At 37.4% G+C, this 60,981-nt stretch overlaps 2 protein-coding genes and 5 long non-coding RNA genes across 12 annotated transcripts; 1 reads left to right on the top strand and 6 right to left on the bottom strand.

Annotated features, from left to right (window-relative positions):
• Positions 1-2,122: 2,122 nt before the first annotated feature.
• LOC112567825 lies at positions 2,123-10,421 on the bottom strand. Of its 2 annotated transcripts, none has more exons than XR_003099900.1 (4): positions 6,205-7,472; positions 3,642-5,604; positions 2,768-2,951; positions 2,123-2,271 (listed from the first exon to the last, which is right to left on the bottom strand). It is a non-coding gene; the product is annotated as an uncharacterized LOC112567825 (long non-coding RNA). The 2 variants fall into 2 exon arrangements; XR_003099901.1 differs by lacking the exon at positions 2,123-2,271 and adding an exon at positions 10,368-10,421 and having other exon boundaries at positions 2,585-2,951; positions 6,205-6,388.
• An 8,752-nt stretch (positions 10,422-19,173) lies between these two features.
• LOC112567824 lies at positions 19,174-38,917 on the bottom strand. The gene is made up of 4 exons (XR_003099899.1): positions 38,624-38,917; positions 37,993-38,241; positions 36,068-36,256; positions 19,174-19,295 (listed from the first exon to the last, which is right to left on the bottom strand). It is a non-coding gene; the product is annotated as an uncharacterized LOC112567824 (long non-coding RNA).
• Positions 21,098-23,686, bottom strand: LOC112567828. Its single transcript, XR_003099904.1, has 4 exons — positions 23,663-23,686; positions 22,959-23,079; positions 22,270-22,453; positions 21,098-21,247 (listed from the first exon to the last, which is right to left on the bottom strand). It is a non-coding gene; the product is annotated as an uncharacterized LOC112567828 (long non-coding RNA).
• On the bottom strand, positions 25,969-32,276 carry LOC112567821. Of its 4 annotated transcripts, none has more exons than XR_003099894.1 (7): positions 32,218-32,276; positions 30,992-31,166; positions 30,625-30,752; positions 30,256-30,333; positions 27,476-27,593; positions 26,690-26,878; positions 25,969-26,114 (listed from the first exon to the last, which is right to left on the bottom strand). It is a non-coding gene; the product is annotated as an uncharacterized LOC112567821 (long non-coding RNA). The 4 variants fall into 4 exon arrangements; XR_003099895.1 differs by having other exon boundaries at positions 30,256-30,327; XR_003099892.1 differs by having other exon boundaries at positions 30,256-30,752.
• Positions 38,918-40,477: 1,560 nt separating the features above from the next.
• Positions 40,478-46,830, top strand: LOC112569549. 2 transcript variants are annotated; one of them, XM_025247355.1, is made up of 8 exons: positions 40,478-40,715; positions 41,702-41,806; positions 42,115-42,260; positions 42,969-43,711; positions 44,147-44,352; positions 44,644-45,099; positions 45,290-45,650; positions 45,996-46,830. In XM_025247355.1, exons 4-8 carry the CDS (start codon positions 43,511-43,513, stop codon positions 46,089-46,091), a joined length of 1,320 nt encoding a protein of 439 aa, XP_025103140.1. In that variant the 5' UTR covers positions 40,478-40,715; positions 41,702-41,806; positions 42,115-42,260; positions 42,969-43,510; the 3' UTR covers positions 46,092-46,830. The 2 variants fall into 2 exon arrangements, with proteins under 2 accessions (XP_025103140.1, XP_025103141.1); XM_025247356.1 differs by having other exon boundaries at positions 40,478-41,806.
• An 877-nt stretch (positions 46,831-47,707) lies between these two features.
• Positions 47,708-52,335, bottom strand: LOC112569103. The gene is made up of 8 exons (XM_025246784.1): positions 51,848-52,335; positions 51,390-51,495; positions 50,915-51,078; positions 49,971-50,673; positions 49,499-49,710; positions 48,823-49,281; positions 48,303-48,656; positions 47,708-48,187 (listed from the first exon to the last, which is right to left on the bottom strand). Exons 4-7 carry the CDS (start codon positions 50,124-50,126, stop codon positions 48,632-48,634), a joined length of 852 nt encoding a protein of 283 aa, XP_025102569.1. The 5' UTR covers positions 50,127-50,673; positions 50,915-51,078; positions 51,390-51,495; positions 51,848-52,335; the 3' UTR covers positions 47,708-48,187; positions 48,303-48,631.
• A 2,123-nt stretch (positions 52,336-54,458) lies between these two features.
• Positions 54,459-57,443, bottom strand: LOC112568335. The gene is made up of 5 exons (XR_003100067.1): positions 57,319-57,443; positions 56,205-56,636; positions 55,438-55,578; positions 55,105-55,213; positions 54,459-54,841 (listed from the first exon to the last, which is right to left on the bottom strand). It is a non-coding gene; the product is annotated as an uncharacterized LOC112568335 (long non-coding RNA).
• Positions 57,444-60,981: the final 3,538 nt, after the last annotated feature.

The raw sequence follows: 60,981 nt of genomic DNA, 5'->3' as shown, positions 1-60,981 counted from the left end.
GTTTCATGGTCATCACAACAGATAATGTCTTCTTTTGGAGAAGGACTGGAAATTTTAATCTAAGAGAAGACAAAGAAGATTAAACAGAATGAGATTGAATTTGTAGAGAAATAGTTTGGAATGGTGTTTTTGTTTTATTTTTGTCGCAGCTGCTGTCAGTGATTTAGAGGCAAAACGTGTATCTGACTGTTTAATGTAATATATACACTGTCTTTGTATGCCAACAAAACTAAATCCTGTTTGCAATGAGAAGACATTTCATCGGACGATGAAGTCAAATGATACACCATCTGAATTTGAGTAAAAACATGAAGATGCAAACAAATACCAGTTGCCATATGGTAGACATTTCACTAGCAGATAAAAACAACAAGTCAAGAAATGCCTTTCTATCACAAACTATAGTTGAATGTTACTCTAATAATTCAATAGAGCTGATATTAAAGCTATTAAAAACGACTGTTCTTATCCGGTTACAAATTAAGTATATTTTCAGAAGTATAATAAGATTATATATCTCTGCAAAATCTAAAGCTTTGATTCGTTATCTCATTTAATGAAAGAGAACAACATAAAAAAGCTTAAAGATAATTGATGACATAACGCATTAAGATAAACAATTTACTGATTAGATTGACGAAAGTATTGCACACTACCTTGATGTCTCCGTAAGTGTTGAGTTGTCGCTATTAAAACAGACAATTCTAGTGCTAGTTATATACATGAGAGAGAACAACAATAAAAAAATTAAATTAATTTTATTAATTTGCTTTACTACACTGAAATTTTATTATTTTGAACAAATCTTGGATGCAATTTAAGATAAAACAGCGAGCCCAGTCCTTAATATCATAAAACTTTATACTTAAATGAATTGAAAAATTCTCGATAGAATAAAACTAATTATGGAAATATATATACTCTTACAATTTTCTGTTAAACATCTTGTTTTGTAACCCTCATTTAGTCTTTGTAAAGGTACCTCCACATTCTGTTTTATTGTGTAGATGATGTACAGATCGATAATAGATCGTCTTTATGGACATACGCAGATGATGTCAAGATGGTCAAGCTGTCCCTAACATCGGACACGGGAAGCTGGCAACCGACGAGAAGTTTACCTGTCTGTACCGTCATGTACAACGTTTATGTCTTGTGACCTCCCAGTGTGTCCCCTTAAAATGACCTGACTGATATGATTCAATTTTATACAAATATAATTGTATATGAAAACGATGTGTGTTTGTGTGTACGTGTGGTGTGTGTGTGCTATGGAAAAGTACTAGTTAAGCATCAGGCAAGTAGAGAAAAATCATTTCACTTCAGTCATGACCAAGGTGCAACCAGACTAAGTTCTTCCCAATTCTACTCTAGGAAATAAAGTACCTGTACCTCATCATCATTAAGCGTAGGTACCTTACTGGTCATGAAGTTCGACAGTTACAACGGTTGGTTTCGGGCACGTGGGTTAGTTCATACATGTGTACGTCAGTGTGTGTGTGTGAGAGAAAGAGAAAGCGGGGAGAATTCGTCTGAGAGACCAGAAATAATCGTTTCTCTGTAATTATGTGTGACCTACACATTGAACTTTAATGTTGTTAAGAGCGTGCAGCGTCTACAAACACTATTAGCTGGTGATGTCTGTCGCTAAAATTAGATATTAATAATTATTTGCCATCATAAAGAAATTGAGTGTAATTAAATTAAAACTGCCTTTGCACTTAACATTAAATTCGCTTAAAAGAAAGAATAGTCTGCATAACTTTACAGTTAAGGAAAAAATAACTCCGGTACAATGGGCATATGTCACACGTTGGTTATTTTCCTTTCATATTAGGTTTTAAATATTAGACTTGAGAAAAATTTTAAACCTGTGTTTAGAATTGTTGTTTTTACCTATCCGAAAGCTGCACAACTTAATTTTTTTAATATTATTTCTTTTTTATATAGTTTTTGAGCCAGTTTTCTTCCACCTTCTTATGAGAGACCAGAGTTATCTGGGGTTTTTTTTCAGAATATTTGAAAAGTTAGGATCAGACGCTTTTAAAACACCCACACACATGACTCACACTTATTTTACTTGCCATGGACATTGGTTGATACAATAAGCAAAGCAAAGATAGAAAGATTGACTTTCAGTTTACTGATCAATCATAAGTAGAACAATATTTATAGTTTCAGAATTTTTATTACAATCCACTCGGCATTTAAGCGTTGTCGTGACAGCTTGTATCCCTGAAACTCTCTGAAGTCCTCATCAATTCGTTACCACTGCAACAACAAAAATAAAAACACGCAAGAAAAAAATAAAATGGTGTAATATAATGTCGAGTTTTTCTTGACAATAACTAGACCCACGACTAGTGCAAACATTAAACTTTTTCAACAAAATTTACACAACACATTGTTGATAACTAAGCTTAAACTTGTTACTCTGATACAATGACTACATGATAAGGAAAAGTTTTCTCCTTGTAAATTAATTTTGATTAATTAATCAGAAGTTTTAGACAATGAATGATTCTTGATTTCTTTAGGGTATGAGAGAGAGCTTGTATATGTTTTAACGGGTTCTTAAAAAAGACCTTTTACAACATATTATTTAGTATCAATAACTTTTGAAAAGGCAAACGTCTACATATGCTTATACATGTGAATTTTTACAGTCCATTCTCTTTCTATAAAATATATCAAATCGGGTTCATGCGATCCAGCGTTGATGAAAACAATCAAAACAAATGTAAAGGTGGATTAACTTTCAGCTTACTGATTGATAATCTCCTTTTGCGTTACCATACACGCCTTAGACAAGTCGTGGCACCTCCAGGCAATGTCTGGCAGATGTCCCCTCTGTCTTTGCATCTATCACCCTGATCAGGAACTCTCACGCACAACGAATTACTGCAACATGGTGGTACCCATGCGCCACACTTATCATCGTTTGGAGTGCACTAGAACAAGAACATACAACAATGACAACATCACTGAACAAGTACAGTAACAATATATTGTCGTTTTATGCAGTTTTTTAGTTTTGCTGCTCATCTTTTATAGTCAGGTATAGACACATCAAAGGTAGAAAATTACTAAGAAATGTTTGTATTGCAACGTCAATTGCCGATAAAAAATTACATTTTCTTTTCACGAAGAAATCAAAGATAGGTTTAAAGCATAAAAGCTAGGTTTTAAAAATAACAAAACAAAATTAAGCCGGTCTTTTATGAAAAAGAAATGAAAATTAAACTAAAGATTAAAGCACAGAATGAATCGTTGTCAGTGATGGTGTGTGAATGAGTGTGTGTGTGTGTGTGTGTGTGTGTGTGTGTGTGTGTGTGTGTGTGTGTGTGTGTGTGTGTGTGTGTGTGTGTGTGTGTGTGTGTGTGTGTGTGTGTGTTAATTAGTGTGTGTGTGTGTATGTTTATGTGTGTGGTTCAAGTCACACAGCTTGTAGAAAAAGCAAGTCGCAAACTGATCAAATGTCTATATTATGTATAGTATGTAATCTGCTTCAAAACGTTTCGTGCTAGTCATCACATTGAGTATGATTCATCAAAGCAGCTGAATTCACCGAATATTGAGAAGAAATTATCATTTATAACTTTTTTCACAAAATGTTTCAAACATAAGAGTTTGCTACGTACCCCGTCAACAACTGCTGCTTGCAGCCACACCAAAGCCATGATGATTATTACAGTTGTTCTTAGTTTCATGGCCATCACAACAGATAATGTGTTCTTTTGGAGAAGGGCTGAATATTTTAGTCTAAGCGAAGACAAAGAAAAAGATTGACTTTTTGGAGAAACAGTTTGGAATTATGTTTTTTTTAATTTTTGTCACAGATACTGTGAGTGATTTAGAGGCAAAACGTTTATCTGACTGTTTAATCTAATAATTCAATAGAGCTGATATTAAAGCTATTAAAAAACGACTGTTCTTATCCGGTTACAAATTAAGTATATTTTTAGAAGAATAAAAAATATATCTGTGCAAAATCGAAAGCTTTGATTCGTTATCTCATTTAATGAAAGAGAACAACATAAAAAAGCTTACAGATAATTGATGACATATCGACTGAAGATGAACAATTCACTGATTAGATTGACGAAAGTATTGCACACTACCTTGATGTCTCCGTAAGTGTTGACTTGACGTTATTAACACAGACAATTCTAGTGCTAGTTATATACATGAGAGAGAACAAGAAAAAAATTTAATTTAATTTTATTAATTTGCTTTCATACACTGAAATTTTATTATTTTGAACAAATCTTAGATGCAATTTAAGATAAAACAGCGAGACCAGTCATTAATATCATGAAACTTTATACTTAAATGAATTGAAAAATTCTCGATAGAATAAAACTAATTATGGAAACATATATCCTCTTACAATTTTCTGTTAAACGTCTTGTTTTGTAACCCTCATTTAGTCTTTAGTGACCTCCACATTCTATTTTATTGTGTAGATGATGTACAGATCGATAATAGTCTTTTACATAAGAAGATGATTTCAAGAAGGTCAGTCCGTCCCAGCCATCGGAGCACGGGAAGCTGGCAACCGACGAGAAGTTTACCTGTCTGTACCGTCTTGTACCCGTTTGTGTCTTGTCAACTCCCAGTGTGTCCCCTTAAATTGACCTGACTGATATTCAATTTATACAAATATATTTATATATGAAAACGATGTGTTTGTGTGTACGTGTGTGTGCTATGCAAAAGTACTAGTTAAGCATCATGCAAGTAGAGAAAAATCATTTCACTTCAGTCATGACCAAGGTGCAACCAGACTAAGTTCTTCCCAATTCTACTCTAGGAAATAAAGTTAATGTACCGCATCATCATTAAGCGTAGGTATCTTACTGGTCATGAAGTTCGACAGTTACAACGGTTGGTTTAGTGCACTTGGGTTAGTTCATACATGTGTACGTCAGTGTGTGTGTGTGTGAGAGAAAGAGAAAGCGGGAGAATTCTTCTGAGAGACCAGAAATAATTGTTTCTCTGTAATTATGTGTGACTTACACATTGAACTTTAATGTTGTTAAGAGTCTGCAGCGTCTACAAACATTATTAGCTGGTGATGTCTGTCGCTAAAATTAGATATTAATAATTACTATGCCATCATAAAGGAATTGAGTGTAATTAAATGAAAACTGACTTTTACACTTAACATGAAATTCGCTTAAAAGAAAGTATAGTCTGTTATAATTTTACAGTAAACTAAAAGGTTATAAAAAAAATGAGTCCGGAACAATAGGCATATGCCACAGGCTGGTTGTTTTCCTTATATACTAGGTTTTAAATATTAGACTTGTGAAAAATTGTAAATCTTTGTTTAGAATTATTGTTTTTATCTATCCGAAAGCTTCACAACTTAATTCTTTTTAAACACCCACACACATGACTCACTTATTTTACTTACCATGGACACTGGTTGATACAATAAGCAAAGCAAAGACAGAAAGTAAATTTCAGTTTACTGATCAATTAGAAGTAGAACAATATTTATAGTTTCAGAATTTTGTAGACAATCCACTCGGCATTTAAGCGTTGTCGTTACAGCTTGTATCCCTGAAACACTTTGTAGTCCTCGTCAATTCGAGACCACTGCAACAACAAAAATAAAAACAAAACCAAAAGAACAAAAATAAAATGATGTAACATAATGTCGAGTAGTTCCTGACAATTACTAGACACACGAGCAGTGCAAACATTACACTTTTTCAACAAAATTTACACAACACATTGTTGATAACGTAGCTTAAACTTGTTAGTTTAATTACTCTAATACAATGACCACAAGACTAGAAAATGTTTTCTCCTTGTCAACTAATTTTGATTAATTAATCAGAAGTTTTAGACAATGAATGATTCTTGATTTCTTTAGGGGATGAGAGAGAAGCTCGTAGTTGTTTTTAACGGGTTCCTGAAAATTTTCTTTATATATTCTTTTGTATCAATACTTTTAAAAAGGCAAACTTCTACGTTGATGTATAGCTACACGTACAGGTATCTTCATTTAGTACCACAATCATTTGTAATACTACATATACACATTTGTATTTACATCGTATACTTATGCATCGTGAATTTTTACAGTCCGTTCTCTTTCTTTAAAATATATCACGTCGGGTTCATACGATCCAGCGATAATGGTTTATGAAAATAGACAAAACAAAAGTAAAGGTGGATTAACTTTCAGCTTACTGATTGATAATCTCCTTTTACATTAGTAAGCACGCTGTAGACAATTCTGGACACCTCCAGGCCCTTTCGAGCAGATTGCCCCCTTGTCCTTGTATCTATTACCCTCAAGAAGAACATATACGCATACCGAATTCGAGCAACACGGGAAATCGTAAGAGGAACACCTTGCATCGTTTTGAATGCACTAGAACAAAAACAAGCATACAACAATGACAACATAACTCAGCAAGTACAGTCACAATATATTGTCATTTTATGTAGTGTTTGGTTAAGTGCTATAAGTAAATGAAAATATGTTCACCCCTCTGTAGACCAGTCTAACTGCTAAGAGATGTTAGTTCACGTGCTGGTGGGTAAAGACAACAGAAGCAAATACTTCAGACAGTCTCACAGTAAATAAAAGCTTATCAAACATCCTTGTGATCACCACAGGCACACCCTTCAGTTTGTGTACTCTCTTCTGTCCTGTGCTGTCTGTACCCATGACAGTGTCCTCTATCACAAATTCATTTATAAAATGAAGCATACCATCGTTACTATGGTAACAAATCTCATTAAGAACAATGATGAGTTTGGTGGATCACCTGTTGGCATGGTTACGTGCAAACAGTCGACATCTCAACATCTATAAGAAAATGCGATGGTGGTGGACTAGGCCAGGATAAAACTTCTAAATGTGGAGACAACAGAGCAGGTTCTTATATTCAATGCCTTAGTTTTGCTGCTCATCTTTTGCAGTCAGTTATAGACACATCAAAGGTAGAAAATTACTGAAATGTTTTTCTTCCAACGTCCATTGTCAAAAAAGAATTTCCTTTTCACTTAGAAATCAAAGGTAGGTTTAAAAAAAAAATGAAGCCAGTCGTTTTTGAAAAATAAATAAAAAAAAATGAAATGAAATTTAAACTAAACATTAAAGCACAGGATGAATCTTTGCTAGTGATGGTGTGTGTGTGTGTGTTTGTGTGAGTGTGTGTGTGTGTTTGCAAGTCACACAGCTTGTAAAAAAAAGTCGCAAACTGATCAAAGGTCTCTATTATGTATAGTAAGTAATATGATTCGAAACTCTTCGTTCTAGGTAATTTGAAGTCATCACATTGTGTATGATACTTCAAAGCAGCTGAACTCACCGAATATTGAAATGCTTCAAATGTTTCAAACATAAGAGTTTGCTACGTACCCCGTCAACAACTGCTGCTTGCAGCCACACCAAAGCCATGATGATTATTACAGTTGTTCTTAGTTTCATGGCCATCACAACAGATAATGTCTTCTTTTGGAGTAGGACTGGAAATTTTAATCTAAAAGAAGACAAATAAAATGAAGCTTTTATTCGTTATCACATATGACGAAGGAGAACAACAAAGAAAAGCAGACAGATAATTGATGACACGACGAGTTAAGATGAACAATTCACTGATTAGATTGAAGAAAGTATTACACACTACCTTGATGTCTCCGTAAGTGTTGACGTGTCGTTATTAAAACAGACAATTCTAGTCTCTTTATATACATGATAGTGAACAAGAAAAAAAATTTAATGTAATTTTATTAATTTGCTTTCATACACTTAAATTTTAGTATTTTGAACAAATCTTAGATGCAATTTAAGATAAAACAGCGAGACCAGTCCTTAATATCATGAAACTTTATACTTAAATGAATTGAAAAATTCTCGATAAAATAAAACTAATTATGGAAACATATATCCTCTTACAATTTTCTGTTAAACGTCTTTTTTTTTTGGTAACCCTCATTTAGTCTTTGTAAAGGTACCTGCACATTCTGTTTTGTTGTGTAGATGATGTGCAGATCGATAATAGACTTTATTTACATGAGAAGATGATTTCAAGATGGTCAGTCCGCCCGGAGCACGGGAAGGTGGCAACCGACGAGATGTTTACCTGTCTGTACCGTCTTGTACCCGTTAGTGTCTTGTCAACTCCCAGTGTATCCCCTTAAATTGACCTGACTGATATGATTCAATTTATACAAATATATTTATATATGAAAACGATGTGTGTTTGTGTGTACGTGTGTGTGTGTGCTATGGAAAAGTACTAGTTAAGTATCATGCAAGTAGAGAAAAATCATTTCACTTCAGTCATGACCAAGGTGCAACCAGACTAAGTTCTTCCCAATTCTACTCTAGGAAATAAAGTTACCGTATCATCATTAAGCGTAGGTATCTTACTGGTTCGACAGTTACAACGGTTGGTTTAGTGCACTTGGGTTAGTTCATACATGTGTACGTCAGTGAGTGTGTGTGAGAGAGAGAAAGATAAAGCGGGAGAATTCGTCTGAGAGATCAGAAATAATTGTTTCTCTGGAATTATGTGTGACTTACAGATTAAACTTTTATGTTCTTAAGAGTCTGCATCGTCTACGAACATTATTACCTGGTGTCGTCTGTCGCTAAAATTAGATATTAATAATTACTTTTCCATCATAAAGGAATTGAGTGTAATTGAATGAAAACTGACTTTACACTTAACATCAAATTCGCTTAAAAGAATGAATAGTTTGCATAATTTTACAGTAAGCGAAAAAGTTATAAAAAGTGACTCTGGAACAACGGGCATATGTCACACGGTGGTTATTTCCCTTTCCTATTGGGTTTTAAATATTAGACTTGTGAAAATTTATAAAACTGTGTTTAGAAGCGTTGTTTTTATCTGTGCGAACGATGCACTACTTTCTTTTTTAAAATATTTTTTTATACTTTTTTTGAGCCAGTTTGCTTCCAATTTCTTATGAGAGACCAGAGATAACAGTTTTTTCATTTACAATATTTGAAAAGTTAGGATCAGACGCTTTAAAAACACCCACACACGTGACTCACACTTATTTTACTTGCCATGGACATTAGTTGATACAATAAGCAAAGCAAAGACAGAAAGATTAACTTTCAGTTTACTAATCAATCTTCAGTGGAACAATATTTATAGTTTCAGAATTTTGGGGGACAATTCACTCGGAATTTAACCGTTGTCGTGACAGCTTGTATCCCTGAAACACTTTGAAGTCCTCGTCAATTCGAGCTCACTGCATCAACAAACAAAAAAACAAAAATAAAATGAGGTAACATTTTATCGAGTTGTTCTTGACAATAACTAAACGGACGACTAGTGCAAGCATTACACTTTTTCAACAAAATGTACACAACACTTTGTTGACAACTTTGCTTAAACTTGTTGTTCTGATACAATGACTACAAGACTGGGAAATGCTTTCTCCTTGTCAACTAATTTTGATTAATTAATCAGAAGTTTTAGACAATGAATGATTGTTCATTTCTTTAGAATACAAGAGAAAGCTCGTATATGTTATTAACGGGATCCTAAAAAATGCCTATTACAACATATTATTTAGTATCCATAACTTTTAAAAAGACAAACTTCTACATTGATGTATAGCTACTCGTACAGGTATCTTCAGTTTTTCCCACAATCGTTTGTAATACTACATATACACATTTGTACAAACATCGTGTACTTATGCATCGTGAATTTTTCCCTTTCATTAAAATATATCACAGTGGGTTCATACGATCCAGTGATAATTGTTGATGAAAATAGAAAAAACAAAAGTAAAAGTGGATTAACTTTCAGCTTACTGATTGATGATCTCCTTTTACGTTAGTATGCAGGCTTTAGACATTTCTGGGCACCTCCAGGCCGGGGGGAGCAGATGTCCCCTTTGTCCCTGCATGCATTACCAAAACCAGGAACAATCACGCATAGCGAATTATCGCAACACGGTACATCGTAAGGGCCACACCATTGATGGTTTGCAGTGCACTAGAACAAAAACAAACAAACAACTATGACAATATAACCAAACAAGTACAGTCACAATACATTGTCATTGTATGTAGTTATTGGTTAATTCTATAAGTAAATGAAAATATTTTCACTCCGCTGTAGACCAGTCTAACTGCTAAGAGATGTTAGTGCACGTGCTGGTGGGTGAAGACAACAGACGCAAATACTTCAGACAGTGTCACAGTAAATAAAAGCTTATTTAACATCCTTGTGATCACCACAGGCCGACCTTAAGGTTGTGTACTCTTTTCTGTCCATAAACTCAGCGAACATCGAAAAGAAATCTTCATTTATTACTATTTTCACAAAATGTTTCAAACATAAGAGTTTGCTACGTACCCCGTCAACAACTGCTGCTTGCAGCCACACCAAAGCCATGATGATTATTACAGTTGTTCTTAGTTTCATAGCCATCACAACAGATAATGTCTTCTTTTGGAGAAGGGCTGGAAATTTTAATCTAAGAGAAGACAAACACGATGAAACAAAACGAGATGGAATTTTCTGAGATATATTCAGGAATGATGTTTTTTGTTTTTCTTTTTGTCGCGGCTGCTGTGAGTGATTTAAAGGCAAAACATTTATCTGACCGTTTTAATGTAATTTATACACTTTCTTTATGTGCCAACAAAACTAGACCTACAATGGGGAGACATTTCACAGGACGATGAATTCAAATGATACACCATCTGCATTTGAGCAAACACTTGAAAATACAAATACCATTTGCCATATGGTAGACATGTCACTAGCAGATCAAAACAGGTAAAGGAGTGCCTTTCTATAATAAACTATTATTGAATGTTACTTTAGTAAAACAATACACTAATGTTAAAGCTAATTGAAAATGACAGTTCTCATTCTGTTACAAAAATAAATAAATTTGCAGTAGTCTAATAAATTATATATTTGTACATAGTCGAAAGTTCTGATCCCTTATCTCATACAACGATAGAGAACAACAAAGAAAAGCATACAGATAATTGATGACACGACGAGTAAAGATGAACAATTCACTGACAACATATATGAAAGTATTGCACACTACCTTGATGTCTCAGTAAGTGTTGTCTTGTCGTTATGAAAACAGAAATTTCTAGTGCTCGTTATATACATGAAAACAGAGAGAGTGAGCAAGAGAGAATGCTAATCATTTAATTTTTAATTTGCTTTCATACACAGAGATTTTAATATGTTAAACAAACCTTGGAAGCAATATAAGATAACACAGCGAGGCCAATCAATCAATATCATTACAATTTATATTTTAAAAAAAGCGAACATTTCTCGAAAGAATAAAACTCAATATGGAAACGTACAACCTCTGACAATTTTCAAGTTAAATGAAATAGCAGTCCCAACCGTAGAAGTCTGTTTTTAAACTTCTTTTAATGGAACTTTTTTTTATTTTAGTTGTGAAAGTGCACTTAAGGCTTGTTAGCATCTGTGACAGGTGTTGTTATAATTAACTTAATGCAAATGGGAGATTATTTAACATTTCATTTAAAACTCGTGTGATTTGTCATCAACAGCTTGTTTTCTTGTAAAGACGAAATTCATTTTCAATCTGTTTTGCATTTCGTTTTGTAACCCTCATTTATTCTTTGTAAAGTGACCTCCACGTCCTGTGTTATTGAGTAGATGATGTACAGAGCGATAATAGATCGTTTTCATGGGCATGAGAACATGATGTCAAGATGAACAGTCCTCTCAGACATCGGGGCACGGGAAGCTGGCAACCGACAAAAAGTTTACCTGTCTGTACCACCATGTACCCGTTAGTGTCCTGTCCACTCCTGCTGTGGCCCCTTTAAGTTAAACACACAGCCAGGGGAGAAAAATCATTTTACTTCAGTCATGTTCAAGGTACAACCAGACTAAGTTCTACCCAATTCTACGCTAGGAAATTAACTACCTGACCACATCATCATTAAGCGTAGGTATCTTACTGGTCATGAAGTTTGATAGTTACAACGGTTAGTTTCGGGCACCTGGGTAGTTCAGGCATTTGTACAAATTGATTATTCTTCTATCTAAAATAGGTTTTAAATGTTAGACGTGAAAAAATGTGTGGGAGCTTCGTATTTTCATTATCCGAAAGTTATTTCTTTACAAATACAGGTGTTGAGGCAGTTTGCTTCAAGCTTCTTACGAGAGACTAGAGCGATTTGTTTTTACATTTAGCATATTTGAAAAATTAGGACTTTTAAATTAGCCACACACATGACTCACACCAATTTTACTTGCCAGGGATACAATGAGAAAAGCAAAGATAGAAAGATTTACGTTCAGTTTACTGATCAATCTTCAATAGAACAATAAATATAGGTTCAGAACTTTAGCGGACAATCAAATCGGCATTTCAGAGTTGTCGTGACAGCTTGTTTAACTGAAACACTTTGAAATCTTTATGAAGTAGAGACCTCTGCAACAAAAACAAACAAACAAATAAGAAAATGATGTAACATAATGTCGAGATGTTCTTGACAATAACTATCCACACGACGAGTCCCAGCTTTGAACTTTTCAAACACAATTTACACAACGCATTGTTGACAAATATGTTACTCTACTTCATGATTACAGGACAAGAAAAGGTTTTCTCCTTGTCAACTGTTTTTGATTAATTAATCAGAAGGGTTAGGCAATGAATGATTCTTGATTTCTTTAGGGTATGTGTGTGTGAGTGAGAGAGCGAGAGAGCTCGTATATATTTTTAACGGGTACCTAAAAAAGACCTATTACAACATATTATTTAGTATCAATAACTTTTAAAAAGACAAATATCTACATTGATGTATAGCTACACGTACAGGTATCTTCATTTAGTCGCACAATCGTTTGTAATACTTCATATACACTGTCACGGACCAGTCTATTAGGAACAGGGGGTTGTTGCCCCTGTCTTTTGTTTTTTTTCAAGGATTGTTGCCCCTGCCTTACATGTATGAGTGTGTTGGTTGCGTAGTGGTTTCGCGTCAGAACCCGACGTCATTTTATGACGTTATTTTAGTTTGGAGGAGAGTTAAAATTATTTGGAAGAGAGCAGACGGCTGTGAGCAGGAAAGAGAGGCGGACGTAAAGTGTGTGTGGTGTTCGTTTTGGATATTGTGTGTGTGTTGATCCCCAGGAGTTAATCTGTGGTGCCAGCCTTGGATCATGTGTTGATCCCCAGGAATATATTTGTGGTGCCTGGGTCATGTGTTGACTCCAGCAACTATATTCTGAGTCGTCTGTCGGTGTCTGCTGAGTCAGCACATATTATTAGTAAGCTTCGGAATGTGTATGTGGTTTCCTCTGAACGTTTGTGTGTGTGGATATCAGTCAAGTGTGGGCAAGACTGCACCACTGTTGGACAAGGGGCAGAGAGGATTTTACCTAGACGTTACAATTGTGGATGTGAGTAACTAAGACTCTAACGAATTATTCAGAAACATACGACAGTTCGTAGTATATTGGAATGGACATGTGTATGTCGTCTTGGTGACATTAAAAGAACTGCTGGAGTGGCAGGTCGCTGCGTGGACGAAGACCTACGGAATTTGTATATATTTAGTTAATGTTGATTGATTTAAAGTTATTTTTGTTCCCACGACAAATCTTTGTGATATATGTTTGAAAGAACACGCAAGGGGACGCGTGCGTGTTGTGAGTGAAAGTGAGATCTTAAAACAGCGTCCCTGAAATACACATTTGAAAATATATCGTATATTTATGCATCGTGACTTTTTAAGTTAGTTCTCTTTCTTTAGAATATATCACATCGGGTTTATAGGAACCAGCGATAATGGTTGATGAAAACAGACAAAACAAAAGTAAAGATGGATTAACTTTCAGCTTACTTATTGATAATTTCCTTTTACGTTAAAATGCAGGCTTTAGGCAATTCTGGACACCTCCAGGCCCTGTAGAGCAGATGTACCCTTTGTCCTTGCATCTCTTAAACATACTAACTTTCACGCAGACCGAATTTGAGCAACACGGGAAATCGTAATCGGAACACACGTCATCGTTTTGAATGCACTAGAACAAAAAGAAGCATACAACAATGACAACACAAATGAACATGTGCAGTCACAATACATTGTCATTTTATAAAGTGTTTAATTAATTGCTATCAAGTAAATGACAATAGTTTCACTCCGCTGTAGACCAGTCTAACTTGTGCACGTGCTGGTGTCTGAAGACAACAGACGCAAATATTTCAGACAGTGTCACAGTAAATAAAAGCTTATCAAACATCCTTGTGATCACCACAGGCCAACCTTAAGGTTGTGTACTCACTTCTGTCCTGTGCTGTCTGTACCCATGACAGTGTCCTCTATCATAAATTCATTCATATAATGAAGCATACCATCGTTACTATGGTATACAAGTCTCATGTAGAACAATGATGAGTTTGCCTATCACCAGGAGGTGGATCACCTGTTGGCATGGTTACGTGCAAACAGTCGACATCTCAACATCTATAAGAAAATGCGATGGTGCTGGACTAGGCCGGGGAAAAACCTCTAAATGTGGAGACACCAGAGCAGGTTCTTCTATTCAATGGCTTAGTTATGCTTCTCATCTTTTGCAGTCAGGTATAGACACATCAAAGGTAGAAAATTACTAACATGTTTTTCTTGCAACGTCCATTGCCAAAAAAAAAAAAAACATTTTCTGTTCACGTAGAAATCAAAGGTAGGTTTAAAGCATAAAATCTAGGTTTAAAAAAAACAAAACAAGTGAAGCCGGTCCTTTTTGAAAAAGAAATAAAATAAATGAAATGAAATTTAAACTAAACATGAAAGCACAGTATGAATATTTGTCAGTGATGGTGTGTGTGTTTGTGTGAATGTGTGTGTGTGTGTGTGTGTTTGCAAGTCACACAGCTTGTAAAAAAAAGTCGCAAACTGATCAAAGGTCTATATTATGTATAGTAAGTAATATGCTTCGAAACGCTTCTTGTTAGGTATTTTGAAGTCATCACATTGTAAATGATACTTCAAAGCAGCAGAACTTTTCGAATATTGAAAAGAAATTATCATTTTTTACTATTTTCACAAAATGTTTCAGACATAAGAGTTTACTACGTACCCCGTCAACAACTGCTGCTTGCAGCCACACCAAAGCCATGATGATTATTACAGTTGTTCTTAGTTTCATGGCAATCACAACAGATAATGTCTTCTTTTGGAGAAGGACTGGAAATTTTAATCTAAGACAATACAAAGAAGATTGAACAAAACGAGATTGAATTTGTGGAGAAATAGTTTGAAATGTTGTTTTTGTTTTATTTTTGTTGCAGCTGCTGTAAGTGATTTGGAGGCAAGACATTTATCTGACTGTTTAATGTAATATATACACTGTCTTTGTACACCAACAAAACTAAACCCTGTCTGCAATTGGTAGACATTTCACCAAACGATGAGTCAAATGATACACCATCTGTACTTGAGTAAAAACTTGAAGATGCAAACAAATATCAGTTGCCATATGGTAGACATGTCACTAGCAGATCATAACAACAAGTCAAGAAATACACCTTATTACAAACTATAGTTGAATGTCACTCTAATAATTCAAAAGAGCTGATATTAAAGCTACTAAAAACGACTGTTCTTATCCGGTTACAAATTAAGTATATTTTTAGAAGAATAAAAAATATATCTGTGCAAAATCTAAAGCTTTGATTCGTTATCTCATTTAATGAAAAAGAACAACATAAAAAAGTTTACAGATAATTGATGACATAACGACTTAAGATGAACAATTCACTGATTAGATTAACGAAAGTATTACACACTACCTTGATGTCTCCGTAAGTGTTGACGTGTCGTTATTAACACAGACATTTCTAGTGCTCTTTATACATGAGAGCGAACAAGAAAAAAAATTAATTTAATTTTATTAATTCGCTTTCATCCACTGAAATTTTATTATTTTGAACAAATCTTGGATGCAATTTACGATAAAACAGCGAGACCAGTCCTTAATATCATAAAAACTTTATACTTAAATAAATTGAAAAATACTCGATAAAATAAAACTAATTATGGAAACATATATCCTCTTACAATTTTCTGTTAAACGTCTTGTTTTGTAACCCTCATTTAGTCTTTGTAAAGTGACATGCACATTCTGTTTTATTGTGTAGATATGTACAGATCGATTATAGTCTTTATTTACATGAGAAGATGATTTCAAGATAGTCAGTCCGTCCCAAACATCGGAGCACGGGAAGGTGTCAACCTACGAGAAGTTTACCTTTCTGTACCGTCATGTACCCGTTAGTGTCTTGTCAACTGCCGGTGTATCCCCTTAAATTGACCTGACTGATATGATTCAATTGATACAAATATATTTGTTTATGAAAACGATGTGTGTTTGTGTGCGCGCGCGAGTGTTTGTGTGAGTGCGCACTTGTGCTATGGAAAAGTAGGAGTAAAATATCATGCAAGCAAAGAAAAATCATTTCACTTTAGTAATTCCCAAGGTGGAACCATACTTAGTTCTTGCCAATTCTACTCTAGGAAATAAAGTACCTGTATCTCATCATCATTAAGCGTAGGTATCTTACTGGTCATTATGCTCGACAGTTACCATGGTTGGTTTAGTGCACTTGGGTTAGTTCATACATGTGTACGTCAGTGTGTGTGTGTGAGACAGAGAAAGCGGGAGAATTCTTCTGAGAGAAAAGAAATAATTGTTTCTCTGTAATTATGTGTGACTTACACACTGAACTTTAATGTTCTTAAAAGTCTGCAGCGTCTACAAACATTGTTACCTGGTGACGTCTGTCGCTAAAATTAGATATTAATAATTACTATCCCATCATAAAGGAATTGAGTGTAATTAAATTAAAACTGCCTATACACTTAACATCAAATTCGCTTAAAAGAAAGAATAGTCTGTTATAATTTTACAGCAAACCAAAAGGATATAAAAATGAGTCCGGAACAATGGGCACATGTAACACGTTGGTTGTTTTCCTTATATACTAGGTTTTAAATATTAGACTTGTGAAAATTTGTAAATCTGTGTTTAGAATTGTTGTTTTTATCTATCCGAAAGCTGCACAACTTAATACTTTTAAAATATTATTTTTTTATACAGTTTTTGAGCCAGTTTTCTTCCATCTTCTTATGAGAGACCAGAGTTATCTGGGTTTTTTTCATTTAGAATATTTGGAAAGTTAGGATCAGACGCATTTAAAACACCCACACACATGACTCACACTTATTTTACTTGCCATGGACATTGGATGATACAATAAGCAAAGCAAAGACAGAAAGTAACTTTCAGTTTACTGATCAATCATATGTAGAACAATAATTATAGTTTCAGAATTATGGGGGACAATCGTTAAAGCTTGTATCCCTGAAACAATTTAAAGTCCTCTTCAATTCGAGACCACTGCAACAACAAAAATAAAAAGAAAATCAAAAAATCAAAAATAAAATGATGTAACATAATGTCGAGTTGTTCCTCACAATAACTATACGCACAACTAATGCAAGCATTACACTTTTTCAACAAAATTTACACAACACATTGTGGATAACTTAGCTTAAACTTGTTGTTCTGATACAATGACTACAAGATTAGGAAATGTTTTCTCCTTGTCAATTAATTTTGATTAATTAATCAGAAGTTTTAGACAATGAATGATTCTTGATTTCTTTAGGGTATAAGAGAGAGCTCGTGTATGTTTTTAATGGGTTTCTAAAAAACACCTCTTACAACATCTTATTTAGTATCAATAACTTTTAAAAAGAAATCGTCTACATTGATGTATAGCTACACGTACAGGTATCTTCGTTTAGTCGCACAAACGTTTGTAATACTACATATACACATTTTATTTACATCGTATACTTATGCATCGTGAATTTTTATAGTTTGTTCACTTTCTATCAAATATATCACATCGGGTTCATACGATCCAGCGATAATGGTTGATGAAAATAGACCCCAAAAAATGTAAAGGTGGATTAACTTTCAGCTTACTGATTGATAATCTCCTTTTACGTTACCATGCAGGCTTTAGACAAGTCTTGACACCTCCAGGCCGTGTGGAGCAGATGTCCCCTTTGTCCTTGCATCTATTACCCACATTAGGAACACTCACGCAGACCAAATTTGAGCAACACGGATATTCGTAAACGGCACACTTTACATCGTTTTCAAGGCACTAGAACAAAAACAAACATACAACAATGACAACATAACTCAACAAGTACAGTCACAATACATTGTCATTTTATGTAGTGTTTAATTAATTGCTATCAGTAAATGAAAATATTCTCACTCCAATGTAGACCAGACTAACTGCTAAGAGATGTTAGTGCACGTGTTGGTGGGTGAAGACAACAGACGCAAATACTTCAGACAGTTTCACAGTAAATAAAAGCTTATCTAACATCCTTGTTATCACCACAGGCCAACCCTAAAGTTCTGTACTCTCTTCTGTCCTGTGCTGTCTGTACCCATGACAGTGTCCTCTATCATAAATTCATAAAATGAAGCATACCATCGTTATTACGGTATAGAAATCACATAAAGAACAACGATGAGTTTGCGCATCACCAAGAGGTGGATCACATGTTGGCATGGTTATATGCAAATCGTCGACATCTAAACATCTATAAGAAAATGCGATGGTGCTGGACTAGGCCGGGGAAAAACCTCTAAATGTGGAGACAACAGAGCAGGTTCTTATATTCAATGGCTTAGTTTTGCTGCTCATCTTTTGCAGTCAGGTATAGACACATCAAAGGCAAAACATTACTGACATGTTTTTTTTAAAACGTAAATTGCCAAAAAAGTACCTTTTCTTTTCCCGTTAAATTCAAATGTAGTATTAAAGCATAAAAGCTTGGTTAAAAAAAATAAGGCGGCTTTTTATTAAAAAATATGTAAAAATGTGTTAAAAAAATCGCACTAAAAATTAAAGCACAGAATAAAACTTTCAGTGATGGTTTGTCCTCGTGTGTGGTTAAATGTCACACAGCTTGTAGTCATAAGTAATATGCTTTAAAACGTTTCATGAATAGTATTGTCTATGTTTCTTTAAAACACATAAACTCAGCGAACATCGAAAAGAAATTATCATTTATCACTTTTATCACAAACTGTTTCAAACATAAGAGTTTACTACGTACCCCGTCAACAACTGCTGCTTGCAGCCACACCAAAGCAATGATGATTATTACAGTTGTTCTTAGTTTCATGGCCATCACAAGAGATAATGTGTTCTTTTGTAGAAGGACTGGAAATTTTAATCTTAGACAAGACAAACACGATGAAACAAAACGAGATGGAATTTTTTTTAGATATAGTGAGGAATGATGTTTTTGTTTCATTTTTGTGGCGGCTTCTGTGAGTGATTTAAAGGCAAAACATTTATCTGACTGTTTTAATGTAATTTATACACTCTCTTTATGTGCCAACAAAACTAGACCTACAATGGGGAGACATTTCACACGACGATGAAGTCAAATGATACACCAACAGCTATTGAGCAAACAGTTGAAAATGCCAACAAATACCAGATGCCATATGGTAGACATGTCACTAGCAAATCCTAACAACAGGTAAAGGAGTGCCTTGAGTGCCTTTCTATCAAAACTATTGTTGAATGTTACTTTAGTAATACAATATACTAATGTTAAAGCTAATTAAAAATTACAGTTCTCATTCTGTTACAAAAATTAATAAATTTGTAGTAGTTTAATAAAATGACATATCTGTACATAATCTAAAGCTTTGATTCGTTATCTGATGCAACGACAGAGAACAACAAAGAAAAGAATACAGATAATTGATGACATGACGAGTTAAGATGAACAATTCACTGATCAGATTTATAAAAGTATTACACACTACCTTGATGTCGCAGTAGGTGTTTTCTTGTAGTTATTAAAACAGACATTTCTAGTGCTTGTTATATACATGAAAACAGAGAGAGTGAGCAAGAGAGAAGGATTCTCATTTTATTTTGTTAATTTGCTTTCATATAGAGAGATTTTAATATGTTGAACAAACCTTGGAAGCAATATCATGACATTTTATATTTTCAAAAAAGCGAACATTTCTCGAAAGAATAAAACTCAATATGGAAACGTATATCCTCTGACAATTTTCAAGTTAAATGAAATAGCAGTCCCAACCATAGCAGTTTGTTTTAAACGTCTTCTAATGGAACTTTTTTAATTTTAGCTGTGAAAATTTCCTTAAGGCTTGTTAGCCACTGTGACAGGTGTTGTTATAATTAACTTAATGCAAATGGGAGATTATTTAACATTTCATTTAAAACGCGTGTGATTTGTCATCAACACCTTGTTTTCTTGTAAAGACGAAATTCATTTTCAATCTGTTTTGCATTTCGTTTTGTAACCCTCATTTATTCTTTGTAAAGTGACCTCCACGTTCTGTTTTCTTGTGTAGATGATGCACAGAGCGATAATAGATCGTCTTCATGGACATGGGCACATGATGTCAAGATGAACAGTCCTCTCAGACATCGGGGAAGCTGGCAACCGACGAGAAGTTTACCTGTCTGTACCACCATGTACCAGTTAGTGTCCTGTAAACTCCTGGTGTGGCCCCGTTAAGTTAAACATACAGCCAGGGGAGAAAAATCACTTCACTTCAGTTATGTTCAAGGTACAACCAGACTTAGTTCTACCCAATTCTACTCTAGGAAATTAACTACCTGACCACATCATCATTAAGCGTAGGTATCTCACTGGTCATGAAGTTTGACAGTTACAACGGTTAGTTTCGGGCAGGTGGGTTAGTTCATGCATTTGTACAAATTGATTATTCTTCTATCTAAAATAGGTTTAAAATGTTAGACTTGTGAAAAAATGTGTGGAAGCTTCGTATTTTCACTATCCGAAAGTTATTTCTTTACAAATACAGGTGTTGAGGCAGTTTGCTTCAAGCTTCTTACGAGAGACTAGTGTGATTTGTTTTTACATTTAGCATATTTGAAAAATTAGGATAAGACTCTTTTAAATTAGCCACACACATGACTCACACCCATTTTACTTGCCAGGGATACAATGAGCAAAACAAAGATAGAAAGATTAACTTTCAGTTTACTGATCAATCTTCAGTAGAACAATAAATATAGGTTCACAACTTCAGGGGACAATCAAATCGGCATTTCAGAGTTGTCGTGACAGCTTGTTTAACTGAAACACTTTGAAATCTCCATGAAGTAGTGCCCTCTGCAACAAAAACAAACAAACAAATAAGAAAATGATGTCACATAATTTCGAGATGTTCTTGACAATAACTATCCACACGACGAGTCCCAGCTATGAACTTTTCAAACACAATTTACACAACGCATTGTTGACAAATATGTTACTCTACTTCATGATTACAGGACAAGGAAATGGTTTGTCCTTGTTAACTGTTTTTGATTAATTAATCAGAAGGGTTAGGCAATAAATGATTCTGGATTTCTTTAGGGTATGTGTGTGTGTGTGAGTGAGAGAGAAAAAGCTCGTATATATTTTTAACGGGTACCTAAAAAAGACCTATTACAACATATTAATTAGTATCAATAACATTTAAAAAGACAAATATCTACATTGATGTACAGCTACACGTACAGGTATCTTCATTTAGTCGCACAATCGTTTGTAATACTTCATATACACTGTCAGGGACCAGTCTATTAGGAACAGGGGGTTGTTGCCCCTGTCTTTTGATTTTTCAAGGATTGTTGCCCTTGCCTTACATGTATGAGTGTGTTGGTTGCGTCGTGGTTTCGCGTCAGAATCCGACGTCATTTTATGACGTAATTTTAGTTTGGAGGAGAGTGAAAGTTATTTGGAAGAGGGCAGACGGCCGTGAGCAGGGAAGAGAGGCGAACAGAAAGTGTGTGTGGTGTTCGCTTCGGATATTGTGTGTGTGTGTTGATTCCTGCGGGTTTATCTGTGGTGCCAGCTTTGGATCATGTGTTGACTCCAGCAACTATATTCTGAGTCGTCTGATAGGTGTCTGCTGTGTCAGCACCTATTATTAGCTTCGAAATGTGTATGTGGTTTCCTCTGAACGTTTGTGTGTGTGGATATCAGTCAAGTGTGGGCAAGACATACACATTTGGACATACATCGTATATTTATGCATCGTGACTTTTTATTTTCTTTAGAATATATCACATCGGGTTTATAGGAACCAGCGATAATGGTTGATGAAAATAGACAAAGCAAAAGTAAAGGTGGATTAACTTTCAGCTTACTGATTGATAATTTCCTTTCACGTTAAAATGCAGGCTGTAGACAAGTCTTGACACCTCCAGGCCCTGTCGAGCAGATGTCCCCTTTGTCCTTGCATCTATTATACCTACTAGGAACTTTCACGCATAGCGAATTTGAGCAACACGGGAAATCGTAAGCGGAACACACGTCATCGTTTTGAACGCACTAGAACAAAAACAAACATACAACAATGACAACACAAATGAACATGCGCAGTCACAATACATTGTCATTTTATGTAGTGCTTAATTAATTGCTATCAGTAAATGAAAATATTTTCACTCCGCTGTCAACGTAGAAATCAAAGGTAGGTTTAAAGCATAAAATCTAGGTTTTAAAAAAAAATGAAGACGGTCTTTTTGAAAGACAAATAAAAAAAGGAAATTTAAACTAAACATTAAAGCACAAAATAAATCTTTGCTAGTGATGGTGTGTGTGTGTAAGTGTTTGCAAGTCACACAGCTTGTAGAAAAAAAAAGTCGCAAACTGATCAAAGGTCTGTATTATGTATAGTAAGTAATATGCTTCGAAACGCTTCGTGCTAGGTATTTTGAAGTCATCACATTGTGTATGATACTTCAAAGCTGCTGAACTCTTCGAATATTGAAAACAAATTATCATTTATCACTATTTTCACAAAATGTTTCAAACATAAGATTTTACTACGTACCCCGTCAACAACTGCTGCTTGCAGCCACACCAAAGCCATGATGATTATTACAGTTGTTATCAGTTTCATGGCCATCACAACAGATAATGTCTTATTTTGGAGAAGGACTGGGAATTTTAATCTAAGACAAGACAAAGAAGATTAAACAGAATGAGATTGAATTTGTTGAGAAATAGTTTGAAATGCTGTTTTTGTTTTATTTTTTTCGCCGCTGCTGTAAGTGATTTGGAGACAACAGTTATCTGACTGTTTAATGTAATATATACACTGTCTTTGTACACCAACAAAACTAAACCCTGTCTGCAATTGGTAGACATTTCACCGGACGATGAAGTCAAATGATATACCATCTGAACTGGAGTAAAAAGAAGATGCAAACAAATACGTTGCCATATGGTACACCTTTCACTAGCAGATCAAAACAACAGGTCAAGAAATACAGTTTTATTACAAACTATAGTTGTATGTTACTCTAATAATTCAATAGAGCTGATATTAAAGCTATTAAAAGCGACTGTTCTTATCCGCTTACAAAATAAGTATATTTTCATAAGTATAATAAGATCTATGCAAAATCTAAAGCTTTGATTCATTATCTCATACAATGACAGAGAACAACAAATAAAAGCATACAGATAATTGATGACATAACGACTTAAGATGAACAATTCACTGATTAGATTGACGAAAGTATTACACACTACCTTGATGTCTCCGTAGGTGTTGAGTTGTCGTTATTAACACAGACATTTCCAGCGCTCTTTATATACATGAGAGAGAACAAGAATAAAAAAAATTAAATTAATTTAATTAATTTGCTTTCACACACTGAAATTTTATTATTTTGAACAAACCTTGGATGCAATTTAAGATAAAACAGCGAGACCAATCCTTAATATCATGAAACTTTATACTTAAATAAATTGAAAAATTATCGATAGAATAAAACTAATTATGGAAACATATATCCTCTTACAATTTTCCGTTAAACGTCTTGTTTTGTAACCCTCATTTAGTCTTTGTAAAGTACCTCCACATTCTGTTTTTTTGTGTAGATGATGTACAGAGCGATAATAGTCTTTATTTACAAGAGAAGATGATTTCAAGATGGTCAGTCCGTCCCAAACATCGGAGCACGGGAAGGTGGCAACCGACGAGAAGTTTACCTGTCTGTACCGTCATGTACCCGTTAGTCTCTTGTCAACTCCCGGTGTGTCCCCTTAAATTGACCTGACTGATATGATTCCTTTTATACAAATATATTTGTATATGAAAACGATGTGTGTTTGTGTGCGCGCGTGAGTGTGTGTGAGTTTGTGTTTGTGTGTACGTGTGTGTGCGTGCGCAAGTGTTTGTGTGAGTGCGCACGTGTGCTATGGAAAAGTAGGATTTAAACATCATGCAAGCGGAGAAAAATCATTTCACTTCAGTCATGACCGAGGTGGAACAATACTTAGTTCTTCCCAGTTCTACTCTAGGAAATAAAGTACCTGTACCGCATAATCATTAAGCTTAGCTACCCTACTGGTCATTAAGTTTGACATTTACAACGGTTGGTTTAGTCCACTTTGGTTAGTTCATACATGTGTACGTCAGTGTGTGTGTGTGAGACAGAGAAAGCGGGAGAATTCTTCTGAGGGACCAGAAATAATTCTTTCACTGTAATTATGTAATTATGATAAGGACTGGAAATTTTAATCTAAGAGAAAACGAATAAGATTGAACAAAACGGGATTCAATATTTGGAGAAATAGTTTGGAATAATGACAGACATTTCTAGTGCTTGTTCTATACATGAAAACCGAGAGAGTAAGCAAGAGAGAGAAGGATATTCACTTTATTTAATTAATTTACTTTCATACACAGAGACTTTTAATATTTTGAACAAACGTGCGAAGCAATTAAAGGTAGAACAGGGAGGTCAATCCATAAACATCATAAATTTTATTATTTTAAAAAGCGAAAATTGCTTGACAGAATTAAAGTCATTATGGAAAGATATATCCTCTTACAATTTTCTATTAAACGAAATGGCAGTCCCAAACAAAGTAATCTGTATTATTATAATTAAATTAAGGCCAATAGAATATTATATAACATTTAATTTGAAAAGAATGTGATTTGTCCTCCACAGCTTATTTTCTTGAAAAACTGAAATACTTTTTTCCAATCGCTTTGCGTCTAGTTTTGTAATTGAGTCTTTGTAAAGTGACCTCCACATCCTGTTTTATTGTGTACATGATGTACAGAGCGATAATAGACCGTCTTTATGGACATTCGCAGATGATGTCAAGATGGTCAAGCTGTCCCTAACATCGGGAAACTGGAAGCTGGCAACCGACGAGAAGTTTATCTGTCTGTACCGTCATGTACCCGTTTGTGTCCTGTCCACTCGTGGTGTGTCCCCTTAAATAAACCTTAATATTATGATTCCTTTATTACAAATATATTTGTATATGAAAAAGATGTGTGTGTGTGAGAGAGAGAGAGAGAGCGCGAGTGTTTGTGTGTGTGTGCTATTGAAAATTCGAGTCAGCCAGCGGAGAAAAATCATTTCACTTCAGTCATGACCAAGGTGTTTTGTTCGTGTTATTTTTTTTTATTTTTTTTTGTGAGTACTCGCATCGGTATTTTTGTTTTCTTGGTTTTATTAGGTATTTGGGTGTTTGGGTATATATATATATTTTTTCCTTTGATTAAACTTCGTATTTGTGTCGTTCTTTTCGTCTTTGTCTTGGTCTTCGCTTGGGCACGGGTTCGAGAAGTAAGTCGCATCCTGCCTCCGCCTGAGTGACTGAGCGTGTTTGGCCTGCTGTGTGAGTGGCCTTGAGCGTGCTCCGTTGACGCTGGGGGGTGGTACGCGACAATCTGCTTGGGTTTTTTTTATTATTTATTTAGGATATTTGACAAATTAGGATCAGATGCTTTTAAAATACCCACACACATGACTCACACTTATTTTACTTGCTATGGACATCAGTTGATACAATAAGCAAAGCAAAGATACAAAGATTAACTTTCACTTTACTGATCAATTGTCAGTACAACAATAATTATAGATTGAGAATTTTTTAGGACAATCCACTCGGCATTTAACTGTTGTCCTTACAGCTTGTATCCCGGAAACACTCTGAAGTCCTCATCAAGTCTAGCCCACTGCATCAAAAAGCAAGCAAATAAGAACATGATGTAACATAATGTCGAGTTATTCTTGACAATAACAATCCACACAATGAGTCCGTGTATTGAGCGTTTGAAACAAAATTTACACAACACTTTGTTGATAACTTGTTAGTCCACTTCATGATTACAGGTCAAGGAAATGTTTAGTCTTTGTCAATTGTTTTTTGATTACTTAATCAGAAGGACTAGGCAATGAATGTTTCTTGATTTCTTCAGGGTATGTTTGAAAGTGAGAAAGCTCGTGTATGTTTTTAACGCGTTCCTGAAAGAAGACTTATTACAACATAGTATATAGTATCAATAACTTTTAAAAAAACAAACATCTACACTGATGTACAGCTACACGTACAGTTATCTTCATTTAGTCCCACAATCGTTTATAATACTACATATACACATTTGTATTTACATCGTATACTTATGCATCGTGGATTTTTAAGTTTGTTCTCTTTCTTTAAAATATATCACATCGGGTTTATACGAAACACTGATATTAGTTGATGAAAATAGACAAAAATAATGTAAAGTTAAATTAACTTTCAGCTTACTGATTGATAATCTTCTTTTACGTTACGTCATGAACGCATTATGCATTCCTTGCGACGTCGAGAACCTTTCTTGTGGATGCAACTGTTGTCCGCACATCTAGAACTAAATTGGTCCCCAGGAATTTCAAAGCATGACAAACCTTCGCAACATGGTTTTATCAAAGAACAATGGCCACCTGCCGGATTGCACTAGAACAAAAACAAACAAAAATGACAAGGTAAATGAGCAAGTAGTCACAATACATCGTAATATTATTTAGTGTTTGGTCCCTTGTTGTATGTAAAGGAAAGTATTCTCACTCCGCTGTATACCAGTCTAACTTCTAAGAGATGTTAGTGCACGTGCTGGTGGGTGAAGACAATAGACGCGAATACTTCAGACAGTGTCACAGTAAATAAAAGTTTATCCAACATACTTGTGATTACCACAGGCACACCTTGAGGTTGTGTACTCTCTTCTGTCCTGTATCACGAATCTATTCATATAATGAAGTATACCGTCATTGCTATGGTATACAAATCTCATGAAGAACAACGAGGAGTCTGCGTATCACCAAGAGGTGGATCACCTGTTGTCATGGTGACGTGACAAATGTCGACATCTCAACATCTCTAAGGAAATGCGATGTGGGTGGACTAGTCCAAGGTAAAACCCTCAAAGTGTAGACAACAGGGAATTGTCTTAAATTCAAAGGCTGCTGCTCACTTTTTGCAGTCAGGTATAGACACATCAAAGGCAGAACATTAATTGCTAAGACATGTTAAAAAGAAGAGTTAGCTACGTACCCCGTCAACAACTGCTGCTTGCAGCCACACCAAAGCCATGATGATTATAGATGTTCTTCGTTTCATTGCCTTCACAACAGATAATGTGTTCTTTTGGAGATTGACTCCTAATTTTAACCTAAGAGAAGACAAAAAAGGTGAAAGAAAACTCAAAGAGATTGAATTTTTTTTAGATATAGTTAGGAATGATGTTTTTGTATTATTTTTGTCGCGGTTGCTGGGAGTGATTTAAAGGCAAGACATACAGCTCTCTGTTTAATGTGATATATGCACTGTCTATGTATGCCAACAAAGCTAAACCCTGTCTGCAATGGGGTAGACATTTCACCGGACGATGAAGTCAAATGATACACCACCTGTATTTGAAAATGCAAACAAATACCATATGATAAACTAGCAAACAAAACATGTTAAGAAGTGCCTTTCTATCACAAACTATTGTTGAATGTTATCGGGTAATTCAATATACTAATGCTGAAGCAATTTAAAAAAAGAGAGTTCTCATCAAGTTGCAAAAATAAATGTATTTGCAGAAGTCTAATAAAATGACATATTTGTACATAACCTAAAGCTTTGATTCGTTATCTCATATAACGACGGAAAACAACAAAGAAAAGCATACAGATAATTGATGACATGACCAGTTAAGATGAACAATTCACTGATTAGATTCACGAAAGTATTACACACTACCTTGATGTCTCCTAAGTGTTGACGTGTCGTTATTAAAACAGACATTTCTAGTGCTCGTTATATACATGAAAACAAAGAGAGTGAGCAAGAGAGAGAAGGATACTCATTTTATTTTATTAATTTGCTTTCATACACAGATATTTTAATATTTTAAACAAATATATGAAGCAATTTAAGATAAAACAGCGAGGCCAATCCATAAATATCGTGAACGTTTATATTTAAATAGATCGAAAATTTCTCATCAGAATTAAACTCATTATGAAAACATGTATCCTCTTACAATTTTCTGTTAAACGATATTTCAGTCTCTAACAAAGCAGTCAATTTTTTTAATTTTTCTTTTGACAGAACTTTTATTTTTGAAAATGTCCATGAAGCTTATTACCCTCTGTGACAGGTGTTGATATAATTAGATTAAGGCAAATAGAAGACTATTTAATATTTCATTTGAAACGCGTGTGACTTGCCATCCACAGCTTATCTTCTTAAAAAGACGAAATATGTTTTTCAATCTGTTTGCGCTGCGATTTGTAATCTTCATTTAGTCTTTTGGAGATAATGATTTTAATTTTGATCATTTTGATTTGTGAATATTGTAAATATTGTTTCTGTACACATAATGATGACAGCCATTGGCTTACCATTTGTGTTAGGAACAGCTAGGCAGGGATTATCGCCCTTACCCGTGCTTGAGCGAGGGAAGGAGTGGGTTGCTGCGTCGTGGTCTGACGTCATTATCTGACATCATAATCTGACGCAACTTTGGATTTTATTTTACGTTTGAAGAGAAAAGAAAAAGAAAGGTAGCAGACGACAGTGGATTTCACTGGCTTTCTAAGTGAACGGAGAGTTATAATTCCAAACAAAACCGCCGAGACGGATGGTCTTGCTGTACGTGTGGTTACAGAGACCGGAAATAATTGAAGTTAGTTGCTTGCCAAGCCAAGGAATTTCTGAGGGACCCACTGAGCCTGCCTAAGGTCAACGAAGTGTGCAAGTGAAGTCCCTAACGATTTCCGTTTCTTGGTGCAAGACTGGTTCAGTTAGAAAAGTACTGTGGGATGATGTTGATGAGTGACAGGGGATGATGAATATCCTGACTATTTGAGTTAGTTTTAGGAAAAGTTTGGGTAACTGCCTTCCAGGTGTTAATCTTTATTTTGCTTTCTGTGTGTATACGACCTGTTGCCATCTATCCACAGAGAGAGAGGATAAGTAAGAGCCCACAGAAAAGAAAAGAAACCTTAGGGCAAAGACGACAGCGGACTATTTTAGTAAAGACGAGAAGCCAACGGACAGACCGTTGTGTTTTGTGTTGCTCGAATGCGCGTGAATACCGCGCGTGAGGCGGTGACGTCAGTGTGTGACGTGGTCGTGACAATTTGTAATGATCCTTTTCTCAGATGACACACAGATAAAGTCTTTATTTCGTAAATAACACTACGAAGTAAAGTCAATAAGAAATCACAAAAGGTTAATTCAAAAATGAAAAGTGGTCTTCATTTCAGAAAACCAATTTCTCCTCATGACATTGTAAATTAACAGATAGTCATAATATATAGCAAATGCTGCTGATGGAATATGAGGGAATGTTTTATTTCATTAAATTTGTGGTGACATCTATCACAAACGTCCATTTCACACGTTTAAGGTAATTATCAGGAGGTGAAAGAGAAATTCTACCTAAAGCAAATTTTAAAGCGGATTGCTCTATAAATGTGTTTGTCTCTAGCAGTCCAGTGAAACTCAATGTGTCATTAACGTTTACCTTCTGCCATTTGTTTAATCAAACATTATCACACGATATGTGAGCTTAATATTGTCGAGAAATTTTAATGTTATTTATTGAATTCAACATCTTTTAATGCACAAAAGTAATGAGATTGGGCCACGAGATGCTTCCTCTATAATTCCGATAGATGTTTAAAGAAAATTGTCATAAACTTGAGTCAGTCAACACAAATCAATTAAAGAGAATCCCCCTATCTCTCTCTCTTTCTAGTTAATGGTGTAGGACGTGTTTCTTCGCAAATGCCTATTACATTTATTGTTGCAAAAATAAATAACTTTTAAAACAGGCGAACCTCTTGCCACAACAGGGTGATATGGAGATAAGGCAGCATTTCTTTTGTACTTTGAGCAAGATGCACTTTTAGCTGTTTCTAAAAACAAATAAAATAAAAACCGCGCTGATATCGGGAACATTTCGTGAATGTTGAGCGCACCACGTGATTGTGAAACACCGACAAACATTTTTACATTACGTACATCTACATTCATTTATTCCTACAGTAGTCTATAAATATTACATATACACATAAATCATAGGGTTAATCAGTCTGTTCTCCGCTCTCAAAACACCCACACATATGACTCACACTTATTTTACTTGCTATGGACATTGGTTGAGACAATAAACAAAGCACAGATAGAAAGATTAACTTTCACTTTACTGATCAATCTTCAGTGGAACAATAATTATAGGTTGAGAATTTTGTAGGACAATCCACTCGGCATTTAACCGTTGTCCTTACAGCTTGTATCCCTGAAACACTCTGAAGTCCTCATCAATTCGAGCCCCCTGCAACAAAAGCAAAAAAAAAAAAAAACAAATACGAAAATGATGTAATTTAATACTAAAATCGTTTGTAATACTACCTGTACACATTTGTACAAATATCGTATACTTAAGCATCGTGAACTTTTACAGTTTCTTCCCTTACTTTTAAATATATCACATAGGGTTCATACGAACCACTGATATCGGTTGATGAAAATAGACCCAAAAAAAATGTAAAGGTGGATTAACTTTCGGCTTACTGATTGGTAATCTCCTTTCACGTTACAAGCATTCCTTGACACCTGCAGGCCAATACTTGCGGAGGCAATCGTTGTCCGCGCATTTACCTTTAGATTCGTCCCTAGGCAGTTTCACGCATGTCAAACCTTCGCAACATGCTTTTATTACACTACAATCACCACTTTGCGAACCGCACTATAACAAAAACAAACAAACAAAAATTACAGGGTAACTGAACAGGTAGTCACAATACTTTGTCATATTATGTCGTGTTTAGTCCAAAGCTATAAATAAATGAAAGTATTATCCCTCTGCTGTAGACCAGTCTAACTGCTCAGAGATGTTAGTGCGCGTGCTGGTTGGTGAAGGCAACACGCAAATACTTCAGACAGTGTCACAGTAAATAAAAGCTTATCTAACATCCTTGTGATCAACTACAGGCACACATTAAGGTTGTGTACTCTCTTCTGTCCTGTGCTGTCTCTTCACAGATGACTGTGTCCTCTATCATGAATCTATTCATATAATGAAGTATACCGTCGATATTATGGTATACAAATCTCATGAAGAACAACGAGCAGTCTGCGTATCACCAAGAGGTGGATCACCTGTTGGCATGGTTACGTGACAACTGTCGACATCTAAGCATCTATAAGGAAATGCGATGGTGGTGGACTAGGCCGGGGTAAAACCTTTCAAAGAGGAGACAACAGAGCAGTTTCTTAAGTTCAATGGCTTATTTTTGCTGCTCACCTTTTGCAGTCAGGTATAGACACATCAAAGGCAGAACATTGCTAAGACATGTTCTAAGACAAATACTAAGACAACGTTACTTGCCAAACAAATTACCTTTTCTTTTCCCACAGAAATCAAATGTAGTATTAAAGCATAAAAGTAAGGTTTAAAATAAAACAACAAAAAAATGCCGGTAGGTTTTTATTAAACAGAAATGTATAAATGTAATAAAATTAACCTGAAGATCAGAGTACAGATTGAAACTCTCCTGTGTGTGGGTTTGTGTGTTAGTTTGTGTGCTGTTGCAAGTCACGCAGCTTGTAGAAAAAGTCGCAAACTGGTCAACACTAAATATCATATATAACAAGTGTTGTGCTTCAAACCGTTTCATGCTTAGTATTTTAAAGACATCACATTGTATATGTTTCTTCAAAGCAGCTTAACTCAGCAAACATTGAAAAGAAATAATCATTTTCACAAAATGTTTCAAACATAAGAGTTTGCTACGTACCCCGTCAACAACTGCTGCTTGCAGCCACACCAAAGCCATGATGATTATTACAGTTGTTCTTAGTTTCATGGCCATCACAACAGATATTGTGTTCTTTTGGAGAAGGACTGGAAATTTTAATCTAAGAGAAGACAAACAAGATTACACAAAATGAGGTTGAATTTTTGGAGATATATTTAGGAATAATGTTTTTGTTTTATTTTTGTCGCGGCTGCTGCGAGTAATTTAAAGGCAAAACATTTATCTGACTGATTAATGTAACATTTACACTGTCTTTGTATGCCAACAAAACTAAACCCTTCTGCAATGACATGACGAGTTAAGATGAATAATTCACTGATCAGATTGACGAAAGTATTACACACTACCTTGATGTCTCCGTAAGTATTGACGTGTCGTTATTAAAACAGACATTTCCAGTGCTCATTATATACATGAAAACAGAGAGAGTGAACTAGAGGGAGAAGGATACTCATACATTTTAATATTTTGAACAAACCTGGGAAGCAATTTAAGAGAAAACAGCGAGACCAATTCATAAAGATCATGAAATTTTATGTTTGAAAAAATCGAATATTTCTCGACAGAATTAAACTCATTATAGAAACATATATCCTCTGACAATTTTCAGTTAATTAAAATGGCAGTCCCAAACAAAGCAGTCTGTTTTAAAATGTATTTCGATAGGCCTTTATTTTATTTATTGAAAATGTCCGTGTGGCTTGTTAACCTCTGTGACAGGTGTTGTTATAATTAAATTAAGGCAAATGGAATATTTTTTAATATTCTTCTCTTAACATTCTCTCAAGTGGCTGCAGTTTCCCACCTTTGGTATTATTCCGAAATTAATTTCCATCATCAACTTGAATTGAACAGGTTGAAAAACTGGTCCTCTCGTACATTTGCTTTTCAATATGTTCTAAATACATCTTCATTTGCTGGCAGATATGACCTTTGAAATCAATTTACTGTGAAGAAATTAAAGTACTACTCTATTTCAAAGAAGCCCCAGAATGCTTAAATATACTGCACTGATTTTCTTTTACATAAAACTTCATATCTGAAACTGAGAAGTAAATGTGCATTAATGTTTGGGTGTGTGTGTGTGTGGGGGGGGGGGTTAGGTTGCGGGGTAATATCCATTCTTTTATGCTATTCATTCAATTTGTGCGCGTGTGTACATGTATGTGTGCATTTTTTACGGGGTCGTCACAAATGCCTATTATTGTAAACAAACTCAAAAATCTTTTTTTAAAAAAAGACAAATTCCGAAATTAATTTATTAATTTATCATGTCAGCGAAATCAGTTGATGCAAATAGACAAAGCACAGAAGTAAAGGTGGATTGACTTTCACTTTACTTATGAAAGTGCTGAAGTAAAACAACACTTTACAGGTTAAAAGTTTCTGCGAATATTCAGGTAGGCAGTCATTGCTCCCACCAGGATGATTTAACTTACAAGTCAAGTCCTTGAAACACTTTGGGCATTCTTTACAATCACATGGGTTAGACTCTGTAATGCACTATAGCAGAAACAAACTAAATGAGAAAATGACTGAATAGTTACAGATGCTTACAGTCACAACAAATTGCCAATGATAAGAACTATACACAAACTGATCCGAACATCAAACGTTTTAAACACCATTTACACAACTCATTGTTAAAACTTGTGCCACCCTCTGCGAGGCCAATCCACAGATATTATGGAATTCGGTCAATTACATAAATTAGCTCACAAAACGTCGGACAAATTTCAGTTAAACGAAATGACAGCAAAAAAATTCAATCTTTAAAAATTCCCTTTCCTTTATTTCCTAGTAAATTACTTTCAGGCGTGTTAAGCATTTTGACAGATGTTATAATTAAATTTAGTAAAATCTAAGATGATTTAAAATTTTATCTAGGTTCTTCTTGACTAGACTCTTCACTGCAAAGATACCTGTGCACTTGAAGACAACAGATCTTTTCAACCTTTTTGCTTACATTAAGTACATATTTGAGAAATATTTACCAGCTATCTTGGAGGTCAGTCTCGTTTCCAGTCCTATTTCCCCTTAAATCAAATAGCCAGAATATATATTTTCAATTACACTACAATCTCTTTATCATCTACCTGTCATGTGTAGAAAGAACAAGATGAGAATAGCTTTTGTCTTTTCTTCATTATAATTACAAAATTATTTTTAGCAAAAACGAGAAAGCGTTTTCGTTCCTTCATTTCACATATTGTAAAGCTGTCCAATATACTCTAGATGTGTCTTGGTTTATACATACTGCTTTAAACAACCACAGGCATGCACACGGAATTTTCTCACTCTGTCTTAAGTGCGCATGCACACAAACACACACAAAGCATTTAGAGATTCAGACTGTTACAAAAAAGTTTTAGTTACGTTACTATAAAATAACTATATTCACAGGAAAAAGATAGTTGAAGTGCTTTCAGATTAAGACCGGTCTCTTTTAAAACTATTTTCTGCAATTTTTCTTTAAATTTGTAATTAAACGCACGCACGCACGCACGCACGCACGCACGCACGCACGCACTCACACACGCTCAATTAAACAAACTGTTTTTCAACATGAAATCCACTTTATCTGATTAAATTTGCAATACAAAGTTGGTGAGATAAGTGGAACACTGCACAGAAAAGGTTAATTAAAATATATACATTTTCGTCATCAAACCGATTAAGAACTCACTTTGTAAATGCAACAAATTATTTGACCAGAGATGTTCTATGAAAGTGAACATGAAAGGAAAAATGAAAAAACGAAAAGCGAAAAGAAAGCGGAGAACAATTATAATGAAAAAGACGACAGAAGCACCAGAAAAAAATGATAGACATATGAACTGCGAAAGAAAAGCATGTCAATTATTCAGAAAAGTTTCATAAAATACACAAAATGGAAATATCGGCCTAGCTTCAGATGTTCATAATGATTATTTTTGTGGAAAGTAGAACGAGCCCGGTGTGTACAGGTATGCAATGTCTCGCGCCGTGTGTCAGGTTGAGAACTCATACAAAAACGTCCCAAATCCAAAGTACTTGTGCTTTTATATAACTACACGTAAGGTTGCTATTACCACATTCTGAAAAATAACTGACATTAAAAAGATATATTTATGTATATTATGTATGCATAAATAAGTCTTTGTTAGCATTTTTCTCATGGACTCGAGTACATGTTATATTACAAGAGAGTGAAATTACTGCGCTTATGACAACAGAGAAAAATGCACAAAATCTTTTAAGATATTTTTGATAACCGCGAGATTGACTTCATTTTATGTCAATGTTCTTATTCAAAGTAACGGATATACGTATTACAGCAATTTTATGAGCGCAGCCTGTGTCTACGTACGCGAGCTTGATGTGTTTGTATGTGTATATATATTTTATATATTTATATAATTCAATAAGACAAGTGCACTCGGATCTGCATCACTGCTTGAACATAGAGTTGCTTACACGTGAGTTGTTAGTAAAGGAGGAAAACTGACATTAAAAGATAAAACCTGCAGTAACCCGTTGTAGGTGAAAATACATTGGGTTAGTCAGTTCAGAAAAGAGTCTGCTATCCAGTGAAAGACAAAGCTACTTGCAAATAGGCGTGAAGGAAAGTTCCTGCCATTATAGAACCATACTATTTTTAATGCGCATGATATTCTTTTCATTTATTTCTATAGAAACAGTTTAGTAATTGAAGACGGTTCTAGCGTGCTGAGTAGAATCTTGCAGATTAATTATTTTAAACATTTAGTTGGAACTCGGCAAGAAAATTGTGAAATATTTTTTAATGTTAAAATGAAATTAGAAAACATTTGAGAGTAGAGGAACTTACCTTGCTGGGATTGAGCAATGGAATCATACTGGACCAGACTAACCGGCCGAATAGTCGTGAGAAAGGCCATCATGCTCTTAGGTTCCATGTCGGAGCCGGGTGGCAAATAGCGGGTGGCATCAATGCCATGGTGTCACATAAACTCCTCCACTTTGCGCAACACCTGACATGCGCACTGACTCCTTCTTCCTGCAAACATCAGCAACATACACTGGAGACTTCAACAGGCCAAGCTCAACACGTACCATACTTCCTGAATAAACTGTTCATAAAGGTTTTGCGTCCAAGCATACCCAGCCTGCAAAACTAGTGGGGTAGTAGTGGGCCCTAAATTGTTAATCTATTTTTAAAATAATGCAGTCATGATATTGAAACTTGTGCCTGTTTGTATTCTTTTTTATTTTGGGTTCAATTTTAGAACGTGGTCTTCATCCGAGTCAGATGGGGAAATCCTTAGTGCCAGCACAACTGAAAGGTATAAATTGTACAGCAGCAGAAATATGCATATATTTATGTTCCACTTGCTTGCTCTACATTAGAAAAAATTACTGAAAGACTGAAGTGCACACAGAAAAAATGTCCTACAATGCAATAAGAGTAAATAGGTGCACCAGTTTATTATACTTCAGGTCTAGTAAAAAATAAATATTATCATGCTGCCTTTGACATACAATTTTGAAGAATATAAAAATTATCTAACAATACTTTAGGAATGCAGTAAAAATAGGTTAGCAGTGCATTCTCTTCAAATTGCCTCAGCTACAGACATTATCCGTGTGTGTTTCCTCCCTTCCTCTCTCCTTCAGGCATTCTGAGGAGCTGTAGCTCCCCAAAATTTCATTTGTATCCAAGACTCTACAGCTTCCAGTATAAGGGGCAGCATCAAATGCTGCATCTAGGACAAGTCAAGGTTTGTGTGGTTTTATGCGTTACTTTTACACTTTTATGCTTTATGATTTTATTTTGCATTGTAACAGTGGTTGAAACCTTTGTCATGTGAAAGAAAGTTGTAAATCACTAATCATGTATGGCAACATGATGAAATTTAAACATTTTTACTTGCAGAGCCTGCTGTTACCAGTCTGTGAAAATGATTCTATAGGTAAGATATTTAATTAATTGAAGGACAGTCAAGTACTACTACAAGGTACAGTGTCTACCACCAGACCACCCAGTCCAAGATCCATTTACAACCCTACAGACCCAGAACACGCCCCCCCCCCCCCACCCAACATACAACAACACATCCAAGACATAGAAAATACAAAGGGTGCACAAACAGCCCCTTACCAGTCCAACACCACTCTGGACACTTCCACAACCACAGATAGTTTTTGATCTCACAAGCTATACCAAAGAAAAGCACCAAAACCAAATCACTGCAGAAACAAAACTTAAGCTTAACACCACCTACAAAGACCACACACACATATATACTGATGAATCCCAAGATCAGAAACACATGCAACAGACTAGGAGTTCACTATTCTGACAACATTATCATTTCCAACAGACTCCCAAAACATACCTCAATATTCACAGCTGAACTCAATGTCATATTGACAGCACTTCAGGCACTTAAAATGAAGCACACCATGCAGCCGACAAAGTGAGCAGTGAGGACTGGAGTGAGGCAAGGTTGTATGCTCTCACCGACAATCTTCCTGATCGTCATAGTCTGGATCGTGAGAAGAACGAACTCTAACAGCAACACAGGCGTTCAGTGGACCTTCGCCAGGTAACTTGAGGATCTCGACATTGCGGATGATATCAGCCTGCTGTATAGCACAAGCAACAACACCCACAGACAAAGCTCACTCAGTTTGCAGAAGAAGCAGCGATGAATGGCCTGACCATCAACATCAAGAAGACAGAGGTAATGCGGGTCAATAACATGTTTTACAGAGTCTGAGCGTTTCACCTACCTTGGCAGCATAGTCAGCAACGATGGAGGCACAGAAGAAGATGTAAGAAGTCGAATAAGTTTCTGCTACTTCCATGTCAGCCAGAATCTGTTGTGAAAACTTTCTGATAGGAATGCGCTCAGTATATGAAGCAGATGATGCAGTTAGAATTGGTATCCGTCGCCTCGCTGCTCTAGCACACATGTTTTTGTTGACGATGTGCAGACTAGATTACGTCACAGGTCTTCTGCTTCCGGGTGGTGGTGATCACTACAGACAAGCGCGTTCTATGTTTCTGACGGTAATATTGTGCCTTTAAATCACTATAGGCTGGTATATGTTACATGATATATTTAAACCGTTTAATAAAATTCAAATCCCTTCAATTGTTTTCATTTCATGCGTCCTGTAGACAAATCGGCATTAGTCGAACCGACAGAGGAAACGACTTAGTCGAACCGACCTCAGTTGAACCGATATTAATCGACCGGCAATCCCAAAGATACATCCAAAGTATATTGTACAGCTGCACAATAAATGAAATAAAGGAACTAAAAAGGGGTTTTTTGTTTCTAAAATAGAATTTCGTACAGAAAATAAAGAAAGGACAAAAGTTACTTTATTAACAATTCAATGTGTTTCTGAATCCAACCTGGCGACAGCGCTATCGGAACAGCCATGATGGCCTCCCTGTAGGCGGAGCTATGCAAAACATTGACCTCTCCCAACTGCTCGCTGCACTCGCGTGCTGTGTCGTCTGCTCGCTCCAGTCCATTCCAGAAACAATATCCAAAAATGAACAAAATTTCTCGTGGCCAGATAAATCAGTGAGTCTATCAAATAAAAAGTCAGTCAACATTAGCTGAAAATCCGCCTGCGTTCAACATCCACGAGCAAATTGCTTCACATGCCGCCACGTTCCTTCAATGGCCGCGGTGTCGTCTGTAGATCGACAAAATGTAACTTAATTAGGATTCCCTGTCAAGTGAGTTGTTATATATATATTCTCCGATTAAAAAAACCTAAAATGCCCTATCACGCGGTTCATACCCTACACTAAGGGACACGACAATCATGAATAGCAGTATGAAAAGAGAGTTAAGCCTAAATGTATAATTATTCTATATTTTCGTTGATGAAAGGTCCTCGTTCGGGAGGCGATATGGGGGAGGAGGAGGCGATCGAAGTACAGTGGAACCTCGGTTAACGAACTTAATCCGTTCTCGAAAGCTGTTCGTTATCCGAAATGTTCGTTATCCGAAACAATGTTTTCCATAAGAAATAAAGGAAATAGATTTAATTGGTTCCCAGCCCCTGTTGACTTGCTAAAATTTGAAAGTTACAGGCTATAAAGGTAGGTTTTAATAAGAACAGTTATAATGCAATATAAATGGAGTTAAATAAACATAAACACATTAACGAAAGCATTTAAACATCAGAAAACTTGCCGTTTTGACGGTGTGGGTGGAAGCAGGTGTGGGGAGGAATGGGTGGAATTACTGATTCCCCCTCCATGAGCACACGTGACATTATAAAATCGGGGGTGACTTCCCTTTTCTGTAGCTTTGAGGTTAAAGGAAAAAACTTGTCCAGTGTCTGTTCCTTCTGCCTTTTTTGTAAAACTCTTCGATAATACGACATCACATATCCGACAGACGCATGCCACCTTCATACTTTGAAATCATTTCCTTTTTCAGTTCATTTGTTGGCCGCTTCCTTGTCATTACCTCACTACTATTAATTGCTTTTAATCTTCTTTGGAACCATTATTGAGGATTATCTTACTAAAATAAAGCACAAAAATCACTAAATACGAAGGATGCGCATAGATAAGGAACGACTGATCGTAACTGTGTCTCGAGCGCGAATAATCACATGCTGGTCGGTCACGTGTGGTTCACGTGGCTGTTCGTTATCCGAAATTTTGTTCGCTATCCGAGACAAACTTTTATCGAAATTTTTGTTCGTTAACCGAAATATTCGCTATCCGAGGCGTTCGCTAACCGAGGTTCCACTGTATTTGTCTCTCGCCCAGGGCTCAGCACACCCTTCCCGCCGGTCCTGGGTGTGAGTAGAAAGATGAACACCTCTCTGCACAGCAACACAGGTATGCAGTTATTAACCTGTCTTTCCCTCTTATCTCGCTCATTGTCGATATCAGCAGTTTCTGACCAGAAGATTTTTTATTGATTTTTATTGAATTTTATTGATGTTACGTGTGCAGTTATATATTTGAACATGTGTTCGATAATGTTGTGTTAGTTCCAGGTGCTGCCAGTGTTTGTACAAGAAGTGAACATGTGAGTAACAAATTGTTACAAGCCATAGATGATCACACATGCAAGACGATTATTGGTAGTCTGTCTAGAAAATACCTATATTTCTTCAGCAACATTAAAGCCGACAAAAACCGTTGACCTCGACATGGCAGAGGGTTTCTGGCAATGCGACTCATTACAAAAGTCTGCTTTTTCCTCGCGAGCTTGTTTATTAGTCACTCGGTTGCTTTGAAAGAATGTCATGATCAAATTGATAAGAAATAATCTGCCTTAACACCTGCTGTCAGTCTAGTTAAGCCAGTCTAACAACATTCTACAGCCCATTTGAGAAAAAAAAACTACAACTGCATCATGTCTCGGTAAACCAATGACGTACCGTCTCTCTATCTACAGGGAAGTGAAGACACTTGAAACACGACTTACCTTGAGCCAGAGGATGGTCTTCCTGGTGTGACTGAAGATTGGGTATGTAGCTGTGGATTTCTTATACCAAATAATTTTTAAACCAGCATAGGCAGTTAAATAATTTCTAGGTGCTTAATTGCCTTAGTACAAACTTGTGTAATATTAAAGATTAGCAAGAATGTTGAAGACTGTTTTTGGTGGACCACAACAATTACTAGCTTCTTGAATAACAAGGAAAAAAGAGAAAACAATCACAACGAAAGAATGGGCAAACTTTGTCTTGAGCGATGACACAGCCCAATACATGTTCACGAGTACCACAACAAACGGGAAAGATGGCACCAACACCAGCCTAGCACAGTACGCCAGCAAAACAGGCATGGCAAATGAAGGAGGTGTGACGTCCCTTCTAGAGCTACCACGTGACGTGATGCATCAGCTGACATGGTAAAAGACCGCTATGTGTATCAACAACTGACATCAAACTGGAAGTGGTTTACTCTAGATTAGGGGAAGGTCTTGTGAGTGCATGATTCTAAAAATCTGTCCACAGACCGCGGGCAGATGATGAGAAACAAAGTGTCTGTCCCATCATGTACTGAAGTGGTGTGTCCTGTGTGTCCCATGATGGATGCTCCTAGCTTGTCCATCAAGATTTGACTTATTGACATGATTCACTTAATATCAGTTTATATTTGCTCCGAAAAAAAAATTTGATTCACTCAATCCTTGGTGGGCAGGTTCAAATTATTTTACGGGCCCTGCGTCCCGAGGGCCTGACGTTCCTCACCCGTGATGTAGGTTGGTCGGGTAGTCTTGTCATTCCGTATCAAGCAAGGAAAGACAGTGATATAAACTGTTTGAAAAAGAACTGTTTTGAATGTTGGATCAATTTGTCTTTATTTTTGTGTTATGAGTTATTTATGAGAGTTACTATTTTCTACCTGCCATAATAGAAAACATTAATTTGTGAGTCTTAATTCATTTATTCATCGCTATTACAGACAGCTGAAAATTGCTTGCCACTAAACGAATATCATTATCAGGTGTAGAGTTGCTGACAAACATGGGTCAGAGACAGAGTAAGGCTGAAAGGTGTCGAGAGGTTTATCTGAGTCTCACTGAGCAACAGGCCGTCCTCCTTAATACAGGTAGGATACAAAACTCACTGATACAGTTAGAATAAACATCAGTGTACTTCAATCTTGTTTGTTGTAGCTTATTGACACAAGATAAAAATATTATACCGAGAGACCAATTAGGACTGTGACCTTTCTCTTTTTGTATCAGCTTTACTCTGTCTCTATTTTCTCCTTCTTTCTTTCCGTTGCCCTCTTGAAAGCTGTTTTACGAGTAGAGTCTTGTTGGGATCAAAAAATGATAGTAAGGAAAAAATTGAAAGGGACACAACTTGAAAAAAGTGAAAGACAAAGCGATTAAAATAAAATGATACTTATAGGAGAGATCAAAGAAAAGACCGGAGCTGATGTAGACATGGGTCATCACCCCTCATCTGTATCCGGTAGAAGGATTGTCATCGTTCGTGGTCATCAAAAACAGATCGAGGCAGCAGCAAGTCTCATCGATCAGAAGACTGATGCTCAGGTGAGTGAATCAGTGGTAAGCAGAAAGTAGCACTGAGCAGTTGATATTTCCATACTTGCCTGTCAACAAAATCTAGGATATTTTTTTCATAATAACATAAATTTACTTTGTAGCCAGACTGATACGCTTTTTATATTACTTTCGTTTGTTTTTACCTTTTTTTCAAGCTACCCTGGCCTGTAACAGTCTTACCTGTATTTTTTTTAATCAGCACATACAAACTATAAAAGTTGATAAATGATTGAATTTACATTAATAGCTTTGGTAAATATGACAAAATTGTAGATGATAAGGCTACATCCTTTCAGACAGTTAACAGAAACACTTCATGCATGTGTTTGGCTGTTAATGCTTCAAACTATTGTGGTGTAGTCGATGTATAAATCAAAAATTCGAATATCACATTATTTTCGCTATTTAGGAACTCTTTCATTTCTAAGAGATGTCTTCTGCAGGTAGTCACTTTGGTTTATTCACACTTTGTGGGCTGTGTATGTGTGTGGGTGACATGAGCGTTTAAGTAAGGCTTGCCCACATTTTAAAAGAATAATTATAAACTTCTTCAAAACGGAATTAGAAATGGCATAAAGAAAAAATATTTACTAGTTCAGAGCCCTACGAGTAAACTTAGTTTTTGTAGAATGTATACATTATATAGTAAGAAACAAAAATTGCATGAATTAATTTTTTTTAATGTATTTGGCGCAGACAAACACAGCACGAACACAGCTATTGTGGCTCCAGTGGGTTGAGGCCGCGTACCCTGATCTCGACTCACGCGCCTACTTCCTGCCTCCTGTCGACTTCAACCTCATGCCGTTGACCAGACAGTCGGGTGCTGCTGGAGATGTTCTGGTCCTTCAGTCAGCACCAGGAAATGCCGGTCAGTCCAACCAACCAGAGACGACTCCATCCACTTCTGGAGACACTTGTCTTCCTCAGCAACCTGGTGTTGTGGACAGTGACTTCCGAGATGACGGAGCCATGCAGCGGTTACTCTTCTGTCTACAGAAAATGTCTGAACAAAACGGAGAAGTGTTGATTGGAATGAGTAATTTGAAGTTCGGACAGTACCTGGATGAACCTTGTTACGCTGCTGCTGCTGCCCAGCTCCCTCTACCCGCCAAACTTTCTCGGCTCTGCCACGGAACTGGAAACAGGGGAACTTTGATGTGCTTCTTATTCACCGACATTACGGCTTAGTCGTCTGTGAGGTGAAGGTGATTGGTGAAAATATAAAGGCACTGAACATGTCGCAACAGGATATAGACAACAACATCAGACAGAAACTAAAAGAGGCCGTGTCACAGCTGGACAAGGCGGAGGCCATGTTGTCTCACCTAGTGTCCGACATCGCTCCCGGTCTGCGCATCACTAAGACCATCGCTTTTCCCAACATCACGACTCCTCAGCTACACCAGGTTATCTCCAGGGACACCCAGCTCACTCAGGTATCAGTCCCCAAATTGTTTTGTAGAAATAAAGACTTCGGCTACATACTTCTTAACCTTTAACAACTGTATCATGGCATAGGTGCATAAGTTAAAAATATAATTTTTCATAACTGATACTTTAACTCAAGAATTGCAGACTTTCAACGACGCTCTGTCTAGTGTTGATTGCTGGCAATGTTGCGAAATGTGTACCAACGTGACGTAGTACACTGTCAGCGTGACGTAGTACACTGTTACGGCGTTCGTTGATCACAGGTGCGAATAGTGTACTTTGCTAGCGGATAATTAATTTAATGGATGAATTTTGGAGGCTGAAATTTACAGGTTAGGTTTTATATCGTCTATACGTACTGATATCTGCAAAAAAAGCAAACTATTCAAGTTGTTCTTTAAGTCGCCATCTTGTCAAGTTTACAGCTTGGGTTTTTACAGGACCTGTGTCGGTGTCTAGGCACACAAGATCCCGTCGACATCCCTGGTCTGTGTCTGTGCTCTGATCAGTTGTCTGACTCCAACACCCCGTGGAAAGTTAATGAAGGCGTGATAGAGAAACTCGGAGAATGGTGGAAACGACGTGTGGCTGTGTCTGGGCCTGACAGTCACATGACACGTCACGTGCACAAGATACTGGTATCACAGTAAGATATGCTGCGTTTAATTATCATGAGATAACTATACTATACAGTTGTACCTGTCATTGAATGACTAACACAAAAGCTGGACTTTGAAACAGGCTCTGTGTAGACAGCCATCCATACCCCTATAGACGGTCCTATCTAGAGGATTTTCTTGATCACAAAAGAAGGTTAGTAAGTCGAGAAAAAAAGCTTGTAGTATAAAGTTAATCACGAGAGTTTTATTTGATAGGCTATTCAAATAATTGCTGAGCCATCTTTTCCTTTATATTATCCTTAATACGTTTGTTTCAGGTTGTGTGGTCCGGCGACAACAGTGACTGTGCCATGCACATTTCCTCCTCTTGTGAGGTGTACAGGAGAGTGTTATACTGCTGTAATTACACTCTTCCCTGAGCAGGTTCACCTGCTACACACGGCGCCTCCCAGACTCTTTGTCACCGGACCTCCCGGCACAGGTAAAACTGTGGTGCTGCTACTGATGGCCATAGAGTGGCTGCGATGTGGTCACCACGTCTACATTGTCAGTACTTGGAGGGGGAGTCGTGCAGTGTGCACTATGTTGTATCACCTGTTGCTGCAGGCAGTGAGCACGCTTCAGTTGCCAGGTGTATCACCCGGCCAGCCTCACCTTCTGCTGTATCATCTTGATGGCGGTAAACGGGTGGATAAGGCCGTCAACGACTTGTCACAGGCAGCGGACGGAGGGTCGTTGTACGTCATCGCTGATGAAGTAGTGAGTGATTACAAGTGAGTGTTTAATTCTTTTTTATTATTATTTTTATTTGTCAGTAATTATATTTTTGTCTTAGACAGCCTCAAGGCAATTGCTTGTGCTGTGTAAAACGAATGCGTGATTTCGTCATGCACATTACACAGATATATATATACATATTCATGACAGTGCAAAGTGGGAAATATGTTTCACTGGTTGCTGCAGGACCAACTACTTCCAGACTGTCTGTGACAAGCTGCTGGCTCGAGTTCATTGTCTCTATCTCTGGGCGGCAAGTTGTTACCATGGATACGTACCAACCGGGTGGCGAGTGGAATATTTAACCAGACCCCTCCGCTCTCCACCGGCCGTCGTCAGGGAAGTCGAGCAGGACGTGAAGATCACTACAACCCATCATGTCAAGTCGTACAGTGAGCGAGGTTTGTCCGACCACACAGACAGCCCACCAGTCACACGACTGTATCACCGAGGTCAGGGTCACTCAGGTCGCTGGCCAGAGGACTGTGTGAAGTGCGGTCAAAGGTGGCCAGCTTCCTACAGCTCCAGCTCCGTGTTGGTGTTGCAGGTTGGTGTGGGTGTTGTGTAGTGTACCGTGAACAAGAACTAAGTCGTCGCATTTTGGTCAAGTCGTTCCAGGCTTGTTGGCCCTAATTCTGTAGTTTGACTAGAGATAGTAAATACTATAAGATGGGCCACGGTGAGAAGTAGCATTGATGCGGCTGCATGTGTACTCGATCTCTTCTTTCGATCAGTTACCGAATGTCATCAACAAATCATTAACTTCATCCAATGACAAATTAATCCACATCGACCAGAAAATTCCGACTAACCATCTTATAGTATTTACTATCTTTATTATAACCAGTCTGCAACATGTGACACAAAATAAACTAACTGTGAATGTTGACAGAGAGTGGCAGGACATCTTACAAGTCTTACTCCACCAGCGGCGGCACACACCATCCTGTCTACAGTGGAGAGACGTGCTGGTGTTGAACTGGCGTGACGTACGTGACAACTTGAGTGTGGTGAGGGGACTGAGAGAAATGGGTATTCCAGTCCGGGTGGTGAAGCATGAAGACACCGAGGACGTGGCCATGGCCCGCAGTGACGTGGTGTGGGTGGCGGATGCAAATCATGTTCGTGGTCTGGAGAGAAAAGTCGTCGTCTGTTTGTACGACCCTCTGGTTGACTCACTTACATCTGGTTTGTTTGATGGAGATAGATGTGAGGTAAGAGAAGTAGAGAGTAGATCCGAGTTGCTCAGAATGTACGACTTTAGGTCGACTCGACTTGACCTCATGTCCCGCTGCACGGCACATCTTGTGCTTGTCTCCCCTCGCGACTAGCCCCAGAATACTGAACTCATTCACCTGTCAGCTTAGTTGTAGTCGTGTGTCTATCTCCTGTACACCAATACTTATCAGAGGCAGGAAAAAACAAACACCGCACCAAAAACACGACACCTACAAGCATAGTCCAACGGACCCCTCACTTTATCGCCGCAGACATGTCTCGGATCACATTATGGATTTACTCTAAATTTAAAAAAATAAAAAGCCATACCATTTATATATATATCCATAAGTATACTGTCTTCTGTCATTAACAGGCCGAAAATTCATTTTGGGACTAAAAAAAAAAAAACGATTTTTTACCGGACAAAGTCACACACACGTCCTTCCTCCGGCATGACCATCGCTCACCTTCAAGTCAGTTGTATTTGATTGGTAAGAAACAATTAGGTGCACATGATGATAAAGTAGAATAAAAGTACCGGACTTATGAATCATGATGTTGTCGTCATGTTTTATGTATTTTATATACATGTCTCAGTGTTGTTATGTAAAATATCTGTGAATGGATTCATTGTGCTCTACCTGTATGCGTGTAAAGCCAGCTGTGTGTTGCTAACAGGTAAAGTTAGCTTGAAACTTGCCTTTGTGGATTAATAAAGTTGTCATGGGAAGTCATCACGATTATCTTGTACACGTTATGGAGTAGTCGCTATACATTGTTGTCACTACTGCCACTAATCGTTTCTTGTTTATACCTATTGTGTTTGTTTTATGTAGTCTGGTGCCTTCTGTTCTAAGACATTTCTACGAAAAGTTTTCTATAACATTTGGAATACAGTGTATTATGATATATGTCATCAACAGTACACAGAGTTTCATTAGTTTATCTGAGCGTGTATGCACATCGTAACATCTATCACTCTTCTGACTGTCACTACTTACACTCTATCTGTCACCACTGTCACTCATACTGACTGTCATCACTCGGTCACTCTTACTATCATTACTCAGTATCGATTCTCACACAACATTGCCTCCCATTAGTTGTTTCAAGCAAAGAACGACAACGGCCCAGGATTTCGCGCACAAAGAAATAGATTTTTACATCCACACACACACACAAACACACACATTCACAGCCATGCGCTACTGACACTGCTTCCTCAAGAGGAGATTAGAATTGATTAGGTCACCCAAAAAATTTATTTCAGACTGTTATACAGTGAGATTTCATCCACTCCTTCGTCTTATCTTTAGCCGTAGACTGAGTGAACACGACTCAGTGTTGGCTGTGTAATATTCATGCATTTGTTATGTAAGCACCCAGTGTGTGGGTCACATGATGTTAATGTTGACACTAGTTGTGTAAACACAGACAGATCAGGTCCAGACAGGTGTGGAGCTCGTTTTGTGAAAAAAAAAGAATTGATACGGCATGAGATGATGACGTCAGAGGAAGAGACGTTTTCAGGAGACAATCACCAGTTGTGACGTACACCGAGACATGACGTTAAGTCGGATATAAACATCATCAATATACAGACAGACGATAACTTTTCTCTCCAGACCATGAACACGATCTCCACGCGCCACCCACACAACGTCACTGAGGGCTGTGGCCACGTCATCAATGTCGTCATCTTCCATCATCTGCACTGGAATACCCGCTTCGTTTAGTCCCTCCACCATACCCGAGCTGTCAGTAATTTGACGTCCAACCAATACAGCACCAGCACGTCTCTCCACTGTAGGCAGGGTGGTGTTGTGCAGGAAGTTAAAGTCGTGGATGTTGTAGTGACATTCTCTGTCAACATTCAAAGTTATTTTCTACTGTAAGTCCCATGTCTGACAAACAGCGTACACACTGACAGACACATGGCTAACACACTGTCTTCTCACCCTACAACACCCACACCTACCCGTAACACCAACACGTAAATTGTGGAGGAGGCTGGCGACCTCTCGACCGCACGTGACACAGTCACCTGGGCTGTCACCATCATGGTCCTGACCTCCGTGACGCAGTCGTCTGACTGGCGGGCCGTCTGTCGGGTCGGGCACACCACGCTCACTGTACGGCTGGACACGTTGGTCAGTGATTAACTCGTTCTGCTCGACTTCCCTGACGACGGCCGGGGGAAAGCGGAGGGGTCTGGTTAAATATTCCACTTGCCACCCGGCGGGTGCGTCTCCATGTAAGCAACTTGCCGCCCAAAGATGGAGATCAAGAACTTGTGTCAGCAGCTTGTCACACAAATGTCTTGAAGTTAGTCCTGAAACAGTCGTGAGTGTTACAGAGTCCCAGATACACTTGTTACACCGTCTACTGTATGTCTATGTTTGTGTATCGTTGGGTTGTCACCTGTTTAACACCTGGTGGTGATTATAAGATAAAACTGAGTGTCATCATCCACCTGTTTGACTATTATCAACACTCACCCCGCTTCATCAGCGATGACATACAACGACCCATCTATCGCCGCTTGTGACAAGTCCTCGACGGCCATCTCCAAGTCTTCATCGTCATAAAGACGATAGTCCACCATCATCAGCTGACTGGCTGACTGTTGTGTGGTCCCTGTATGTAGCAACAGATGATACAGCATGCTGCACGCTGTACGACTCTCTTCACAAGTACTCACAATGTAGACAGGGTGACCACATTGCAGCCATTTTATACCCGTCAGCAGCAGCACCACAGTTTTACCTGTACCTGGCGGTCCAGTTACAAATATTCTAGCAGGGGAGGTGTGCAGCAGGTGAACTTGCTCCGGGAAGAGTGTTATCACAGCAGTGTAGCACTCTCCTGTCATGGACACGGCCTCACTCATGGTCTTCACACTCAGACGTGGAACAGATGTGCATGGCACGGTTACTGTTGTCGCAGGACCACAGAATCTAGTACAATCAAATCAACAAGAATTTTTAATTGAGATACCCCTAGCCCTCAAAAAGAAATACAATAAAGAGAGTAAATTAATTATGACCAGTTTTACCTTGGTAAGCAAATATTTCATCTTTTTTCAAATAAAGAAAATTTGTCTTCTCTCACTATTCCATGTCGTAGGTAGTTAAAATTGAACAATTTATATTAAGTAATGTGTCGAGGACTAACCTGGCTACCAGACCTTTGTACACGTCTAATGTCACGTTCTGACCTTTAGACAAAGGTCCAGCCACACGTCGCTGCCACCAGTCTCCGAGTTCCCCCAGCACGTGACTACTGACGTCATATGGTGTCTTGGGGTCAGACAACTGATCACAGCACAGACACAGACCTGTGATGGCAGCGGGGTCTGTTGTTGTTTTCAGACACCGACACAGGGTCTGTTAACAAACCACATCATGTAAAGTGAACGGAGAAAATTGTAAAGATAACAGCTGTAATAAAACACAAAATATTATGTGAAATTTAAATAAAATCAGTTGTTTATTATGGTAATACCTGGATAAAGGGGTTTTGAAAAAAAAAATAGACAGAACAGCATGCTCGCAATGACTACAATAATTTATCTTCCACAGACAGGACGCAAAGACAATCATGTGCATCGAAAACGAGGGTGTAGACACAGATGGATAACTAAAACCTGAATGAGGTTGTTGTCGCCGGAGATGGCCTGTTGAAGCTGGCAAGCTGTGAGGTTGGGGAAAGCGATCACCTTAGTGATGCCCAGACCGGGAGCGATGTCGGACACCAGGTGAACACAACATGGCCTCCGCCTTGTCCAGCTGTGACGCGGCATCGCCTCAGTTTCTTTCTAATTTTGTTGTCTAAATCTTGTTGCGACATGTTCACAGCTTTTATATTGTCACCAATCGCCTTCACCTCACAGACTACCAGTCCGTACTGTCGATGAATCAGAAGAAACATCAAAGTCTCCCTGTTTCCAGTTCCGTGGTAAAGAAGGTGGGAGGCTGAAGGATATGGGTAGCCGGGTAGCTGCGGCAGCGTAACAAGGTTCACCCAGGTACTTTCCGAACTGAAGCTGAGTCAGTCCAACCATGGCATCGCTGTTTTCTTCAAACATTTTCTGAAGACAGACAAAAATCCGCTGCATGGCAATCGTCCTGACATGTCGCTGTCCTGAACGTGAGGAGGCTGAGATGTCGTCGACGGATGAACAGATGTTGCTTCGAGGACATAAACATCCCGACCGGATATCGGCTGTCTACTCACGGCACGCGGTTGAAGTAGACAGGAGGCAGGAAGTAGGCGCGTGAGTCGAGATCAGGGAACGCGGCCTCAACCCACTGGAGCCAGAATGTCTGAGCCTGGTCTGATAGTCTCCCCTGTGTCAAACAATTTAATATTTTAACAGATACACATGACTTGCGATCTTCTTATGGTTCACTAGTCTGTTTTTACACGAAAGTCACTGACTAAATAGATAATATGTTTTCTTTGAGTTCCGCCTGAAAATGGTATTCACTTGCTTATATTGTAGCTGGCCTATGGATGGCCCTTAGCAAAACCTGACATTAGGTGATGTCGATTATTTTCTGTGTTATTATCTAATATCAGCAAACAGACCTTTGCGCCTGTCTTCTGACTGATGTCACGGACTGCAGCCTCGATCTGAGAAGAAACACCGCGGACGATGACAATCTTCATTCCTGGTACAGGTGAGGGGTTGAGGTCAAAGTCTACATCAGCACCTGACTTCTTTTTGATGTCTTCAAGTGGACTTATGCCTCCTAAATAAAAAAAACAACTGTTTCAACGCAAAGGGCTAATAACTACAGCTAAGAAAAATTGCTCTATCGTGTTAATGGTGACTTTAATTTTTTTGTAATATATATTGTAAAATAACAGTCATCACTATCCTTGGTGAAGGATAATCATAATCGCTATGCTCGTCATTATTTGTAGCCTATCCACCACTTTCCCCAATCTGCTAACTGACATGCATTTATTTATTTAAAGATTATGTTTCAACTCCTTTTATCATAACTATTTATCATTATTATCTCTTAAAGAATAAATTATGTTTAAAAATACAACCTACCTTTATCTGTAAGTAGTGCAGCCTGCTCGTCGGTAACGGCGTGTAGGTAAACTTTCACCTGACCGCTACTTATAGAACTTCCACCTCCTCCTTGAGGGCGCTTTCCCTGTGGTAGTCATTGACAGTTAGAGGATGCAGGTAGAAATAAATTTAAACTGAGCACCATATGTTCTTTATATGATAATACAATGGAAATAAAACCATATTTGCAGGATGAATTTGTAGATTTAAAAAAAAGATGGCGATAACGGGATGATAATAGCCTGTAGTAAATGCTGTATCAACAGGAAATATTTCAACTCCACAACACACACCCTAATATACAAATACACAAACAGAACAACCTGCGTTGTCTCACACTAAATAATACCATAAAAACTTCAAAACATCAAAATAACACCTTAATCACACAAACACAACAGACTTTGCTTACAACGCCACGTCTCTCATTGTCTCACCTGTCGTGGAGCCAACTGTTGATGACCAGACATGCTTGACATTGGTCTGTCCTGTAGAGGATCGAGTCTGTGGAAGGAATCGACTGCCCCGTGTGTGTTCTTCAGACAAGACACCGAAGATTTCTGTGAGGACAGCGATCTGCACTCTGCTCAGCGCTGCCAAACATTGGTGGCAAGGATTTAATTAGACATACCAAAAAGCAATGTCGTAATCAAACAACAGGACCACCGGCTGTGAAGAAAAAGATTCTTGTCATGCCTACTGCTCAAAGCAACTGCATCCAGTGTCAGTGTCACAAAACAGTGTCACGGTCCCTGTCACACTGTGCCACTATAACCATGAACTTGCATTACTGGACTGCTGGCAGACGATTTTATTTTCTCCAGTTTAACTACTAAAACGAGGCATGTACAAAGCTTCCGGTTTATTCACATTCATTGTTTAGGCTCGCCGAGACTAACAGCGGAGAACTTCGCAGGAGACTAAGCGTTGGTCTTGGCAGACAGTCAGCAAGTCCACCATACATGTCCATGCTATAACATTTCAGTGCCGGTCAAGATGAGTTCTTTTGCACTTAGAAAGGTCACCACGTGCTTCACCCGCCACTCATATGACGTCGCGTGCGAGCTGCTCTGTTAGTCACGTGAGATCCGTCACGTGCTGTCGTCACAAAGACACCCACACCCTTCTGTCTGGCTGTCACCAACAGAACAATTAAGTTGACAGAATTGAACTTCCTCCTTCTCGCACTGTGGCCTGTGGTTCACTGTGGCAAGTGGACTACTCAAGGAATGATCACGTGACGTGTCCTTTTAACTGTCTCGTCAAACTCGCAACTTGAGAGCTGCGGAATTTGAGTAGATGCCAATTCACAACAGATACATAAAGAGGAAAATATATTACTTTTAAACAGGTACAAAATAATATTACAAACTTTATTGTACTAAACGGAGTATTAAAAATATTCATTGTGTAAGATAACAATAGTTTCAAGAAACACTTCAAGCGATATGACCAGTCTCTGACAGCCTCAACACAACAGGTCTTTTGATGTAACCTCGTCTTTGTTTACCTCGTCAACCTCAGTGTCGTGTGGTGCACCAAGTCCCCTGGCTTATCATGTGATCTCCTGGGCACATTACTCCTACCTCTTATCAGCGACTGCTTGTGTTTATATCCGGTCTCTATATTTACCGACTTTTTCTTCTTCTGTGATACATGTTAAAGTATGTACCAGCCTGTACAGCTGTGATCTATCATAGTATATGCAGTCTGTATGCAGTCTGTACAAGTAGGTGTGATTATGATGACTTATGTAGCCAGTCTGAACTACTTATCGTGATATATAATTACATATATATCTAGCACATACAAGTAATCGCGATGTGTAGTGCCGTGTGTATCTCGTCTGTTGAGGCAGCTGTTACGTATAATGACATATGTGCCCAGTCTGTTTATGTAACTTATGCATGAGTGCAGTAAAAAACGGTGACCCTCCAATGTATTTCACATGTCATCTGACTCCGAGGTAACATTTTCATTAAGAAAATGTCTGACAGTGTCGTGTACATGTATAACAACTGACTTTTCTGTAATATACGACTAACACGTACACAGTACTAACCATATTATATAAGAAACTGATCTTTGGGGACTGTACATCAATCACATGACTAAGATCCGCGTGTTGACCTTTAACATCTGAGAAAAACTTGAAACGTGTTACAGATATGGGTTATATGACTTGTTCACAAGATCTGTTTGTGTTTAAAAAGAAAAAAAAAGTTCTCACTGTGTGCCCGAAAGCTCGTAGCCTGGGGTTTAGATGATAGGTCACCACCGTCATTAAGCCCGAGAAGCGTGAGGTCCTCACACCTCCACCTCCCTCCATAAACGATTTAATAAAATTAATTCGACAATCGTGTTTCTAGACGATTGTGACATGCACACCTCCACAGGTAGATAACGTGCAGACAGATTACTTCACTCAGCAGGTGGCGCCCTTCTCGTTTACAAACGCGACACGTAGGCGGTGGGAGGGAGATAACCCCAGTTCTGGTGACGTAACTTTGGGGATCCCACGATGACAGCTTCGAGTCGCGAGGTTCCGCTGTCGCTGGCTGTGTGACGAAACTGCGGGAAGGAGGGGGATTTCCCCTTTCACTAGTTCAAGGTGGGAGGGGACTCCTGATAATGGACGCATTGGTGATGATTGATAATGATGATGATTGATGTTGATGTTGATGGATGATTGATAATGATTGATAATGAATGCTTGATGATGATTTACGATGATGATAGATGTTGATTGATGGATTGATGGATGGATGGATGGATGGATGGATGGATGATGATGATGATGATGATGATGATGATGTGGTGGTGGTGGTGGTGTGGTGGTGGTGGTGATGGTGATGGTGATGGTGATGAAATACAGCTGCACTAAAATGAAAAATACAATCTTGAGAAAAGGAAAATAGTTTGCAAAAAATAGCAGCAGCATAACAGCAGGTCAAATGGCATTGTCTCAACAACACCATAAAATACATTTTAAAAAAAAGAGAAACAAATAGACAACAACAAATAAATACTCAAAATACCGAAGCATGACAACCAATTTTATTGTAACTACTGTGTTACCTCCCCTTACGTAACAACACGCTGGCATCTACTACAAGCACAAAGACCCTAAACGCAGTCGAATATTTATATAAATTTAAAACAAAATTATACAAAAATGTAAATTGAAGAGTGTGTTTAGTAATAACCAGCTCTAACCGTTAAGTGAAAGACTATGGAAGCAAACTGTAGGCTAAAAATTAAAATGCTGAAGCTTTTAAATCGTGCATGTCAATGTGAAGGTTGATTTATTAATATTTTGTTGACCGTCGTGCAAACTTTGCCATAAGAAATAGGTCAGGTGTTGATGGTCCTCAAGTAATTTGCAGCATCTTCCGGTGGATTGCAGTAGCCTCGTTGAGGTCCAGCATCTCCTGATGAACACAAAGGTTGTAGTGAACATAAAAGAAAGGTATTGAAACCTTTGCCCTAAATCAGAAATCGTTCGTCTTATTTAAACTTATTTTAGAAGTCTTGCCCATTTATTACTTGTTCAGACTGTGAATCAGAGATCCTGTCTCTTGTCAACTAGCACTTGCTCCAACTATTATTTATGTCTAAACAATCAGTAGTTCATTAACCTACCAGACTCATCAGTAAAGAACTACATCAACGTGTAGCACCTGCTGTGGCCTACCTGTCTAAGGAGGAGGTTTGATCTCAGAGTACAGTCTGATAAGTGTGTTCTTCACCTTGGTTCAGGACCTTGTCTTTCCCTGGATGTCGCAAACCTGAGTACTGTTCAGCTGCAAATATAAATAAATAAACCAACGGTCGTCCCTTTTAGCTGTCTCCCCTACAAAGAATAACTTTAATCAGATAGAACTTTTTTTCATCTCATTCATATTTTTTTCCTGGTTATTAGCATACACATTCAGTCAGCCAATCATATATTTATTCATCCTTCAACATGTCGAGAACTCAATATGAATGAGTGAGCAATGGAAATGCAAAAATCAAAAGAGCTTACAGGCAAAGCGTTTTCTGCATGTCAGGATAATGGCTCTGATGACTGATGCGAGCATGATGCCAAGAACAAAAGGTGTAATCATGAGGCCGACAAAAATGAAGATGTTCATATACAGCCCTTCTCTTGTTGTCTCCAAGCAGGCTTAAAAAGTAAACATTAAATGTTAAACACTAATAACATAACATACAAGTCAAATATAATTCATCACATTTACACTAACAATTTAAAAGCAAACTTGAATATCCATAAGGAAGCATATATGATTCACGGATAAATTTTAAATTATTGCCGATTGTAACGCAAACTTTCGCAACGAAAAACTTTCCCCCTCTCTGTCCAATATTTTATTTAAGGACTGGGTGGGGCGAGCAGGCAGGCGAAACAAATTTATGTACATTGGGCAAATTTCTTGTGCAACAATTATTCTTGATTATTGGGAAGTGTAAAGAACATTTACTTGAATGTACAATGTGAATAGTTTTATTAGCACCTACTGAGGTTTGCGTTTGCTGTTATATAAACCTACAGGGTAGTCGTGGACATACAGCGTGTAATAGCTTGTTATTATGTCAGAAAACCTTATCATTTTTTTTTCAAGTGTGATAAAGAGTTATTTCATTTAGAAATATTGTTTCATCTCGTTAAATATCTGATGCAAAATTAATAATAATTTTTTTATCTGCTCTTTTCTTTCTGCTGCTTTATCATTTCGCTTCTGTCTCCATATTTATCATTATCGCTACCTACTTGCTTTCCCGTTCACTTACTTGCATTCTCTCTGCCCTGTGGTTTAGCAGACACAATAAAGGCTTGCTTTGGACTTTTCCGACCCATCAGAATAAATCCATTTCCAGATATACAAAGCTATGTCTGATGTCGGGGACTTCGCAGACAACTGGATCATGTTGCCATCTGCTGTACAAAAGCATTGCTGTTCATCAGAAAGCTCCCTGGAAGACCTGACTGTCGGAGCAGCGGCAGTCTCGGGTTGTTCCCAGGAGGGTCTGGTTGTCCAGAAAGCATTTGCACAAGTCCAGCTGGAGACTTTCTTCCAAGCATGGACAACTTGATGAAGGTTGGGTTGTTTGTCCCCAGGCAGGCATCATGTCTGGTGTAGAATGTCAAGTTGATGTAGCTGTTGTCCTCCACTGAGATCATGTTTTGTGATGGATGTAGACCTGACAGTTCCCACCGTACGCCTGGAACGCGATGACAGTCGCTTAGAAGATAGTTCATTTCTTTGCTTTCGTGTTTGTTTTGGTTGGTTGTTTTTGTATTCATTGCTTGAATGTTTGCCGTTATGTAATGTGAAAAGCTTGTGTCAACTCTGTTGATAACACAGAAGGTGCCACTACCACAGGCGTACATGCCAAATAGCTCTTAAGAGTTCGTGCACGAATTGAGACACTCGCGTCCTCCCCGATAAAATAAAATAAAATAAAATAAAATAAAATAAAATAAAATAAAATAAAATAAAAACTTAAATACATAAAATAGACAGACCTGAATTACTCTTTCTAGAACAGAACAAATCATGATACTTTTTATTATTTTAAAATATTTTATTTAAGCAAAGATTTTATTCATCTGGTGATGCAAAAGTTGAATACCACCGTATTACTAGGTCGTTACTAAGGCACCCACTTGAATCAAAAAAGTAAGATATATATATATATATATATATAAGTAAATTATATCATTTTAGAACTGTTGCAAAAGTTCTGATTTATTTTTAGTAAATTATTTAATTATCTCCTTATATCTTATTCTGTCAACGTTCTTAAAAATAACATGTTGATTCTTCTTATATTTAATAGATTAATAGTTTTATTTATGTATAATTTTAATATTTTACATTTATGTTTTGAAGAGTTTACTTACAGTCTTCAATGGACAGCTGTGTGACACAGTATTTAAGCATTATAAATAATATTACAATGCTGACTAAAGTTCTTCCCATGGTGCACTGAGGTGTTTGTACACAGCTATGTACCCTTGTACAGCTGTAAGACGATTGTGAGTGAAGCAGGACGAGAGGTCGCTCATAAGTGTTCTCACCATCTCACTTTCATCTGAAAGATGCGGAGGGGGTCTAAGGGCACGTGTCAACATTTTTTATGTTCCTTCTTTCCTCACTCACTGTATAAGAGGACTTAGAATAAATAAGAATTTCCGGAGAAATTTTAAAAAAAAAACAGCAATTTTTCAGTTTGTTTTTAGTTTCTATAAGACTTGATTTAGTTTTGTTTTCTTTGTTGCGGTTTCGCTTCCGTGAAGATTACAGTTTCATGTGGGCTCTATTCTTGTATACTCCTCCCATCACACACACACACATGAAAATTTTCAAGAGCTTTGTGAGCTTTTACACACACACACACACACACGGTGTTACAAACCACTTATTCTTCCTTTATGTCTTACAAATTCTTACAAATCTTTCCTTTTTCCTATTGGAGATTTCCTTCGGAAGAAAGCAGCTTCAGCCCATTAAAAAACTTTATTTTGACTAGATGTTAAAAATATCGTGCATGGCAACCACATAGTTTAATACTTTACAAATCAGACTAACATACGAAATTGTAAAAAAATCGGCGGATGAGCAAATAATTCTGAATGTATTTAAAGAACGAAATTTTGCAAATTGTTCGATTAATCATAATATCAGTGTATGTTCTGACTGACTTTCTCTTTAAAAAAAAACAAGACGAAGAATGTCGCAAATAGTTGCATTGACAGGCAGACACAATGGCAGGTCTCGAGCAGGCATATGTACAAACATTGAGACAGGCAAGCAAACAGATAGGCAGAGTTATGTAAGGAGGCAAACGAACTTGAAAGAAAATAAACACAAAAATAAACAAGAAGCAAACTCAAATATGACAAATTTATTTTTTGAAATTTGTTTACGAAACAAGGCGATATCTTGACAAGCAATAAATTAATATCAGTGGTCGCAGTTTTTTATGTGCTTATTTAATGTCACACACTATTTAACAAAGTTTTGCTACAACAATTGCAGGATAGCATAATCGCAAGATGTCCTTGCGATGAAAATCCTCCATAAATTTACGAGCACAGACCATCTCAAAGTTCGGAACACAAAGACATAAAAATTCCACAAAACTGCGGGCCTACTACAGCTCCATGCAGTGACTGACTATCTTGTTGTAGACAAGTTGCTTTCTGAGCCACCAGCAAGTCCTCATCTAGTTTCATCAACTAGCCACCCTCCGTCACCTCCTCGTGCATGATATGTCCGTTCCCACGGCAACCCAGCTGAGGTCATGAACTCATCCATGACACTGGCAAGGTCTTACGTTTTCTTATCCTCCGTTACAGGTACGGGCTCAAGGTAATCATCTGGTATTTCTGAAACATCAAAGTTGCATGTCAGCTGGTTGCAGTCACATATAAAGAATCAACCTTTATTCTTTGCTGGTTATTACTCACAGAGAAACTTATCAATAGTTTGTCTGATAAATAAAAAAAGAAAAAGAATAGGCAATTTAAATTTAGAAAAGAATAGTAATAGTCTCATTACCAGCATGACGAAGACCATGGGTTTGAGGTTTGTCTGAGATTAGCTAGAGCTGGATATAAATCTTTTATACTGTAGAGAAGGTATTGCCATCTTTTTTGTTGCCTTTATTTACTATAATAATCTTTGACAAGCCATCTGTTTGTTTACTGAATAGTTTACTTCACTACGGATCCTTGGACCAATAAACAGATTTCTTTTCCATTTTGTTGTCTTTTTCTGGAAGCGGCATCACTAGTGTTTTACACCGATTTACCTTTCAATGTGAAAGCAGGTGGAGAGGTTCATCCATCTTAGTCTGTTTGGTGTCTGGTTCCAGTCTCACACCACTGTGCCAAAGACCTTTGTACTCGAGTCGCGAGTACTCGGACTGATCCTCACCTTCCTTGTGTATGGGGAGCTCGTAATTTTCATGAGCTGCACAAATATCCACAATCATCCACAATCATTCTAGTATCAACGTCCTTGTCAGTCATATTTTTATTGTTTCCTGTTAGTATGGTTTCTCAGTTGTAGAATCAGTGTCATTTAGTTAGTCACTTCTACTGTGTTGTGAATTATAACAGTTGACTTGCAAAGGTCGTCTTGAAACAGGGAAATATCATCGTCGTCGTCATCATCATCATCCACCATTATCAATTAATCATCAATCACCATAGCCATCCTCATCAATAATCAATCATCAACCATCCATCAGTCATCCAATCATCAAGCAATCCATCCATCAAATCATCAAACAATCCTCCAATCATCATCATCATCATCATCATCATCATCATCATCATCATCCTCATCCTCATCATCACCTAGTACCAATAGTACGTCAAGTCAACAATTACTTGACCAGCAAGTGTAGAATTAGAGTGACAAAAAAACAAGAATGACTACACTGGGTTCCGAATCCCTTCCTTAATTCGAAGACAAAACTCTGAACTAGGCTCATCAATAAATTAATGAGAGAAAGAAGGGGGTAAATATTATTTTTATTTCTCACAGGGTTTGGGATGCCGACAGCAAGCTAGTTTACACAATCAAGAGAAATCATGCACGGGTGTGTCCAGTGCATGCGTCCGTGCACTCGAGTGTGCGTGCGTGCTCGCAAACAGAGATAAAGAAGGAAGAAAAAAGACCTCGGGTGGAAGAAGTTTCGTCAGTCTGCAGTTCGTATACAATCTCAGTGTATTCCGCTTCCTCCTGTGCAGACGGCGGCCTCGTTCTGGTCTGAAGGCGGCGCTTGATGCCCATCGTGGTGTCCGGCTCTCGTGGTCGTGGTCTGAAGGCTGCTGGCTGCTGACTTTCACTTGCTGCTGCTGTTGCTGTTGCTGCTGCTGCTACTGTTACTCCAAAAAGTTTAAACGTCCCGGTCACTCATTTCAAAATCTTGTACCGAGCTTCCCTGTCCTAAATATTTCCTTAAGTTAAACAATGCATCTTTGTCCAATTATTTCTTCTCTGCTAGTTAAGTACTTTTGGAAGTTTTTTAAGCAATCAGCTCGTTTGTCCTTTCTCTGATGTTTTGTGTGCATGCATGTGTCTGTGTATGTATGGGTGTAGGTATGTGTACATTATTATGTTGTTTGGTGGCAGAGAAAGTTACTGGACCACTAAACAGATGACTGAAGAGCCAAATGTCAACCACAAAAATAAAAAGCTAAGAATAACAAGAGAAACAAAAGCTGATATGATGAGAAATGACAAAAAGGAAAGTAGACTGAGATTGATATATAAAAGAGTTAAAAACAATCATATCACAATCTTCAGATTTTACGAAATGAAAATAAAAGAAATATTTAAATAAGGCAAAAATAAAACTTTATAAACCTAATGAGAAAGGATAAAAAAAAACACAAATCACGGCCAAAAATTTCAAAAAAATTACAAATTCCTGACATCAGACATGAAGAAAAGGGTTGTGATTATTGATGAATGGAAAAAAGGATAGCTGAAGGGTGAGAGAGATGAAATGCGATATAAATAGCATTACCTTTCCTGCGTCTGTAAATATA

The sequence above is a fragment of the Pomacea canaliculata genome, linkage group LG7, assembly GCF_003073045.1.
Source record: "Pomacea canaliculata isolate SZHN2017 linkage group LG7, ASM307304v1, whole genome shotgun sequence".
Lineage (NCBI taxonomy): Eukaryota > Metazoa > Mollusca > Gastropoda > Architaenioglossa > Ampullariidae > Pomacea > Pomacea canaliculata.
This window is presented reverse-complemented; position numbering and strand designations above follow the sequence as displayed.

What these genes read in the sequence shown, in the direction of transcription:
- LOC112569103 (XM_025246784.1), bottom strand. Translation starts at nt 50,126, where the DNA reads ATGCCGCGTCACAGCTGGACAAGGCGGAGGCCATGTTGTGTTCACCTG. An exon ending in TACAAAGGTCTGGTAGCCAG is followed by an intron (nt 49,282 to 49,498) that starts GTTAGTCCTCGA and finishes TGATTGTACTAG; the next exon opens with ATTCTGTGGTCCTGCGACAA. An exon ending in GTCATCGCTGATGAAGCGGG is followed by an intron (nt 48,657 to 48,822) that starts GTGAGTGTTGAT and finishes CGACTGTTTCAG; the next exon opens with GACTAACTTCAAGACATTTG.
- LOC112569549 (XM_025247355.1), top strand. Translation starts at nt 43,511, where the DNA reads ATGTCGCAACAGGATATAGACAACAACATCAGACAGAAACTAAAAGAG. An exon ending in CACAAGATACTGGTATCACA is followed by an intron (nt 44,353 to 44,643) that starts GTAAGATATGCT and finishes CGTTTGTTTCAG; the next exon opens with GTTGTGTGGTCCGGCGACAA. An exon ending in GCTCCGTGTTGGTGTTGCAG is followed by an intron (nt 45,651 to 45,995) that starts GTTGGTGTGGGT and finishes GAATGTTGACAG; the next exon opens with AGAGTGGCAGGACATCTTAC.